At 38.8% G+C, this 72,089-nt stretch overlaps 1 protein-coding gene across 2 annotated transcripts; it reads right to left on the reverse strand.

Annotated features, from left to right (window-relative positions):
* Window positions 1-17,054: 17,054 nt before the first annotated feature.
* LOC104225754 (ethylene-responsive transcription factor RAP2-12-like) lies at window positions 17,055-19,636 on the reverse strand. Of its 2 annotated transcripts, XR_011406282.1 has the most exons (4): window positions 19,247-19,636; window positions 17,377-18,312; window positions 17,199-17,269; window positions 17,055-17,101 (listed from the first exon to the last, which is right to left on the reverse strand). XR_011406282.1 is itself a non-coding variant. In XM_009777618.2 (3 exons), exons 1-2 carry the CDS (start codon window positions 19,512-19,514, stop codon window positions 17,417-17,419), a joined length of 1,164 nt encoding a protein of 387 aa, XP_009775920.1. In that variant the 5' UTR covers window positions 19,515-19,636; the 3' UTR covers window positions 17,055-17,269; window positions 17,377-17,416. The 2 variants fall into 2 exon arrangements, 1 of the variants encoding a protein (XP_009775920.1); XM_009777618.2 differs by having other exon boundaries at window positions 17,055-17,269.
* Between the last annotated feature and the right edge of the window lie 52,453 nt (window positions 19,637-72,089).

The raw sequence follows: 72,089 nt of genomic DNA on the forward strand, positions 1-72,089 counted from the left end.
TTTATCTACAAGATATCTACAAAATAGATACATTGAATTTTAATATCCAAATTCTCATTTCAATTGTAGCATAATTGGCATTTTCGACATAATTGTAGAAGATTTGTAGAAGTTTTAGTCTTCCCAATCTACAATTCATCTACAATTTATCTACAATATATCTACAATTCTACAATTTAACTACAATTTATCTACAATTTCTGGAAATACGTCTTCTTCTTCTTCTTCTTCTTCTTCGAGTTTCAATCTAAAATTCAGTCAAAACCAAGTCTAATCTTCACCAAAACCCCTCAAAATTGAGATATAAACTCCTAAACATATTCCGAATTATTTACAACAACACCCAATCCAAACAAATAATGATTTTTGAAAACCCAAATTTGAATTCAAAGCTTTCAAGCTTTTTAATGGCTATCAATGGTGGAAAATATATGGAAGAACAGATGAAGATGAAGATGAAGAACAGAAATCTCCTTTCCGTTTGATTGCTAGAGCTTCAGTAGCTTGCGTTTTTTGAGAATTGTAGTTGAGTGAGAGAAGAGAGATCTCTTTCCGTTGAGGAAGGAGAGAATTACGCAGCAATTCGAATTTAATGTTGACAGAATCACACGCAGATCTGGTGCCTTCATTTTAGCGCATTTTTATGGCAAAATCTATCTATTTTTGGATTGGTATATAATTTGTAGTAAAGTGTGAACTACACGGGTAAATAACAAATTATGAACATTTTTGGTAATAAGATTTGATATATGGTATAGATAGGTAAAAATCCCTATTATTCCGCCACCTTTGCTAAGGCCTAAGAGGTTAGGCAATGGGCTGGGCCAGGAAGCCAGAGTGAGAAACAATTGAATTGGGCTTAGGTTGGGCCCTCGTGTTAGAGAAATCGGAAAAAAACATCGTATACCCACCTATAGAATCTCTTTTCTCTATATGCCTAAGTTTGGAATTTACATAGGAAATCCTTAATTAATTACTTCGTATATCCCAATTAGTGATATACAGAATTGTGACTGTCACACCTCCTTTTGCGCGCCCGCGAGGGTGAAGGAGTTTTTTCCAATTAAAGGACAATCAAAACGGGATTTGTTTATTTATTTCAGAGTCGCCACTTGGGAGTTTTAGGGTGTCCCAAGTCACCGGTTTAATCCCGAATCGAGGAAAAGAATGACTTTGTTTAACAGTCCGCGAACCAGAAATCCGGATAAGGAATTCTGTTAACCCGGGAGAAGGTGTTAGGCATTCCCGAGTTCCGTGGTTCTAGCACGGTCGCTCAACTGTCATATTTGGCTTGATTATCTGATTTAATACATGTTGAACCTATGTGCGAATTTTAACTTTTAACCGCTTTTATCATTACTATTATTTTTATCAAGAATTGCAACATCGTGGAAACACGTCTCGAACCACGTCACATCAATGCACCCGTGGTTGTTGGCACATTTCAACTCTGTTGAGATTTGGATTTGGGTCACATAAATGTGCACCCGAGTTTAAGAAGATAACATTATTAAATACGCGCCTAAAGCGACTAGCGTATCATTATTTTGGGTCGGGCCGTGAAATTTGCTAAACGGCCCGTCCCGGAATCTAAGTACTCGAAATAACTATCCGTTGAGGGCCCCGCACTTTGGGTATTCTTGTTTGTCGAGTCTCGTCTCATTCGTTATTTATTATTCTTATTATTGGGGGAATTTGCAACGTTGTGAAAACGCATCTCGAGCCACGTCACAATCAATGTACCCGTGATTAGAGACACATTTCGACTCCGTTGAGATTTGGATTTGGGTCACATAAATGCACACCCGTATTTAAGAAGGTAAGATTAATTAAGACGCGTCCTAAAGAAACTGCGTATTGTTGTTTTAGAAAAAGGCCGTGAAAAATTCACTAAACGGCCAAATCCAAAGTCTAGTCAATGGTTATGTATTTATTGAGGGCCCCAGCGATGTGTGATTTATTTGGCGAGGCTCGTCTCATTTTTATTTAAAAGGTCGTCCTATAGTGGCTATGTTTTCTATTGAGTTTGTCTCTAATAATGAAAGAAGAAGAACGGTCCAACTTTATTTACATGCTTACAAGTTAGTTATAGTCGGGTTCCGAATGTGATTTGCCCATATCCGAAACATGAACGCGTGTCTGGGCAGTCGTTTAGATATTATGGGCCCAGACCCAGCGCACACTGTATGGACTGGACCTGGGCCATTCCTTTTCCTATAAGGGCCTGTTAGTCCATTCGACTCAGGCCCAACATTTATAAGGCTGAAATGGAAACTGGTGTTATTTTATTCTAATGGTATTGTTGCAAGTTATAGCGAGGCAGCCCGTTAAATAGAGTGAGATTAACTAGCAATGGACAGTTTAACACTTAACATGCGTTAGAAGATATGCTAATCACAAACACAGCTAAAATTCCAGATATTGTTTCCTACATTCTCACTTCTTTTCTATCTACCAACATACATACATAAGGTGATACTAAGTAGCCATACGTGATGTCTAATTATACATGATGACTGCCTTTATTATCCTAATAGAAGATATGAACTATTATATATACAACTTTAATGTTCAATATACAGACTGAAACAGATTCGAAAAAAAAAACAACTTCAGCTCTTCATTTCTGTATTCATGTTTCAACTTTCAGCTTACATTGACAGTGTATCAGTGGTGTACCTGGTATTTGGGAAAGCAAAAGAAGAAGAGGATTGATCAGTGGAAGCAGTAGCATACACAGCAACAGCAGCAACAAGAAAACAACACTCAGCAGCAACAACCCAGTGACAGATTTTTTAACACCAAGACAAAGAACCCAGTTTGCAGCCCAACAGCACCCCAAAACAAATACAGGCAAAGCAGAGAAGGAAACAGATGTAGAAAAGCAGTAGCCTCTGATTGTTATCTTCAAAATACAGCACACTCTTAACTCTATATCACTCTGAAAACAGACTGTCCTCTAAAGGTTGAAAGACCAGCCTTGTTTTTGCTTTTCTTTTCTCTCTTAAAACTGTCCAGCCCCTTCTTAACTTTAAATCAGCCTATTTATAAGCCAGAAATGGCAAGCCCCCAGGCTGCCTTTCCCCTCTGCCCATACCCCTTTAAACTAATCAACAATGCCCATGCCTAAATGTCTTTTCTTGATGCCCACTATATTGTTCCCCATGTTTGTCCTATTTGTTTTAATCAAGAGTCATGGGAGGGGTTATAGTATTCAAATAAACCCATGCTCTTATGTTATGTACCCCACTGACAATTAAACTAAGTTTAACAAATGACCCCTAGGCAGTCCTCAGCTTTACAGCTTGTTAACATGCTACTAAACTCCCAAAATTACCCATTAACCCTTACATATTACTGTATTACCCTAACTCTTAACAGTCAGTATATAAGCCCCTCTGAATTTAGCTAATCACTGAACTGACTGTATCAACTTAAGCCTAACACTGATTTCAGGTTGATCTGTTAAACTTCTACAGTTATACCCAATTCTCAGCCTAAGTTCAACCAATGATTCAAATTCAATCAAACAAGGGTGCCAATCAAATGGTATGAGTTGGTCATATTGGGAGCCAATCCTGACCAACTCAAAACCAGAATGCAAACAAGTCAACAGTCAACAAGCTAAGGCCAAAGCAGTAATGAACAGGCTTCCATAGCAGACTATAAAGATCATGAGGTTACTGAACGAATGAGTAGTCTAGTTCAAAGATAAAACTGAACATATTCAACAGGTTCATTATAAGTTAGCATACAGATGTGGTGCTGGCAAACATACATGGAGGGTATTAATGAGCTACTGTCCCGTTTTCTTCTAATTTTCAAACAAATTAATTGACAACACTTATTTAAACGACTATACAAGCTATAATAGACAACAAACAATCAATAAAACACACAAAACAAACTAAACATTACCTCAGGATTCACAGACTTGACTGAAAAATCAAAACAAACTAAACTAAACATGAAAAACAGATAGAATTCATAGGGGAACAAAAGAAAGGGAAAATTTACCTCAGGGATTTGAAATCAATACTGACCCAGGCTCGAACTCGGGCTCGACCATTTTTGGGGTCGAATGGACTTTAATCGAAGTGTTCTCAACTGAGAACACCTCGGTTAAAGTCTATTAGACCCCGACCCTTTTGTTGATTTGGACAAACCCCTCATAGATTTGAGTTCTAGGGTTCTTGGGGCTCGAATTAGGGGTTCGAGCCTTTTTGGTTAGATTCGAACGAAACCAAGGTCATTCAGAGGGTGAGGAAGGTCAGGAAGATGAACGGTGTGAATTTGGGCTTGGTTGGGGTGAGTTAGGTTTTTGCTCGAATCTTCGATTGAAGATTCGAGAAGCTGTAGGGTGATTCGAGGTAAATGCTTAACGGATTTGGAACGAGGGTGGTTAGGTGCATCAGGGGTGTTATTTTGGTAGTCATCGGAGTCGTGGTTGCCTGGTTTACGGTAGGGGAATCCTAAGACGGCTAGGGTTTGTGAGGGGGGGGGGTTCTAGGGACGAGGATGAATAGTAGGCAAGAGGGGGTTTGGTTTGGGGCGTGGGGTGGGGTGATGGATTGGGTCTTATATACGGAGGGGGAATGGATCCTGGCCGTTGGATCAGGTGAGATTGATAGCCAGGATCTCTTCACATAAAGAGAACGGTGTCGTTTTGATTGAGTGGGGATTTGGTCGGTCTCAGACGGGAATGGGTCGGGTCACGAGGGAAGCCGGGGACCGTTGGATCAATATAGATGAACGGCTCAGATCCACTCGCCTAAAACGACATCATTTTGACTTAGCAGGGGCTGCACTGGACCGTCTGATTGAAATAAATCAACGGCTCAGATTGAGGCGCCGAAACGGCATCGTTTGATGCATCTGAGTGGTCAGGCAATTGGACTGGACCAATGCAATGGATTGGGTCTGATTTTCAATTGAATTTTTGGCCCAAATTCGGTATTTTCTTTCCTTATAATTAAACAAAAATTCTTAATCAAATAAAACCAAAATTAAATTACACAAATATTAATTACCACCTAACATCAATTATCATATGAATTAAAACATCTAATAAAATCACCATGAGAACAAATAGAATAAAAATGCATATTTTTGTGATTTTCGCTTTTAAAACCAAATTATGGTTAATTAATTCCTAAATGTACCATTTATTCCTAAATGCATGCAACATGTATTTTTTGTATTTTTAACTATAGCAAGACGAGCATTTACGGACAGAACAATTATCAAAATGTCACGCAAATTCTCAAAATTGTACTCGAAGGTAACTTGTTTTATTTCTTTTTCGATTTCTTTTGGAGTAGTTTCCGTGAAGCAAAAATCACGTGCTCACAGTGACTAAATTTCCTGCAACGACCCGGCCAGTCATCTCATGAGTTACCGCTCTGTGTTCCCCCATTTCTGTTTCTTTATGTTTCGTTATCCGTGTTTTATGTGATCGGGTTGATCAGTTTGAGTTCGGAGAGGATTTGGTAAGAAATGAGATACTTAGTCTCTTTTAAGAAGGTTTAAGTTGGAAAGTCAACCGGATGTTGACTTATGTGTTAGAGAGCTCGGATGTGAGTTCCGATGGTTCGGTTAGTTTCGGCAGGTGATTTATGGCTTAGAAGCGTGATCAGAATTGGTTTTGGAGGATCAAAGTAGAATTAGACTTGAATTGGCGAAGTTGATATTTTGGCAATTTCCGGTTGATAGGTGAGATTTTGATATAAGGGTCGGAATGGAATTCCGAGAGTTGCAGTAGCTTTGTTGTGTCATTTGGGACGTGTGTGCAAAATTTCAGGTCATTCGGATGTGGTTTGGTTGGATTTTTTATCGAAAGCATATTTTGGAAGATTTTAGAAACTTAAGCTTGAATCCGATGTGATTTGGTAGATTTGATGTTGTTTGAGGTGATTTGATGATTGGAACAAGTTTGAATAAGGTATTGGGTCATGTTTGTGCTTTTGGTCGAGGTCCTGGGGGCCTCGGGGTGATTTCGGATGGTTAACGGGAAGATTTGGTACTTGAGAGATTTCAGAAAATTGCTGCTTCTGGTGTTTTCGCACCTGTGGTTTGGGGACCACAGGTGCGGTGCCGCACGTGCGAGGGAGGAGGCCGCAAATGCGAAAGTTGGTTTGTCGAGCAGTTTTCGCAGAAACGGTCAAGGTGGTCGCATTTGCGAAGCCGCAGATAAGGTTCTTGCTATTAAGTGAGGGACCGCAGAAGCGGTTGTTTTGACCGCATATGCGGTATCGCAGAAGCGGGTTTTGGACCGCAGATGCGGAAAGGCCTGGGCAGAAGGTATATATTTCATCCTTCGCGATTTTTGAAGGGTTTAACCATTTTTGAACTCAGAATTGGAAGCCTTGGGCGATTTTGAAGAGAGAAATCAAAGACACTTCGTTGAGGTAAAGATTGTGGACTTAAAACACACTTCTATGGTAATATTTCATGGATTGGGACTGAAATTTAAGGAATTAAAGGACTAAAAATGGAGGTTTAGGACTTGAGTATAAGAGGACTTAAATTGAGGATTTGAGGGGTCATGTGAACTCTGATTCTTGTGTTTTTGATATGTATGAACTCGTGGGGAGACGAGGAACCTATTGATGTAAAAATTTCTGAGTTTCGAGAAGTGGGTCCGGGGCTCGGGTTTTGCTAATATCGGGATTTTTAGTATTTTTCGATTGTTTTCGCTCGGGCTTTGTTCCCTTAGCATATTGTGACGTATTCATTCTGATTTTGGATAGATTCGACGCGCGAGGATGCCGATTCGAGGGGCAATGGAGTCGCGAGCTAGAGATTTAGCCGGTTCGAGGTGAGTAATGATTGTAAATGATGCTCTGAGGGTTAGAAACCCCGGATTGCCCATCGTAGTGCTATTTTGAGGTGAGACACACACTTGATGACGAGCGTGGGTCCTGCACTATTGGGGATTGTGACTTGGTCCGTCCCGATTGATGATTTTACCGCGAATTTGATTGGAAACTATTTGTTATCATCATTATTTGGGCTGAATGCCATATTTGGGCCTAGTGCCAACTATTTGAACCCTTTGGGGATTTTTATTACTATTTCCTCACTTTTTTGACTTATTACTTGAACTTAGTCATGTTATTTTTCACTGCTTTACTACTCATCCATTTTTACTTAGTTTTGAGACTTAAATGATGTTTTAAATGGTGTTTTGGGCTGAGAAATATTGTTTTACTAATGCCCGAGGGGTTTGTGATGATTGTTCAGACTGAGTAAGGTTGAGGGCCTAGTTGTGAGGATACACTGATACTGATATGAGGCCGAGGACCTAAGATACACATATATACGCCACGAGGTGGCTCGATTGATATGAGGCTGAGGGCCCAGATTTGATGCCACGAGATGGCTTGTTATTGCGCTTGGGCCGTAAGGGGCCCCTCCCGGAGTCTGTACACCCCCATTGAGTGCGGGTACCCATTGCGATGTGAGATTGAGCTCGAGGGGATGGTATTGTTCTGAGACTGAGCCCGAGGTGCTAGTACTGTTTTGAGATATTGCCCGAGGGGCGGATTTGTGGATACTGAGCCCGAGGGGCGAACTACTATTTGTTCAATGTATCTTAATTATCTGTCAAATTACTTGTTTATTGGTTGAAAGAGGATTTTACTTGACTTTTACTGGCTTTACTGATTTTAAGTGATTTTGCTGCTTCATTATAGAATGTTTTGTGCCTTGTGTGATTTCTTACCTTCAGTTGTTATTTACATTTGTTACTCACTGAGTTGGAGTACTTACTTTACTCCCTACACCATGTGTGCAGATTCAAGCGTCGGTGGTTCCGCTCCTGAGTACTAATTCCTTTAGTTCCAGGCGGTATTCGGAAACTACGAGGTAGCTGTTGGCGTCCGTAGCCTCGTGCCTCTACTATCTTGTCATTTCTATTTCCTTCAAACATTTGTACTAGATATTGGACTTAACAGACTTGTATCATGGTCTATAGATGCTCGTGACTTGTGACACCCCAGTTAGGGCTGTGTCGAGTTGAATTTTCACATTGTTATCTATAGTTTCGCTATTCAGGGCTATTAAATCATGTTTAGACTATTTTTTTTTATGTTATTTAACATGTTTAAGTTGAGAATTTGGTTCAATTGGCTGTCCTTGTCTTCACGGGAGGTGCCATCATGACCGGGTTCGGGGTTAGGGTCGTGAAAAGTTGGTATCACAGCCTAGGTTACATAGGTCTCACGAGTCATGAGCAGGTTCAGTAGAGTCTCACGGATCGGTACAGAGACGTGTGTATTTATCCTAGAGAGGCTGCAGAACCTTTAGGAAAAACTTCATATTCTTGAAATTCTTGTTGTGCGAACATGTTGGTCTAAGTACTAAACTTCTGTTATTCTATTATCTCACAGATGGTGAGGACGCAAACTACCGGACGAGGTGGACGACCACCCGTGCCTCCAGCTGAGACTACCAGAGGCCGTGAACACGGTCGTGGTCGTGGCAGAGGCAGAGCAGCGAGGGCGGCACATGTTGATCCACTAGCTGCCCCAGCTCAGAATCAGGCTCCAGCTATGGATGCTCCAACAACACCAGCTCAGGCACCAGTTGTGCCCATCGTGATTCCGGGTCTTCAGGAGGCCTTGGCACAGATCTTATCAGTTTGCACTGGCCTGGCTCAGGCGGTTTCAGCCACTACAACCGCATCTACTTCACAGGCCGGGAGAAGTAATCAGACTTCTGCCGCCCGTACCCCTGAGTAGGTAGTGCAGGGACTTCAGATGCCGGGGGCGCATCCAGCCCAGCTGGTTGCAGATGCTCATGATTATGTGGTTCCTGTCATGCCAGAGGATAAGCAGCGGAGGTTGTAGAGATTTGGTAGATTGCAGCCTCCGACCTTCAGTAGCGTAGAGGGCGAGGATGCCCAGGGTTTTCTCGATAAGTGTCAGAAGATGCTTCGTACAGCTGGTATTCTGGAGACCAGCGGGGTCTCTTTTGCCACCTATCAGTTTTCAGGAGTTGTTTTTACTTGGTGGGAGGATATTGAGAGGCGTAGGCCTGTTGGTGCAGCACCCCTTTCCTGGCAGCAGTTCTCCGTTTTCTTCCTGGAGAAGTATATGCCTCAGTACCGCATAGAGGAGCTGCGTAGGCAGTTTGAGTGGTTGTGACAGGGGGATATGACTGTGTCACAATATGAGTTGATGTTTTCTGAGTTGTCTCGTCATGCCATCTGGATAGTTCCGACAGATAGAGAGAGGATTGGGAAATTTGTGGATGGCCTCACTTATCAGCTTCGTATTCTCATGACCAGGGAGAGGGTGATTGGTGCTACTTTCGAGGAGGTTTTGGATATTGCCCGTGAGATTGAGTCCGTTCGTCGTCAGGAGAGAGAGGAGAGGGAGGCCAAGAGGCCTCGAGGATCTGCTAGCTATAATGGTACTCCTTCGAGGGGTCAGTTTCAGCACGGCAGAGGCCGTTTATTCAGGTCTGCTCAGCCAGCTCGCCCAGGTTATCGTGGGGAATCTTCGGGTCATGGTTATCATGGATCTCAACAGGGCCAGTCATCACTCAACGCCCTTCCAGCTCAGAGTTTATCTCGTGCCACATCAGCTCAGGGTTCTTCTATGCCGAGCACATCTGCTAGTCATTCTAGTGCGAGGGGTTCCCTTCAATCCCATTCTCTAGCACTTGGGAGTTGTTATGAGTGTGGCGAGATGGTCCACATGTGGAGGCAGTGTCCTCGTCGGGCTGCTAGTTCGTCTCAGCAGAGGGTTCAGCCCTCGACTTCTGCTCCAATTACTTCATCACCCGCCCAACCAGCTAAGGGTGGAGGTCAGGCAGCCAGGCGTCGCCCTAGAGGGGGAGGTCGATCAGGCGGTGGCCAGGCTCGTTTCTATGTATCCAGGCAGGCCAGATGCTATTGCTTTAGATGATATGATTACAGGTATTGCTATCCAGGCAGGCCTCTGTATTATTTGATCTTGGTTCCATTTTTTCTTATGTGTCCTCGTATTTTGCTCATTATTTAGGTATGCACCGGGAGTTTCTTGCTTTACTTGTTCATGTATCTACCCCGGTGGGCGATACTGTTGATGTAGACCGTGTGTACCGATCATTTGTGGTGACTATTGGGGGTCTGAAGACCCGAGTGGATCTATTGCTATTGAGCATGGTGGATTTTGATGTCATTTTGGGCATGGACTGGTTATCTCCGTGTCGTGCTATTCTGGACTGTCATGCTAAGACAATCACTTTGGCTATGCCGGATGTGCCGCGGATCGAGTGGCGTGGTGTGACTGATTATGTTCCTAGTAGAGTGATCTCTTTCTTGAAGGCCCAACATATAGTTGGGAAGGGTTGCCTTTCATATCTAGCGGTTGTGAGGGATGTCGGAGCTGAGACTCCCAGTATTGATTCTGTTCCGGTTGTGAAGGATTTTCCCGATGTGTTTCCTGCAGACCTATCGGGCATGCCACCGAATAGGGATATTGATTTTGTTATTGACCTGGTGCCGGGCACTCAACCCATTTCTATTTCGTCGTATCGTATGGCACCAACGGAGTTGAAGGAATTGAAGGAACAACTTCAGGAACTCCTAGATAAGGGGTTCATTCGGCCTAGTGTGTCACCTTGGGGTGCACCGGTTCTGTTTGTGAAGAAGAAGGATGGCACAATGAGAATGTGCATTGATTATAGGCAATTGAACAAGGTAACAATTAAGAACAAGTATCCTTTGCCTCGTATTGATGATTTATTTGACCAGTTTCAGGAAGCGAGAGTGTTCTCCAAGATTGATCTACGTTCGGGCTATCACCAGTTGAATATCAGGGATTCAAATATTCGTAAGACAGCCTTCAGGACCAGATATGGTCATTATGAGTTTCTTGTGATGTCTTTTGGGCTAACCAATGCCCCAGCAGCGTTCATACATTTGATGAACAGCGTGTTCTGGCCTTATCTTGATTCATTTGTTATAGTCTTCATTGATGATATTTTAGTGTACTCGCGTAGTCAGGAGGAGCATGTGGAGCATTTGAGAGTTGTGTTGCAGAGATTGAGGGAGGAGAAGCTTTATGCAAAATTCTCCAAGTGTGAGTTTTGGCTTAGTTCAGTGGCTTTCTTGGGGAACGTGGTGTCCAACGAGGGTATTTAGGTTGATCCGAAGAAGATAGAGGTGGTTCAGAGTTGGCCTAGACCATCCTCAGCCACAGAGATTCGTAGTTTTCTTGGTTTGGCAGGCTATTATCGTAGGTTTGTTCAGGGATTCTCATCTATTGCATCGCCCTTGACCAAATTGACTTAGAAGAGTGTTTCATTCGTATGGTCAGACGAGTGTGAGGAGAGCTTTCAGAAGCTCAAGACAGCTTTGACCACAGCTCCAGTATTGGTTTTTCCATCAGCTTCAGGTTCATATACCGTGTATTGTGATGCTTTGAGAGTTGGGATTGGTTGTGTATTGATGCAGAAGGGTAGAGTTATTGCTTATGCTTCTCGTCAGTTGAAGTCCCATGAGAAGAACTACCCCGTTCATGATTTGGAGTTGGATGTCATAGTTCATGCATTGAAAATTTGGAGGCATTACTTGTATGGCGTATCTTGTGAGGTGTTCACCGATCATCGCAGTCTTCAGCATTTGTTCAAGCAAAAGGATCTTAATTTGAGGCAGCGGAGATGGTTGGAGTTGCTTAAGGATTATGATATCACTCTATTGTATCATCCGGGAAAGGCCAATGTGGTGGCCGATGCTTTGAGCTGAAAGGCAGTAAGTATGGGGAGTTTGACATATATTCAAGTTGGGGAAAGACCCCTTGCAGTTGATGTCCAGGCCTTGGCCAATCGGTTTGTGAGGTTAGATATTTCGGAGCCCAATCGGATTTTGGCTTGTGTGGTTTCTCGGTCTTCCTTATATGATCGCATCAGAGAGCGCCAGTATGATGATCCGCATTTGCTTGTCCTTAGGGACAGAGTTCAGCATGATGATGCCAGAGATGTGACCATTGGTGATGATGGGGTGTTGAGGATGCATGGCCAGATTTGTGTGCCCAATGTGGATGGACTTCGGGAGTTGATTCTAGAGGAGGCCCATAGCTCGCGGTATTCCACCCATCCGGGTGCCACGAAGATGTATCAGGATTTGAGGCAGAATTATTGGTGGAGAAGAATGAAGAAAGATATTGTGGGATTTGTAGCTCGGTGTCTCAATTTTCAGCAGGTTAAATATGAGCATCAGAGACCGGGTGGTTTGCTTCAGCAGATGGTCATTCCTGAGTGGAAGTGGGAGAGGACCACTATGGACTTTGTTGTTGGACTTCCACGGACTTTGAAGAAGTTCGATGCTATTTAGGTGATTGTAGATCGACTGACCAAGTCCACGCACTTTATTCCTGTGTGTACTACCTATTCTTCAGAGCGGTTGGCAGGGATTTATATCCGGGAGATTGTTCGTTTGCATGGTGTTCCGGTTTCCATCATTTCAGACAGAGGTACTCAGTTTACTTCGCAGTTTTGGAGAGCCGTGTAGAGAGAGTTGGGTACTCAGGTGGAGTTAAGCACAACTTTTCATCCACAGACGGACGGGCAGTCCGAGCATACTATTCAGATATTGGAGGACATGTTGCGTGCTTGTGTTATTGATTTCGGAGGGTCATGGGATGAGTTTCTACCACTTGCAGAGTTTGCTTATAACAACAGCTACCAGTCGAGTGTTCAGATGGCTCCATATGAGGCTTTGTATGGGAGGCAGTGTAGATCTCTAGTTGGTTGGTTCGAGCCGGGTGAGGCTAGGCTATTAAGGACTGATTTGGTACAGGATGCTTTGGAGAAGGTGAAGGTGATTCAGGAGAGGCTTCGTACGACGCAGTCGAGGCAAAAGAGTTATGCCGATAGGAAGGTTCGAGATGTGTCCTACATGGTTGGCGAGAAGGTTCTGTTGTTTCACCCATGAAGGGTGTTATGAGATTTGGGAAGAAACGAATATTGATTCCTCGGTTCATTGGGCCTTTTGAGGTGCTTCGGAGGATTGGGGAGGTGGCTTATGAGCTTGCTTTGCCACCCAGCTTGTCGAGTGTGCATCCGATATTTCATATTTCTATGCTCCGAAAGTATATTGGGGATCCGTCACATGTTTTGGACTTCATCACGGTTCAGTTGGATGATAATTTAACCTTTGATGTGGAGCCACTAGCTATTTTGGGTCGTCAGGTTCGAAAGTTGAGGTCAAAGGATATAGCTTCAGTGAAAGTGCAATAGAGAGGTCGGCTCGTGGACGAGGCTACCTGGGAGACCGAGCGGGAGATGCAGAGCAGATATCCTCACCTATTTGAGGCTTCAGGTATGTTTCTTGACTCGTTCGAGGACGAACGTTTGTTTAAGTTGGGGAGGATGTGACGACCCGGCCAGTCGTCTCATGAGTTACCGCTCCGTTTTCCCCATTTATGCTTCTTTATGCTTCGTTATCCGTGTTTTATGTGATCGGGTTGATCAATTTGAGTTCGGAGAGGATTTGGTAAAAAATGAGACACTTAGTCTCTTTTAACAAGGTTTAAATTAGAAAAGTCAACCGGATGTTGACTTATGTGTTAGAGAGATCGGATGTGAGTTACGATGGTTCGATTAGCTTCGGGAGGTGATTTATGGCTTAGGAGCATGATCGGAATTGGTTTTGGAGGTTCGGAGAAGAATTAGGCTTGAATTGGCGAAGTTGATATTTTGGCGATTTCCGGTTGATAGGTGAGATTTTGATATAAGGGTCGGAATGGAATTCCGAGAGTTGCAATAGCTTTGTTGTGTCATTTGGGATGTATGTGCAAAATTTCAGGTCATTCGGAAGTGGTTTGGTTGGGTTTTTGATCGAAAGCGTATTTCGGAAGATTTTAGAAACTTAGGCTTGAATCCGATGTGATTTGGTAGATTTGATGTTGTTTGAGGTGATTTGAGATTGGAACAAGTTTGAATAAGGTATAGGGTCATGTTTGTGCTTTTGGTCGAGGTCCCGGGGGCCTCGGGGTGATTTCGAATGGTTAACGGGAAGATTTGGGACTTGAGAGATTCCAGAAAATTGCTGCTTCTGGTGTTTTCGCACCTGCGGTTTAGGGACTGCAGGTGCGGTGCCGCACGTGCGAGGGAGGAGGCCAAATATGCGAAAGTTGGTTTGGCGAGCAGTTTCTGCAGAAGTGGTCAAGGTGGCCGCATCTGCGAAGCCGCAGATACGGAATTTCTATCGCAGATGTGGTTCGGGCTATTAAGTGAGGGACCACAAAAGCAGGTTTTGGACCGTAGATGCGTAAAGGCCTGGGCAGAAAGTATATATTTCATCCTTCGCGATTTTTAAAGGGTTTAACCATTTTTGAACTCGGAATTGGAAGCTTTAGGCGATTTTGAAGAGAGAAATCAAAGAGACTTCGTTGAGGTAAGGATTGTGGATCTAAAACACACTTCTATGGTAATATTTCATGGTTTGGGACTGAAATTTAAGGAATTAAAGGACTAAAAATGGAGGTTTAGGGCTTGAGTTTAAGAGGGCTTAAATTGAGGATTTGAGGGGTCATGTGAACTCTGATTCTTGTGTTTTTGATATGTATGAACTCGTGGGGAGACGAGGAACCTATTGATGTAAAAATTTCTGAGTTTCGAGAAGTGGGTCCGGGGCTTGGATTTTGCTAATTTCGGGATTTTTGGTATTTTTCGATTGTTTTCGCTTGGGCTTTGTTCTCTTAGCATATTGTGACGTATTCGTTCTGATTTTGGATAGATTAGACGCACGAGGATACTGATTTGAGGGGCAAAGGCGTCGCGAGCTAGAGATTTAGCCGGTTCGAGGTGAGTAATGATTGTAAATGATGCTCTGAGGGTTTGAAACCCCAGATTGCACATCGTAGTGCTATATTGAGGTGAGACACGCGTTTGATGATGAGCGTGGGGTCGTGTACTATTGGGGATTGTGACTTGGCCCATCCCGATTGATAATTTTACCGCGTATTTGAATGGAAAATATTTGTTATCATCATTATTTGGGCTGAATGCCATATTTGGGCCTAGTGCCAACTATTTGAATCCTTCGGGGATTTTTATTACGGTTTCCTCACTTTTTTGACTTATTGCTTGAACTTAGTCATGTTAATTTCCATTGTTTTATTACTCAGCCATTTTTACTCAATTTTGAGACTTAAATGATGTTTTAAATGGTGTTTTGGGCTGAGAAATATTGTTTTTCTAATGCCCGAGGGGCTTGTGATGATTTTTCGGACTAAGTAAGGCCGTGGGCCTAGTTGTGAGGATACACTGATACACTGATATGAGGCTGAGGGCCTGAGATACACATATATACGCCACAAGGTGGCTCGATTTATATGAGGTTGAAGGCCTAGATTTGATGCCACGAGATGGCTTGTTATTGCGCTTGGGCCGTAAGGGGCCCTCCCGGAGTCTGTACACCCCAAGGGGCTGGTATTGTTCTGAGATTAAGCCCGAGGGGCTGGTACTGTTCTGAGATATTGCCTGAAGGGCGGATTTGTGGATACTGAGCCCGAGGGGCGAACTTCTATTTGTTCACTTTATCTTAACTATCTGTCAAATTACCTGTTTACTAGTTGAAAGAGGATTTTACTTGACTTTTAATGGCTTTACTGATTTTAAGTGATTTTGCTGCTTCATTATAGAATGTTTTGTGCCTTGTGTGATTTCTTACATTCAGTTGTTATTTACATTTGTTACTCACTGAGTTGGAGTACTCACTTTACTCCCTGCACTATGTGTGCAGATTCAGGCGTCGCTGGTTCCGCTCCTGAGTACTGATTCCTCCAGTTCCAGGCGGTATTCGGAGACTACGAGGTAGTTGTTGGCGTCCGCAGCCTCGTGCCTCTACTATCTTGTCATTTTTATTTCCTTCAAACATTTGTACTAGTGACTTGTGACACCATGATTAGGGCTGTGTCAAGTTTAATTTTCGCATTATTATCTATATTTCCGCTATTCATGGCTATTAAATCATGTTTAGACTATTTTTTATGTTATTTCACATGTTTAAGTTGACAATTTGGTTCAATTGGTTGGCCTTGTCTTTACGGAAGACGCCATCACGACCCGATTCGGGGTTAGGTTCGTGACATTTCCTCTAGTCGTCCACCACTACAGTTAAATCTTAACGCTTCCTTCCTCTCCTACCCACCACTGCTTTCACCCCAACAACCTGTCACCTACCCACCACTAACTCTCCCCCACACCAGTCATGTCTTTACCTAACATACCTTGTTTTCATACCCTCTTGAGAGGATGGCCAACTAGCCTGTCTTTTCTTTCTCAAATGATTCACCCAAGCAGATTTGATTCGCAAATAAAATTATGTTGGAATTATGATACGGGATGATGATTTTTAAGATTAATAATTCTTAGATTATATACAGTATAAACATACCTTGGGTTTGTTGTAGTAAAAATGGAATATGCAATATAAAATCAAAAGGATGTGTTTGGTTTTAAGTTGGATAAACTTTGGTTTCCAAGTTTAAATTAAAATGACTTTCTTTGAGAAGCTAAAAAGGGTTTTGATTACTTGTTTAATTAAGTCACAAGTTTTTAATCCACCTTTAGACATAATTCGCCTTCTTGGCTTAGCAGCCAAATTAGATAGAGTTCAACATGTTTCCGAGTTTGTAATAAAAGCTAAAGAAGACTTTGATCAACTTGCCGACTCAAATGACTCCTTTTTTAATTAATCCTAACTTGCGTTCGTCCTCATCAAAATACAATTTTGTTCTACACAAAATGATATACAGTATAATATTTACACACTAGACACCATGCATTTCCTTGCTAAAAAACATAGTAGAATTTATTGAAGCAAAATCTCATATTTTAAACGAGTGGTAGCAAAACAATAAGGAATATCTCGAAAATTGAGTTCCACGACCTGACACCTCTACATAGAAAAACAAGACCAAACGAAAATGCCAACGCTGATTCACCAATGCACTCATTATTGTCACAAACAGGTCTGCCAATTTGCAGTAATATATTTATATTTAGTCGGCATATGCAAATGAGTGAATTGAAAGAATAGTTCCACGTGAAGAAGCAACTTGTAAACACCAAAAGTAGGTTATAGCAAGCATCGAGGTCTCATCAACTGTCATAATTCATACAGTCCAAATTAAACTTCAAATTAACATCTTTAATAGTTAATTAACCTAATTACTCTATGTACTGCTCTATTACCAAAATACCTATTGAGCGCACATCCATGGCTTAAGCATGCTTTATCTGTGGATCATCCTTCTTCCACCACCAGACAATCCTAAAAAGAACAAGGAAACAGAGATTAAACTATTTACCATTTCAAAAAGCTTCTGTACATAATAAAGAGCCTTTCTTTGAGGCAAAACAATAGCAAAGTTCACTCACATGAAGCCTTATTTACAAAAACTAGACAAGGCATGCTGACTTAAAAGACACCTCCCAATAAAGAAGGAACATCATCAAAGGACCATAAGTCCATAGCATTATCACCATCCTGAGTTGCACTTGAGTTGAGGAAAGTATCAACTGATGCATCCCAATTTCCCTCCAGATAGGGGATCTGAAGGAACTTCATCTGGGTTTCAAAAGCTGAAAGCTCTTCAGATAGCTTGTTTGCGGTATTTCCATCATCAGCTACTGGATTAATGGGGCTTGATTTCAGTTTTTTCATTGGACTGGTATCATCTTCAACAAGTTGAGATTCATTGCTTTCAATAACAGCTGACAGAACGGATGATATCTCTGGAGTCCTGGCACATGGCTCTCCCCAACCAAAATCAGAGCAGTCAAAAGAGTTACTTCCAACATCAGAGTTGAAGTAGATATCGGTACCAGCTGAAGGGGCAAATGAGCCAAATCCCGTATCTCCAGAAGCACTGCTCCCATCCTCACATCCAAACTGCTTCGTCATGGGTTTCTCTTCAAGAAATCCCAAAGAATCATAACAGCAATCCTCCATGTTGTTTATGATAGTCGAGTCGGGCTGAACCGAGTCCAGGATCTCCTTAGGAAGGACCTTTTGAGGATTCACCTTAACAGTACGTCTCGAGGCAGGCACTGGAGCTTCATCGGGAAAGTTTACCTTAGCTTTATTGCCTCTGATCCTCCTAGCCTCAACATCATAAGCTCTGGCAGCTTCTTCTGCAGTATTGAAAGTTCCCAGCCACACCCGAACCCCTTTTCTTGGGTCACGTATTTCAGCTGCCCACTTACCCCAAGGTCGCTGTCTGATCCCCCTATACTGATTCTTCCTCTTTCTCTTAGAGGATCTATCAGCATCCTTGTCTGAATCATCAGTTTTCACAGATTTGGAGCCTTCAACTAATAAAATGAATCAAGTATTTTAGTCATCCATTATGCCACTACAAGTTGCAATGACTAATTGATAAAATAGCATGATATATAGATAACCATAACGCACAAGATGCCTAATTACAAGAAAACATACAGAACACTTTCCCTGATATCAGTGGTGCTAGATTACTACAGCCAACAGCTTACACAAAAACACAACAATCAATTCTTCCCAAAATGTCTACGTATCATGATTAACAACCACAGAACTGAGAAAACCTAGATCTAAGCTTATTGCCTGATCAAGTCCTGTTCTTTTAGTTCTTTCTATAAGCATAATGAAGTAAATTCTCTGGAGGTACAGAGCTCATAATCCAGAGATCCTGCTCCCAAAAGTAACTATTTAGCAATCAAATTGGAGTTAAACAGGAGATTTTGACCCAAATAAACAACACACTGATAAAAAGATTGATTTTTATAACCACTTTTTGGTCTAAAAGTCTTCATAAAGTTTTCCAGCCAGATTCAATGTGATGATGTAGATGTTGATGAGTATTAAAGTTGATAAGACATAATAAACGTAAAAGTTAGAGAGAAAAAAACATGATTAACTTTCTGTTTGGTGCCAACGAGCCCTCAGATTAAAGGTTCTATCCAAAATATCCATCTTCATTTTTGCACTAACTCGGATTCATTGTTTTAGTTAATCAAGTAAAAAAAAAGCATCTTGGCTTCTACCTATTTTCACATGCCGCACATTTTCCCTATTGCCAAAAAGCTACCTCCTTTTGTCCACTTAAATTTCAAATCTAATAACAATAACTTCACTAGCAGACACAAAATCTCAATCCAGGCCAATAATAGCTACAGTAGTCGTTATCAATCAATTAAATGAACTATTCACTATTCCCTTCCCGCAGCAGATCACAAAAGAGGAAAACAAGGTTTTTTAAAAAAATACCATTAGAGTTTTTCGAAGCAGAGAAGGCAAATGGCTTGACATCGACTTGAACATCCTCGTCATCGGAGAAATCTTTAAAGTCCTGAAAATCAGCCTCGAAGTCATCGTCTAGGTCAACTACTTGGGATCTCAACGGCTTGGAGTGATAATTGTTAGGATTTTTTTGCTTATTACTCAGATCGGACCGGCCCCATAGCAACTCGGCGGTGAGCCGGCGAGAAGTTCGGGTCGGGGCAATGTAATCGGAGATTATAGCACCACCACACATGCTTTTTGTTTTCTCTCAGCAGAAAAGTTTTATGCAGAAATCAGTTTCGTTTTTGACGGAGTAAACTTCTTTCTTTTTTACGGAAAATGTATCTAGAAAGCTCTTGGCTGCGTCTCCAAGAAATGCCAGCTCTTATTTATAAAGGGATGAGGGCAAGGCGGAGAGCTGGACTTCGGATTTACCTTAATGCCCCTTGGAGAGGCAGTCCTTACCAAAACTACCCTTCACTCAGAGGGTTAATATTATCATTACAAATATTTTAAGTGCCTCTTATTTTTCCTTTTGAGGTGTGTGTAAAGATGGAAGATATTTTCATCAATTTTCTTGTGTTTGATTATCGTGTAATGATTTATTCTTAATTTTAATAATTTTGAACTGTGAGAAAGTATTTTCTTCAGAAAAACTATTTTTATCAAAAGGAGAGAAGTATTTCAGTATTTGACTACTTGTACATTGTCGTCTATCTTCAATAATTGAAAAATATTATTGAGAACTATCAACATACCTTGCTATATATATTGTAATAATTACGTACATAAAAAATTCTTCTTGTATTTAATACCAAAAAATTATTCAGAAACTAGTCTTTTACTGAAAAATACTATACGAAAAAACTAGCTACAAATAGTGTTATTCTTCGTATCAAGTGCTCGTAACTGATGATCATCCAACTATCTTTCAATTTCACTAAAGTCATTCAACTATTTTTTGTCACTTAAAAATAACTAAACTTTATTATTGTCAGTCAAAAGTTATCTTGGTTCAAACCCCTACCATAAATATGACATGTCATAAAATTTAATAAGAAAAATCCAAAATAAATATCACATAAGTTTAAATGGACCATACCCACTTTAGATCCATTTCTTCCTTAATGTGATTTGACCCATAATCCAAATAATTTCGATAAAAAAATATTAACTTTCATATTAGTTTAAAATAATTATCCTATACTACAAAATTCTTGTCTTTTCTGTTACATAATGACCATATATAATTATTCTATACTAAAAAAATTCTTCTCTTGTTTGTATGCCCCATCCGAGTCGTTTTATAACTCTACTTAAGTTAAAATACTATTGTATCCAACTAACATAATATTTTTATAATTTACTAGTGAAGTTAAAATAATATTGTATCCATCTCACATAACATATTAATATATCATAAGCATACAAGAATAATAAGGCTAAGCCAAGAACAAGAGAGCTACAACACTCAGATTGTTGAATGATTTAGGACCAGATGAGAAAATCATAATAGTCATCCAGCAAGAAAAGAAAAGACTACTTAGCGTAGTGGAATAGGAAAGAGAGCGTCAAGCACAACTTTCATGTCACCAGAAATTCTTTTTCGTTTATTGGGAGACTGAATGAAAAAGGCTTTGTCAAACAGGCAAGATTGTTACGACGATCGACAGTTGAGAAATACTATCTCTAGGGCCCTCACTTTAGGGCTATCTTTCATCGTTGATAAGAATCTATTTTCACAAACTACTATTCTATTAATTTTAAATGTTGCTTTTAAGCAGCATCAGCATACAAATAACCTACTTAATAAGCAATACATGTAATTAAAGTGCATAACAATAATTTTATATAGACATACAATTACAGATAACCTATTGCAGTTGTTTAGACAAAGAAAGATTGTATCTGTACGATCAAAAACCCCCAAAGTTAAAAAAAATTACAAGACCTAATTTTATTAGGGGTGTGCGGTTCCCCTCTATTGAAACCCATTTGGGTTATTAATTACATTAAGGGAGAAATGGATTTAGTGGGTATGACCCATTTAAGCTTATGTGGTAGTTATTTTTAAATTTTTCTCATTAAAATTTATGCCATGACATTTTTATGGTAGGGTTTGAGCCAAAATAACTTTTAAGTAACAATGATAAAGTTTAGTTATTTTTAAGTGACAAAAAATAGTTAAGTGACTTTAATGAAATTAAAAGATATTTGAATGATCATCGGTGAAATCGACCCTCATAGTGCACGTAACATTCTTCCGAATTAATAAGTGTTCACATATCTGAATCTTAATGTAATGAATTATACATTTCACAATACATTTCGAAGCCGGTAATTGTTATATTTACAATAAAAATTGTTAGTACTTTATACCACTAGACTTGCTCGCCCTTTTTTCATTCATTAACATTAGCAGCAAATCGAAGTAGGAGCATTAAACTTCAATAATGCTGTGAGATTTCAGATTCAAATTATATGAAAGTAAAAACATTAACTGATTTATTCTCATATGTCCATATTTTGGTGTACATAATTACTTAATACCTTTGCTAATAGAATATAATAAATATTCCATGTAATTGACTGAGGTACACACAATCGAACACCACAATTATAAGCAAAAAATACTAGAACATTAAAGTTGGTGGGATGATTTCCTAAGAGTAAAGTGTCATTACATAAGCAATAGAATGTTCTTGCAATTGAATAGCCCAATCGTTCAACAATTGGTACACGAAACATGAAAACAGCGATCATGTTCGCCACAAAACTTGATTAAGACTTTTCTACCGTGGTAGGTTAAAGCTAGAAGTTATTTCTTTAGCATACCAACTTGTGGTTGATACATAGAATATAACCAAATTTGACTGAACATTTACTTTTCTTTGAATTACCTAACCTTATTCAAAGCCTTTACCGTTTCTGAACATGGCTTTTGGACTTACAGCTAAATAATGTGTGAATTTTGAAAAGGATTGCTATATCAAGCATGGACGGCGGATTTCTCTCAAATTTGTGGCATTTATGCCATGAGTATTCGTGAAGGCAAGGCCAACAACAACCCCCTATTTCCTCATACCACACTCTCAATTTAACTTTTTTGAGTAATTGCGTGAAACATGTTGGATTAAGATGTTTGTTTTACTTGGGTAAGTTGGAATATTGTATTTGGTTATTTCCACTTGTTCGTAATTTTTTTTGTTTCCCATCCGGTTTCGGTGTCCGGTACCTGTTTGAGTAAAATGTGTCAAACCTTTTGACTAAACCAATTAATGATGAAAAGAAGAGTAAATCTTAGCCAAGCATAATCAACTTCACATCTAAAAGTATATAGAGAGATCAAGAATGAAAAGTAGGAACACTCTAGATTTACTGATACTACAATCTTATCTTTAATCCGAGGAAGAAAGAATCAGCTTACACCCTTCACCAAACGAGACTGTAGGAGAAAAAGTAGGGAGGAAAAGTCTCGCCCCCTTTTTCCCGAGAAAACCCTTCTATATATAGTTCTTGGAATTTTACTGTGTTCTTTGACCAACGTGCTTTCGCAGGATGACCTTTTTCGGTGTTATTCGAGTAACGTTTTTATTTGACATACACTGTCGATGATTTGATTGGGATTGGTCGTGGTGCTTTCCGCTATTTCGCCAACTGGGCGAGGTCCCAACTTGGTCGACCACTATGGTCAGATTTTGACCTATACAGTTAGTCCCTCCGTCCGTCGAGGTCATCCCTTGGTGGGCTCGGCGGGCGGACTCTGTAGATTCGAAGGCTAGGAGAAATCTGACTGTTCATACCTTGAACAAGGTGATTTAGATCGAGGCGATGTCGCAACGCCTTAACGATGTCTTTGGATCGTCGCGTCCGTTCGGAATCGAAATGTTGCGTTGATTTGGAACATCATCTGTAGTTACTACCATCATGACACACGTTTCCCGGGGATTGAACCATTTTATGCCCTATCAGTTTTGATTGGCGACTCTTGAGTTTGCCGCTTGGGGCATTTATACCCCTATAAATAGGGGAAACACCATTCTTATTGGCACACTTTTTTGATTTATCAAAAGAATTTTGCGAATTTTCATCTTCCCCTATACTTTAGATTTTCGATTCTCTTTTGTTGGTCAGAAATTGATATCTTCGTCTTCCATCTTACTTCCTTTGTTCATTCATTCTATTCAGTTGAGACAAATGGCTAGTACTTCTTCCCGTGCTGATAATCTTGCCGCAGTTCCGGCGTCGGAAAATGATATTCTTGCTCCTGGAGAAGTAGATACGGTAGAGGATGAGGGGGTTCCATCGGCGGCTGAAATATTGCCTCGTCCTGGGAAGCCGTGGACCGATTTCAACAGCCTTGCCGGAGAGGAACCAGAACCTGTTTCCTCTGTTATGGATAAAGTGGCGATTGCTAAGTTGAAGGCCAAGTGGGGGATTCTGCACCACGTTGAGATGCTACTGGCAGTAGGAGACGATATTATGCATTTCAAACGCCGAGGATATTGTGCGTTCTACGCATATCCTTTTATTGTCGGGTATACGCTTCCTCTCCCTTCCTTGGTGGTAGATTTCTACTGTTTCTACAAGGTGTGTCCGGCCCAACTTTCGTCGTGCTTATATAAACTGTTCCTCATGTTACTCAAGTTCGCGGACCTTACCGGTCAGGAGATCACTCTGAGACACATGATCAATATTTTTGCCCCTCAACTTATTCGAGGCACGATGATTCACATGCGCCATCGAGGGACGAAGAGCCTGGTGGTAAATATGGACAATAGAGATAATCGTCGTTTCTACGAAAACTATTTTTATGTGCGGACCGAGCACCTTGTAGCGGATTCTGTAGGGTTCCTCGAGACTACCCCTTGCGCCTGTTGACGATATCTGCGGTTGGGTAAGTGCTATTCATCCTCATACGGCGGGAGTTCGCGAATGTTCGTCTTTCTATGAGAAATATGGATGTAAGCCCCGTACTAGTAAGCAGTCTTGCCGGAGCTTCCATTTTCCGCTTTACAATTTGGCTTTATTGCTTATATGACTTTTATTGTTATTAGGGAGAGTGCGAAGGTAAAGGGCTCCTTCACTTGCATTTCGTTAGCCGACGTCTTCTGCTCGACCCATACTAAGGTCTGCTGTCCGAACTATGGCAAAGGCTGCTCAAGTTGAATCTACGGCTGTAGCCGTGTGCATAGATGTTGTTTCCCAATCTGGGGCTCCGACTCCTACTGTCCGCTCGACGGGAGAATCTTCCTATGCTGAGGACGAGGAAGGGCCATCAAAGAGACGACGAGTGGAGTCCGAAATAGTTCCTTCAACCGGGGTATGTTCAAAGGGCGGCATTCCCTTGACGGAGTCTGAAATGTGAGGTGATGCTAACCCGTCCGCAGTGGTAGAGCCGTTGATTGTAACCAACCTGACGGCGGAGGCTTCGGCGGCTACCATCGATCAACTGCCTGCTGCAATGGAGAGTCGGGATCCCGAGACCGCTATCGCCACTATGGGAGGGCCTCCGTCTTCCGGACTGAGTCGTGTTTCTTCCTCGGCCGCGGAAAGGGGGAAGGGTGCCGTGGTCGATGACTACGAACTTGAATAAGATCTTGATCCAGATGATGTCAGGATGTTTGAGAAAGGACTCACTCGTACGGTGGTACACGCGAGAGGCCCGACCTGTATTCTTGAAATCCCGTCGGAGATTAACCTTATGGGAGATACGGAGGACTTGGTACTGCAGTTTGACTTTTGTGCTTTGTCGCCGAGTGTGAGGCTCTTCGGGACGTCTGTGACGTCGATTTGATGCACGTAGTGGCTGCTATGGGCATGAGGGTAAGTTTTTCCTCTTTCTTTTTGTGTTCCTTTTATCTTTGGCGACCTCGGCCTTTACCAACTCTTTTCGTCATTCAGACGTACATGGTGGAGATTGAAAGTGCTCACCGGGCTGACACTCGGGCCAAAAATTTTCTGATGATTTTTGAGAAGTACCGGCGCTACCGCAACAAGTGCCCGTGAGATGCATGAATGGCTGAGGGCGAATGTCGGTAATCGATCTCTTGGTGAGGAACTGCAGAAGAGGGATCAGGAGCTGATGCAGTCTTCGCAGGAATAGCGAGCTCGAGGAGCTACTTCGTGTGAAGGACGAAGAGCTTGAATTGGGCAAAGGGGTCGCCACCGAGTGTGAGCATCTTCAGGAGAAGGTGCGGCCGTTGCAGTCCAAGTTGGATCATAACGCCATCAGAGTCGAGGCTTTGAGTGCAGAGTGGATGGGGAAATTAGCCGAGTTGGAGAGAAAGGTCTCTGAGTTAGAGAGTGCTGAAAGTGCCTGGGTGTTGGCTTCGGCTAGCGCGACGGCTTTAGAGGATGCTATCTGTGTCTTTCAATCCGAGCAGGAGTTTGAGAGGGCGATAACTAGGCTCAGGGAGGCTAGCCTTGAAGAGCGTATTGGTGATATTGATCGGGAAGCTTCAACTTTGGGAGATCGGGTCACTATTCTTGAGGCCTAAAAGGCACAATTGTTGGCCCAAGTTGAATCTGACTCTGCCGCTGTTCCTCGCCATTTGCACGAACTCCGGGTTCATGCCGAAACCTAGCAGGACATATACAAGAGTTTATGGGAAGCGGGCAATGTTTCTGAGGCCGCTTATGAAAGAGCTCGGGCGAAGGCTCGAGAGGCTCGTGTTAACTGTGGTTATGATCCCTCGACACCAGAGACCGGCGAGGATGTTGATGCTAAGGGGGATTTTCCTGGAAATGGCGATGAGGAGGACGGCGGTGATGGCACCGAGTAAAGAAAAAATTGTTATCTTTTCTTGTTTGTCATTGCTTGTGTTGCTGCTTTTTTTTGTACTGAACCGGCTTTAGCCGTGTATAATCTTGGGCCATTTGCACGACTGTTTAAATAAAGGAGTTTTTATCGTTGTACATCCTTTGTATCTCTCCCCTTTTTGCTTTACATATCTTTGGCGTAAGTTTTCGGATCTTCGTATGGAGGATTCCTGATTTTTTAGGGAAACCAGTTTTAATCGGGCTGAACAGGACTTCATCATGAGTCCGAATGGAGTCTCATCCGATTCGCCTATTTGGGGCGGAATCGACTGGTGACTTATTGCTTTAAGTAGATTCGTTTTTGACCCAAATGAGTTTATATAATTTCGTTGTTTTGGACGAAGTTAGTCTTGACTTGAGTCGTTCGCGTGGGATCAAACTATCATTAATTTGGGCGAAGTTGCTTCTCTTTTTTTATATACATCCGAGGGAGGTCGAACTTGGAGTTTTTAGCGAAATTAATTTTTTGATTAGAAGGAAAAAAGCACGAAGGCGGCCGATAACCGCAAAGGCATTATTGGGCTCGAATGAGTTCGAACTTTTCCTTTTGCGATGGCCCTTTGCCGTAGGGATATTGTTTTGAGCTAGCATCGATATACTATCCTGCTATAATTCAAACGAGATCGTTCTTCCCTTTTCATTCGGCGACAGTCTTTGGTCGTTAGGATGTTATTTAGAGTTTTCGTTGAAATATTGTTCGGTTACGATTCGAACGAGGTTGAACTCTTCTTTTTGGCGATGACCCTTAGCCGTCGGGGTGTTATTTCAAGCTGACGTCGAAATGTTAACCCGTTATGATTTGAACGTGGTAGAACTTTCCTTTTTTTTGGTGATGGCCCTTGGCCGTAGGGGTGTTATTTCGAGATGGTTAAAATGTTAACCCATTATAATTCAAACGAGGTCGAACTCTTCTTTTTTGGCGATGGCCCTTGGCTGTAGGGTTGTTATATCGAACTGGTCAAAATGTTAACCTGTTGTAATTCGAACGAGGTCGAACTCTTCTATTTTGGCGATGTCCCTTGGTCGTAGAGGCGTTATTTCGAGCTGTCGTCAAAATGCTAACCCGTTGTAATTCGAACGATATCGAACTCCTCTTTTTTGGCGATAACCCTTAGTTGTAGGGGTGTTATTTCGAGCTAGTCGAAATGTTAAGCTGTTGTAATTCGAACGAGGTTGAACTCTTCTATTTTAGCGATGGCCCTTGGCTGTAGGGGTATTATTTCGAGATAACGTCAAAATGTTAACCCGTTGTAATTCAAACGAGGTCAAACTCTTCTTTTTTGGCGATGGCCCTTGGCTCTAGGGGTATTATTTCGAGATAACGTCAAAATGTTAACCCGTTGTAATTCAAACGAGGTCAAACTCTTCTTTTTTGGCGATGGCCCTTGGCCGTAGGGGTGTTATTTGGAGTTGGTTGAAATGTTAACCCTTTGTAATTCGAACAAGGTCAAACTCTTCTATTTTGGCGATGGCCCTTGGACGTAGAGGTGTTATTTCGAGCTAAAGTTTAAATGTTAACCCGTTGTAATTCGAACAAGGTCGAACTCTTTTTTAGGCGATAACCCTTGGCCGTAGGGGTGTTATTTCGAGCTGATGTCGAAATGTTAACCCGCTATGAGTCCTAGTTTTTTTTAGAGTTTCGGGTGACCCTTGGAGGAGTCCCAGTTTTGCTCAACCTCTACGTTCCTTGGGTGAGTCCCAGTTCGATTGATTTTGTTTGCATCGGAGAGAGTGATGTCGGAGAGTATAAAACGTTGTTATTCTGCTCACGTTCGTTTCATGCATATATTGGAGTTTCCCTGTCTAGTCCTTTCGCCTTCCGATTTGGAGATGTCATTGGTAGGCGGGGCGATGAATTATACTTTGAACTCGGTTAAGTCCCCTTCGTCGACTCGGTCCAAACCTCCCCGGGAAAACCCCATTGGGACAACACCTGGGTGAGATAAAGAGAGTACGACTTAAGGGACATCATTTTCCAGAAGTTGAAGTGTCCGGTGGGCGATATTTCAGTTATTTTGTAGTAGTTTTCCATTGTCTAGTTGAGATGTTCCTTTGCTCGTTTGCCTGCGCAGCGCTTGTGTTCCTATTTAAACAAACAACAGAAGGTGAACCAAAATGATATTTTTCTTACCTCGATCCGATGAGTCGGTGAATGAGGGTAGATTTATAGCGTTGCTCGCTCTGCCTGGCATTTAAATGGTTGAGGGATGGTGGTTTCTAGATTCGGTGGCCGTATTCAGCTCTCTTTCGCCCTCTTTTTTGTGCTCTAGCTCTGCGTGGGTTGGGCTCGCCTTAGCTTGTTCATGGACCACCCAACGCGTGGGGGAGGATGTTAGAGTAGGGCAGGGTTGTTCGTTCTTTTATAGGATTGCGCAGCAGGTGTCGTCTCCTCTTGTGGGATTTGCGTGGATGTTGGTTGTTCTGCTTGTATGTAGCATCATGATCTAGATTAGCACATGAGGTTTACTTACCACTCTTTCTAGCGGGTGATTATGTTTTACCGGTTTTGGATCTAAAGGAAACTAAAGAATTTGGCTAAGAAATCCCCACAGACGGCGCCAAATTATTTGAGCAAAATATGTTAAACCTTTTGACTAAACCAATTAATGATGAGAAGAAGGGTAAATCTTAGCCTAGCATAATCAGCTTCAAATCTAAAAGTATATAGAGAGATCAAGAATGAAAAGTAGGAACACTCTAGATTTATTGATATTACAATCTTATCTCTGATCCGAGAAAGAAAGAATCAGTTTACACCCTTCACCAGACGAGACTGTAGGAGAAAAAGTAGGGAGGAAAAGTCCCGTCCCCTTTTTCCCGAGAATTCCCTTCTATATATAGTTCTTGGAGTTTTACTGTGTTCTTTGACCAATGTGCTTTCCCAGGATTGCCTTTTTCGGCGTTATTCGAGTAACGATTTTATTTGACATACATTGTCGATGATTTGATTGGGAGGGTCGTGGTGTTTTCTGCTCTTTCGCCACTTGGGCGAGGTCCCAGCTTGGTCGACCACTATAGTCAGATTTTGACCTATACAGTACCTGCATTGGGGCCATATTAAATTCGGATTCACACTCAAAAGTCTCATATTGGGGCGTAAAACGCTCCCTAACAAAAGCGATTCCATATCCAGGACGCAAACCCAAGATCTCTAGTTAAGAATGAAGACGTAATTATTAGTAATGCTAACTTGCTATGAAGAAGCACGTGTGGCAATGTATTAATATGTGACGCTTATAATACCTGTATGTACGTGCAATGTACGATAGAAGGACGCAGCTTTTGTGGAAGAAGTAAAAGTGAAGATGGAAAGTAATACTAGTCGGAAGAACGTGTAAAAGCAGCCAAGGGCCTTGGGTAGAAAATGGGCATAGATCACATCTAGCTTGCCGCCGAAACGATTTATATTTGGTAGACGGAAAAGTACAAAAAATTTATTTATATATATTTGCCTTTTATTTTGAGACCGACTATAAAATATTATTTTTCCTAGAAATTATTGATGGTATAGGAAAAATATTCAGTGTCAAAGCTCAATAAAAAGGGGTGGTGGGTGGGGGGGGGGGGATGCACCCAGCATCTTCTGTAAACGCGGAAAAGAAATCTTATGAATTAACAAATACAAAAAAATCAACTACTCACTAATATTTTGTAAAATTTAATCCTAAGTTATAAGTATATGGTGTGAAGGAGAGCATTGACGTAATTGGTAAATTTGCTGCTTTGTGACCGAAAGATCATAGATTCGAGACATGAAAATAGCCGTTTGCAGAAATACAAGGTAAGACTGCGTATAATATATTCTTGTGGTCCGGCCCTTCTCGAACCCCGCTCATAGCGAGAGCTTAGTATACCGATTTTTTTTTTTTTAAGTATATGTTGCAAATGCAGCGTAAGGCCGAGGTTTAGATCCCAAAAAAATAAGGTTAAGGAGCTTGCATACTTTCAAGGGTTCATACCCCTATGCCAATTACTTTCTTACCGAAGCATTTAGCCCCACTACTTCCCAATTTTTTATCATATTCAGTCTTTTGGTTCATCCCACTTGTTTGGGTAGGGGTGGAGCTAAAGGTTCAAAATACAGTAAAATTCAATAGCTTTTATATTTAAATTAAAAAATTATTAAATATACACATTTAAAATTAAATTTAATTATTAACATTGAAAATCGTCTTTCTAAAGTCTAAAATGTATAAGTGCATTTAGGTTTAAGGAACTGATTCCTGTTTAGCCCAGGATATGTAGGAAACCTTTGAAGCAAAGGTTCGGTCAAATCTTTTTCAAAAAATGCTTCACACGGAGTACTCGGATGGGCAAAAATCGCTCGCTTTATCTTTGCACGAAAACCCTTCGTGTATCCGGGCAAAGAGGGGCAGCTGTAAGCACGTGATTTTTGCCCTATATGAGAATTACTCCCAAAAATCCAAAAATAAAATGATTTTTCTTTGGTGTGCAATTTTGTGATATTTTGTGATATTTTGAATAATTATTTGTATTTGTTTGTGCGTGTTTATTTGATAAATTAATAAAAAATACAAAAATATGTCGCATTTTGCATGTAGGATTTAATTCTATAGTTGTTAGTAATTAAATTTGTTTTACAAAAATTAAAAAATTACAAAAATAAGCATCGTTTGCATTTTTAGCATTTAATGTCCAAATATACAATTTTATGCTTAATTAATACTTAATTGTGCGTTAATTGTTATTGGGAGTTAATTTGCGCTTTTATAACTTAATTTAGTTCTTAATAATAGTTTAAGTATTTTTATAATTTAGTTTTAGATAAATAAAAGAAGAAAAAAGAGCGAAAATATAAAGAAAGTCGGAATTGGGCCTTTTCTTCAATTTCAAGCCACAGGCCCAAATAATGGCCCAATCTTCCCTACGACCCAGTCCATTTCGAACTGGGTCAACCCGGTCCATAACCCAACACCCTATAATCTTGCATTTTAAAAAAAAAAAAAAAACAAAGAAAAACAAAAATAAAAATAATATTTAGAAAACCCTAAGAAATGCCTAACTCACCCCCCCCCCCTTTTCTATCTTTCTTCTTCTTCTTCTTCCTTAAGCAAAGCTCCATCAATGGCTACTTCACCATCTCCACTACAACCACCCCTTCACCACATAACCATGGTTGCCTTCAAGCTTCACCATTGTCGTTTTTGTTTTTGCGCCATGGCTGCCCGCGTTTGCTTTCATCTTCTTCGTCGAGCTCAAGCTTGAGCTCGACATCCATGGACGACCACTGTTTCTCTAGCAGCCATGGCTGCGTTCCTCGTCATCGAACCCCAGCCAGCGCGACCATAGTCACGAGCTCCGACCACAGTCGCGAACACCAACGGCGAACAAACAACCTGCCTGCGCCACGCCGCTACTATCGCGGCTTCTTCTTCAACTCCTTTTGCTCGCCGCAGCTGCTTCCTCCTCGCGTCCGAGCTGCTGCTGCGTCCATTTCAAATCTCCGATGTCCAGCAGTAGCGGATGCTACTGCTTCAGTCCATATCGAGCTCGCAAACCTCGATGGCTATGGCTTCTTCATCATCAGTTGCTTCCGTTTCGTCTGCATCATTCAGTCCAGTCGAGTTCGCATACATGAAGTAGTTTTGGTCGATGTCGTCGATCACTGTCCGAGTTCGTCGTTGGTGGGTCGTTGTTCGTCGTTTCATTTCCGGTTAGTGGTTTTTTTTGGATCTCATTTATCGTCCATATTTTTTGTTTGGTATTTTTCGGATCCAAAATCGATAAATGATTCAATTCTTGTTTTGTTTGTTCATCATTGAAATAATTTTTTTTAGTTTGTTTATATGTTTGGTTGGTTTAATTTTCAGAGTCAAATGAAAATTTAATTAATTGATTTTTAGTTTATTTCATGTTAATTTAATTTTTGCAAAAAAAGGAATTGTTAGTTTAGGTTTAATATTGTTAGATTTAGTTTAAATCGCTTGAATCCGTTGTTTGTTTAATATAGATTTCATTCATGATCATGTATCTTTGTTATATTTTTTTTGTTGGATTTAATTAAGAAAGATTAATTGATTATTTGAAGATTAGTGATTTGAATATGTTTATTTGTTTTGTTTAAGTTCAATTCGAAATTTGAATAAAGTTTGTTATTGTGGTTGAATCTTTTCATTCATGTTCATATTATGTTTGTTTGATTTTGAATCCGAAATGTGTATAGTTTGATTTCTTGTTTACCATTTGTGATTATTTCTTGAATTAGTCTCATAATCTTGTTTAAAAGAATTGTTTGTTATAATATTGTTAGAGTTGATTTTAAGTTCAATATTATTGAATTTAAGAATCTAAATATACTTGTTTGATTGTTGTTGTTGTTTAAATCCGAAAAATAGGTTTGTTGTTGCCAAAAATATTGTTCAATCAAATTTTGGTTGTTCTTGGTTGTTCAATTTGTGTTCATGTGATTTGTTGTTGAAATGTTGTTAAAATCATGTTCATGTGATATTGTTGTTATGATGTTCATCCATGTTCATATTGTTGTTTGAACATTGTTAGAAATTGATCATATTGTCTATATTTTGGTTAAGTTTGATTAATTGATGTGTTATAGCTGATGGGTAGTTTGGTAAATTTGTAATACGTTCAGGGGTAGTTTGGTAATTTCAGTAAGGTCGGAAGGGGTAGTTTAGGAATTGTACATTTTGTAATTGTTTATTTGAAGCATGGGGGACAAAATGAAATGGGGTGGTTTGTGATATTATTATTTAATATAAAGGGGGGACAAGATTTAATTTAAAGGGGAATCTTGCATTATTTTAAAAGAAGCATGGGGGACAAAATGAAATGGGGTGGTGTGATATGTTTATTTAATGTAATGGGGATGAGTGGGAAGATAATGGGTTTGGTAGAGAAAGGGATTGATTTTAATTGATTAAAGGGTGGGGATTATATATAGAGGTCTGAAAAATGATAGAAGGAGAAGAAATACAGACAGAAAAAAAAAGAGATTGAAAAAAAGCTGAACATTTATTCCGAAAAAAAAATTGAAACTCTCAAGAAAAGAAAAACATACAAAGAAAAAAAATTAAAAATTAGAAGAGAAAGTAGTACACACCTGATAAATATTCTGGTATACAGGTGTAGAAATTAAGGGTTGAAGATTAACTAGCCTTTCAAAAATCTGAAAATTTCCCTTGGTTTCTGTCCGTTATTTTCGGCATTCCTGGATTTTATTTTGAATTTTTCAAAGCTGTCACTGGGATTTTCGTTGACTGGTTATTGCTGGTTATTGTTGCTGTTGCTGTGTTACGTATTACGTTGCTGACTTTCTTCTTCTTATATTGACAATATCAGGTACACAACTGTAATTTTGGCATTTTGTAAGCTGAAATGAAGAATGGAGTGTTAAATTTTTAATTTAGTTTAATTTAATTTTTTGTATTGTATTTAGGTTATTCATGTATTATTATTCCGTAAATCACTGTCATCGGCATAACTAGGCATATTATAGCGACATATTAAATAACGTCTTTACCAGATTATTAGGAAATATATTTAAACCTGATTATTAATTAAAATTGTTTAAATAAAAAAATAGAAGAAATAACGTAAAAATGGCGTTATTGAATCAGTTTGGCAAAAATTAACTAAGTTCCTTATTCATAAGGTTTTTCGTCAACGATAAGTTAATCCGAATCATGTAGTCAATTTCAGTTATAACATGAATTAGTTTGCAAACAAGTATTAGGACATGATGAATTAAAACAAAGTTAGTTAATGTTAAATTGTTTAAATTTTTAGAAATATGATTTAGTACTCAAGTTTTTGTTTTTATTTCTTTCAATTTTCAGTATTTGTAAATAATTAGTTTCAATAAGCTTAAGTCTTACTAATAATTTGAATTTTAATCCAACTATGGGATAATTAGTTTTTTTTTATTTTTTTACTTTTCGATAATTCCATGTTGTATTTATGATTATAATTTTATTACTTTCTGTTAATATTTGTTTTTCTCTTCTATTTAATATGTCATTTTCAAGAATGTAGATATTGATTTTATATTTATAAAAAACTTAGTAATAATAAAAAGGTTGTCATTAAAGGATATTCTTAAAGGATTTCGCTAAAAATAAATAGATAGTCTTACTAACAATTTGAATTTTAATCCAACTATGGGATAATTAGTTTTTTTTTTTTTTTTACTTTTCGATAATTCCATGTTGTATCTATGATTATAATTTTATTACTTTCTGCTAATATTTGTTTTTCTCTTCTATTTAATATGTCATTTTCAAGAATGTAGATATTGATTTTATATTTATAAAAAATTTAGTAATAATAAAAAGGTAGTCATTAAAGGATATTATTAAAGGATTTCGCTAAAAATAAATAGATGTAAATAATACAAATGTATAGGATTCTCCAATCTCATTTATTTATTTAATTATTTTAAAAAAAAATTACTTAGAATTTGGGATGGATTGTTTAGTGAATTTCACTTCCTTCCCAAAAGATAATGACGCGTTAGACTCTTTAGGCGCGATTTAATTAATTTTACCTTCTTAAACTCGGATGCGCATTTCATGCGACCCAAATCTAAATCCTAAAACATCAAATAAAATATGTTTCGTATTGTGGGTGCATTTCATGTGACACAATCCAAAGATATGTTTTAAGCGATGTTCACATTCCTAAAAAATAATAATTATAATAATAAAGCGGTAAAAGATAAAATTTGCACATGGTTCATAATTGTATTAAAAATCAGATAAATAAGCCGAATATAACAGTTGAGCGACCGTGCTAGAACCACGGAACTCGGGAATGCCTAACACCTTCTCCCGGGTTAACAGAATTCCTTATCCGGATTTCTGGTACGCAGACTGTAATATAGAGTCATTCTTTTCCTCGATTCGGGATTAAAATTGGTGACTTGGGACACCCTAAATCTCCCAAGTGGCGACTCTGAAATAATTAAACCAATCCCGTTTCGACTGTCCTTTAATTGGAAAAAACTCCCTACGCACCTCGCGGTGCCGGAAAAAGGAGGTGTGACAGCTCTGGCGACTCTGCTGGGGACTTAACCCAGAACCAGTGGTTCAGGGTTAGAAATTCGAGCTCATATAAATTGTTATATTTGGTTTTATCTGATTTTTACATGTTTGAGCCTAATGTGCTAAATGCTGCTTTTACCGCTTTGATATTACATGAACTGTGTATAAACTGTGCCGAAACCCATCTCCTCTCTGAGTCTTCTAAATCATGAAGAAGGGTGTACTTCGTACGACTTCTTTTCTGTATAGTGTAAAATCCCAATTTAGAACGAGGTTCGGACAAGTTGCTAAGCCGGTGAAGCTTCTGTATTCCCGGTACGCTACCCCCCCTCGGCTCGAGCTGTCCGCTCGGGTAAGCCAGGTCTAGAACAAACACCCAGGTTCTGAACCTAGTATAACAAAACCACATGTCGGATCCCTAGTAGGAACGTTTGTTTGCATCACGTGCATCTGACTTTGGAGGCTCAACACAGGGGTTGGGTCTGTCTAGGACAGGTGCACCAAAAATGAAAATGACCATCCTGATGCATCTTATTTGTTTTATGTGCATTTATTTGCTCGGTCTTGCATGTTGACCGGCTTCTGAGTCTCGGGAGTGTAAAAAATAAAATAAAATAAAAATAGCAAGTGAAAAGTTATTTGATTAATTTAGAAAAATCAGTGTCCAAGTACTGTCGAAGTGCTGCCGAATTTTTTTTAAAAAAAACATATATATTTTTACTTTTAGAATTGTTGGTTTGCCTAGAAAGCAGAAAGTGTGTAGGAATAAGTCTTTTATTTTAATTTGCTTTATTTAAAAAAAATGAAAAAGGAATTTTTTTTTTTTTTTTTGATATAAAAGAAAAAGGAAAAATTTGTTTGTTTACAAAAAAAATTAGTTAGTTTATAGCCTGAACTACGCGGGTATGATTCTCACCGGATGTGAGATCAGAGGCAAACCTCTTTGGTTTCGGCTCACCATATTCAAAAAAAAATCCAAAAATATTTAACATTACTCACTTCTTTAGAAAGTTTTTCTTTTAGACCTCAATTTTTTTTAAAAAAAAAAAATATATTTCCTTTTAATCTCAAAATCCCAATTATTTGTTTAAAAGATATTCAAAATAAAATTCAAAAATATTTTTTCTGTAGTATTTCTTTCATAAATTCAGAATATTGGTTCAAAAATATTTCCTTTCTCCTTAAAAGTTTTTTTTCAAGAAAAAAAAATTATTAAAATCCAAAAAATATTTCTTTAGAATATAGATAGTTTTTAAGTCAAATAAAAGTTTTTCCTTCTTTAATCACTATAATAAATGTGCAGGATGAGCACAAGTCAAAATGAACCATTCTCAGTGTGTAGCGAGGTCCCTTCGCAACTCCACATGTGGTGGAATGATATGGGAAAGGATAGTATAAAGATAGTGGAAAGAGTTTTGGGAGGTTTTGTCGATCTGTTGAATATCAAGCCAAGGACAGATATCATCGAGGCTCTAATACCGTTCTGGGACCCAACACGCAACGTGTTTCGTTTTGCTGACTTTGAACTTTCACCTACACTAGAGGAAGTCGCCGGATATGCGGGGTTGAATGGGAAACTAAGAGGGCAGTATTTACTTTCACCAAGACCAGTATCTCCGCACGCGTTCTTGGATTTGCTAAGCATTAGTCGGAAGGTACAGAATGATGATTTGTCGAAGGGATGTTGTACTCTCCAATTCTTGTATCAACGGTACGGAATTCCTCAGGGTTTGGAAGAACCAAACCTCGGATTAATTCACACTGGGAACAGAATCAAGTGGGAAGCAAGACGTACTTTGGCATTTATCACAGCATTTCTGGGAGTTGTGGTCTGTCCCCGCAAAGATAAAAAAATAGAGATAGGCCTTGTAGGGATGGCCGATGTTGCAATCAAAAGAACCGACAGTACTGTGGTTCCTTTGATTTTGTCTGAAATCTACCGAGCTTTAACTATATGCCGAGAAGGAGGCAAGTTCTTTCAGGGATGCAATCTGTTACTCCAGCTGTGGATGCAAGAACACCTCCATCACCGAGTGGGATACATGAACCACGGGTTGACTGAGAAAAACTGCATTAGCGGCTTTGAGAAACGAATGACAGGCGTCATATTTCCCGAAGGCGTCGAAGCATGGCTTGCACAATTGAGGTCAACAACAGCCGACCAAGTTGAATGGGCATTTGGGTGGTTGAATGATACTGAGGTAATATACATGGCGGCCGAGGAATGTCATGTTCTTTTGATGGGACTTCGTAGCATCCAACCATATGCTCCTCATCGGGTACTGCGCCAACTAGGAAGATTTCAGGTAATTCCCACTGATGAGGATCTAAGCAAGCACGCCATTGAGTTGAGTCCAGGAGTCGTGTTCCCCGAAGGAAAAATTAGAAAGTTGTGGCACGAATGTAGATTCCTTGAACCCAAGACTATGGTTCGAGAGCTGGCTAAGGGTGAGGTAGACCCAAAATACGATGTTTGGTTCGGGAAAAGGTTCCAGATTCGTCAGAGGCCTGCCAAAAGAGCTCACGTCCAACAATTTACGGATGATTCGCAGGAACAGTGGGGCTGGTTAGTGAGAGAGGAAGGCTACCGGGTTGAAATCGGGAAGCTGAAGCGACAAATTGAAAGGCTTATGTTTGAAAACAACGTTCAAGTAGCCTCAGAGCAGGGTGAGAAGAACAAATTAGCCAAAGAAAACCAGGCACTGAAAGCCCGAATTCGCCAAGTCAGTAAGAGTGATAGCGACCGACAGAAACGTCGCTCTGATGAAAGGTTGATAGCGGAATTGAGAAATCAAGTCAGCCAAAGCCGAGAAGACTTGGAGAGATCCCAGGCTTGTATAACAAGAATGCGGGTCAGGTGGGCTACAGTTACAACATCACGGAGAGAGCACCTATGGCAAGTAAAAAGGGACTACGAAATGAGTGTTGCGACATTGAGAGAGATAAACTCCATTCTCAATAATCGGGTCCTCAAACAAGCCCAGGATGCTAGAACATATAGAGAACACTACCATGAGTCGATAGCCCGGATGGAAGAACAAATGGAGAGGTTCCAAGAGCAGCTCATTGACAATACTCGAATATTGGGACTAAAGAATCAACGGATAGAACAGCTGTGCATAGAGAGGGATAGAATCAGGGGTAGGATCAATGATATAGGGCGCTATATCACCACAAAGTGCCTAACATGTGAAGAGATGCCTCGTGATGTCCTATTTGCCTCAATCATGGGTTATGTCCATCAGATCATGGAGGAACTAAAAAGCTTGCAAAGAAGCCTGGCCCCCAAGCCCGCGGAAAGGCCGAATGATGCCTCGCGGGCACCAAAATTCAAAGCTTTAATGTATCCCTAGTTCAATCTTGCACTTGTTTGTTTTTCGAGTCTGTTGTCTACCCATATGTTTTTTTTTCCTTTTCTTCAAACATTCTCAATATATATATAAAGTCTGTATTTTTGTTTTTTTTGTGATGGCTTGTAATAGCATTATTTTGAGTAATAAAAAAAATATTTGGTCTTATGGCACGAACTACGCTTGGTCTGATTCGTGCGGGGTCACGATACGTAGGCAATCTATAGGATTCGACCGTAAAAAGAATATATATTTGTCAGAGCAAAAAAGAATAAAAAAAGAATATATATTTGTCAGAGCAAAAAATAAGCCGGGATGATGCATGCGGTCAGAGCAAAAGCATGTTAGAAATGATTAACTGCCTAGGAGCATTGCATCCCCCTAACGTGCAATTACAATATCTGTTAAGACTCTAACACTGACAAGTTTGTTGTTTTTCCAATCAATATCAGTTAGTTGTTAGAGCGTACTGGCACCGTACCATTATCAGACAAGATCAAAAGGTCCTATACCAGAAAGCATGACTGGGTCAGACAACAGCGTTGAGTCAGAAAAAACGGCCAATCAGATGCTGAAGGAAGCCCTGGAGAAAATGGAAAAAATGAGGCTAGAAATGAATGAAATGCAGATAGCCTTAGCTAGAGCCCAGAAGGGGCAAGAACTACCCGTTACTCCTACCCTCCAACCAACACACACGCCGGAATACCCCTCTCCCGGTCCTTCAACAAGTTTCCCAAGCCATCACTATTATCAGGGAAGAGAGGCTTATGATTCCCAAGCTCCACCACCCACTCAAAACCCTCCTCCACCAAATGTTCCCGTCTTTGTGGCACCTCCCCCAGCCCCATTGCACAGATCATCTAGTGAGCCACTGTTTCAGGCTCACGATACACAATACTACCCCCCTGAACTCACATTCAAAGCACCCGAGCCACATACCTATAATCCCCACTTTGAGGTCCCGGCGGAGATTGAAAAGCCGGCTAAGAGCCCAGAGCAGGACGAGGTGATGCGGAAATTTAAAAGCCTGGAGCAATCCTTCAGGAACATACACGGGTTAGGTAACCAAGTCAGCGTGGCTTACAAGGATCTATGCCCTTTCCCTGACGTTCAATTACCAGCAGGGTTCAAAATGCCCAAGTTCGATTTATACGAAGGGCATGGTGATCCTATGGCACATCTACGAGGTTTTTGTAGCAAAATGAGGGGAGCAGGGGGCAAAGATGAGCTATTAATAGCTTACTTTGGCCAGAGTTTGAGCGGGTCGGCGTTAGAGTGGTATACAAGACAAGATCCGAGCAGGTGGTACACCTGGGATGACTTGGCACAGGCTTTCGCAGGACATTTCCAATACAACCTTGAGATAGTCCCAGACCGTCTCACATTGCTAAAGCTCGAGAAGAAACCCGGAGAGAGCTTCCGGGAATTTGGGTTCCGATGGAGAGAACAGGCAGCCAGAGTTGATCCCCCAATGAGAGAAGGAGAAATGGTGGATTACTTCTTACAAACTCTCGAGCCAACTTACTTTGGTCACTTGGTGACGTCAGTTGGCAAATCATTTAATGAAGTTGTGAAAATGGGAGGTATGATAGAAGAGGGACTTAAGTCCAATAAGATCCTGAGTTATTCGGCAATTAAGGCAACAACTCAGGCCATTCAGAGCGGCACGGGAGGTGCGCTAGGGAAGAAAAGGAGAGAGGAGGTCACGACATTAGAGGCCGACAATTGGTCCAGATCTAGAGGTCCTTCCCCTCATTACCAACCCAGACCCCATCGTCTAAACTACCCACACATTCCAAATTACCCTCCACAACCCTACTACCAACCACAAGAACAACATTTCACCGTCCATCAAGCCCAGACATACACCCAACCTCCGGTTCGCCCACAATGGCGCGCGCCGGTTCCCCACAATACATACCCACCTCCACATAACACATACCCACCACCACAAAACACCTATCCACCACCAAGAGCCTACAGGAACCCTCCAGGGATGGGTTTCAGGGGAAATCCGGCCGCCAGAAATGAAAGATTGCAGAGGCAAAGAACTTTTACTGAGTTGGGGGAAACTTATATTGCCTTGTTCCACAAATTGAGGCAGTTGGGTTTATTAAATCCTGTTGAGCCTAGATTACCAAATCCCTTACCCCAAAATATGGATCACTCGGTAAGATGTGAATATTGTTCGGGAGCTCCCGGACATGATACCGAGAAATGTTGGAGGCTGAAACATGCAATACAAGATCTTATTGATACCAACAAGATCGAGGTACAGGCACCGGAGGCACCCAACATTAACCAGAACCCATTGCCAAAGCACCCTGAAGCCCACATGATCGAACTTGTGCACGAAGGAGGGGAGCCGAAGAAACCCTCACAGACAGTGATGATGATCCGTGCCACTCCGAAAGAAAAATCGATCGATGAGGAAGCAGGGGTACAGTTGAAGGGGGAAGATGTCAAGCCAGTGGTGATATTGGGGAAGAATCCATCTGCCGCTACAAGGAAACCAGAACCAGCCAAGTTGGTAATAACGGGAGCATCATCTGCACCCGTGGTTGTTGTGAAGGGGGTCTGCAGGGAACCGGTCATCATAAAACCAGTAGTCCAAACACCAGTGATTGATAGCAAGGCTGTGCCTTGGAAGTATGAGAAGGCAGTGGTGATGTACAAGGGACAACAAGTGGAGGAGAATAGTTGTGAGGCGCAGGGACTGACTCGATCAGGACGGTGTTTTGCTCCGGCGGAGTTGAGAAGACCCAATCCAGCTGCAATAAAGAAACCTGTGTCAGAAGAAGAAGCTGAGGATTTCTTAAAGAAGATGAAAGTGCAGGATTACTCCGTGGTCGAACAGTTGAAGAAAACACCGGCCCAGATCTCACTGCTATCATTATTAATCCATTCGGATGAACATCGTCGGGCCCTGATGAAGATACTGAATGAAGCTCATGTGCCCAATGAAATTTCTGTAAATCACCTGGAAACGATTGCCAACAAAATTTTCGAGGTGAACAGGGTAACATTTTCAGATGATGATCTGCCAGTGGAGGGCACGGAGCATAATAAAGCTCTCTACCTAACTGTCAAATGTGAAGATTCGGCAGTTACTCGGGCATTAGTGGATAACGGCTCAAGTGCCAATATTTGTCCATTATCCACCCTGAACCAATTGAAGATCGACCACGGAAGAATCCAAAAGAATAGCATTTGCGTCCGAGGATTTGACGGAAATGGAACAGCCACCATGGGGGATATTGTACTTGAGTTGACCATCGGTCCAGTCCAGTTTACCATGGAATTCCAGGTATTAGATGCTACGGTATCTTATAACTTTCTGTTGGGACGTCCGTGGATCCATGCAGCCAAAGCAGTGCCATCCACCTTGCATCAGATGGTCAAGTTCGAGTGGGATAGACAAGAGGTCGTGTTGCACGGCGAGGACACTGCGTGCACCGTAGGAGGCGCCATTGTACCCTTCATAGAGACCAATGATGACAAAGGTCCCTGGGTCTACCAGATTTTTGATGCAGTGTCGGCAAACAAGATCCCCGAGGGTGAAATCATTCAGCATCCTAGGATAGCTTCCGCAACGGTTATGATGGTTTCAGAAATGCTGGGTAATGGGTTTATGCCAGGAAAAGGCTTGGGAGCTGAACTTCAGGGAATTGTTCAACCTGTTTCCTTGCCCAAGAATTTGGAGACCTTTGGGTTGGGGTTCAAACCGACTGCGGCAGATGTAAAACGAGCTCGGAAAATGAAGAAGAAAGTTTGGTTTCTTCCCAAACCTGTGCCACGTCTCTCAAGATCTTTTGTTAGAGCAAGCGCCAAGGGGTCACCAGTCCCGAAAGTTCTCGGGCGATTGATTGGGATTGACGGGGATCTGAATCAGAGTTTCGAAAGATTGTTCACTAATGTCAATATGGTAGAAGTCGGAGAGGGTTCCAGCGGAACAGACATACAGTTTATGGGGCCTGAGGCCAAAACCAACAATTGGACGGTTACTCCTCTTCCTACTCGGGGAGAGTCCTGGTAGTAGGCTTTGATTTTTGCTTTTTTATTTTTCGGATTATTCAGGGTGTAATCCAAATCTCATTTTATCTTGTAAAAGTGTGAACCCTGTTATCCCGCATTTTAATAAAATTCTTTTCTTGTCTCATTTTAATTTTGTTTTATTCTTTTCTCTTTCTGAACAGTTCTCTTTTTACCGGTTCTAATGACATGGCATGCACGACGGATCTTCGACCTAGTCTAATAAATCAATCTGACTCTGATTTAATGATACAAGAGATCGATTATGAGTCTGAATATGATGAGGATAAAGCCTTCGAAGAAATAAACCGAGAACTATGCCAATTTGAAGAGAAACCCAAGCCTAATCTGAATGACACCGAGGCTGTAAATCTAGGGGATGCGGATAATGTCCGAGAAACCAAAATCAGCATCCACATTGAGCCTGGCATCAGGGAAGAATTAATCAAAGCACTCATTGAGTTTAAAGATATTTTTGCATGGTCATATGACGACATGCCGGGTTTAAGCACCAAGCTAGTGGTTCACAAATTGCCCATTGACCCGGCCTGTCTTCCTGTCAAGCAGAAACTGAGGAAGTTCAAGACAGATATGAGTGTGAAGATTAAAGAAGAAGTAACCAAGCAGCTGCAAGCAAAGGTTATTCGGGTCTCTCGATATCCTGATTGGTTGGCTAATGTAGTGCCAGTACCAAAGAAAGATGGGAAGATCAGGGTATGCGTCGACTACCGTAATCTGAACAGGGCAAGCCCAAAGGATAACTTTCCATTGCCCAATATCCATATCTTGATCGACAATTGCGCCGGGCGAGAAATCGGCTCCTTTGTGGATTGCTACGCTGGGTATCATCAGATTTTGATGGATGAAGAAGATGCAGAGAAAACAGCTTTCATTACGCCATGGGGGACTTATTGTTATCGGGTAATGCCATTCGGTTTGAAGAACGCTGGGGCAACGTACATGAGAGCAATGACTACTGTGTTCCATGATATGATACACAAAGAGATCGAAGTGTACGTAGATGATGTGATCATCAAATCCAAGCGTCAGGAAGACCACGTAGCAGACCTTAGGAAGTTTTTCCAAAGACTTCGAAGGTACGACATTAAGCTCAACCCAGCCAAATGTGCATTTGGTGTTCCATCTGGAAAGCTGTTAGGATTTATCGTCAGTCGGCGAGGCATTGAGTTGGATCCGTCAAAGATCAAATCCATCCAGGAATTGCCGCCACCGAGGAACAAAACAGAAGTAATGAGTCTGTTGGGAAGGTTGAACTATATCAGCAGATTCATCGCTCAGCTCACAACAACTTGTGAACCCATCTTTCGATTGCTGAGGAAAGATGCCGCGATAGAATGGACGGCAGAATGTCAGGAGGCATTTGACCAGATCAAAGGTTATTTATCCAATCCACCTGTATTGGTTCCACCTGAGTCGGGGAGACCATTAATCCTTTATCTAACGGTCCTGGATCATTCGTTTGGTTGCGTGTTGGGTCAACACGACATCACAGGAAGAAAAGAGCAAGCCATCTATTATCTCAGCAAGAAGTTTACAGTCTATGAGAATAAGTACACCCAACTTGAGAAGACATGTTGTGCTCTAACTTGGGTAGCACAGAAGTTTAAGCATTATCTATCGTCACATACTACATACCTTATTTCACGTCTGGATCCATTAAAGTATATTTTCCAGAAGCCTATGCCCACAGGAAGATTGGCAAAATGGCAGATATTACTCACAGAGTTCGACATTGTCTATGTGACGAGGACGGCCATGAAAGCTCAAGCATTGGCCGATCACTTGGCTGAGAATCCTATTGATGAAGAATACGAGCCTTTGAGGACGTATTTTCCTGATGAAGAAGTGATACATATAGAGGAGTTAGAACTGAATGAGAAACCAGGGTGGAAGCTTTTCTTTGACGGGGCTGCTAATGCAAAAGGAGTTGGAGTAGGAGCAGTACTTATTTCAGAAACAGGACATCACTATCCTGTTACAGCTCAGCTACGTTTCTATTGTACCAACAACATGGCTGAATATGAGGCATGTATTTTGGGCCTACGATTGGCTGCAGACATGGATGTTCAGGACGTCTTGGTCTTGGGAGACTCAGACCTCCTAGTACATCAGATCCAGGGTGAATGGGAAACACGGGATTTGAAGCTTATACCATATCGACAATGTTTGCACGATCTGAGCAAGCGATTTCGATCAGTGGAGTTCAGACACATCCCGAGAGTTCACAATGAGGTTGCCGATGCTTTGGCCACTTTAGCATCGATGTTGCACCATCCAGACAAAATCCATGTTGACCCATTGTATATTCAGGTTCGTAATCAGCATGCCTACTGCAACATAATAGAAGAAGAAATGGATGGCGAGCCATGGTTTTATGATATCAAGGAATACCTCAGGATGGGGATATACCCGGAGCAGGCAACCGGAGATCAAAAGAGAGCCATTCGACGACTGGCAAATGGATTTTTCCTCAGTGGAGGAATGTTGTACAAAAGAACCCCAGATCTGGGATTGCTGAGATGTATTGATGCAGGTCAAGCCACGATAGTGATGACAGAGGTACATGCTGGAGTCTGTGGGCCCCATATGAGCGGATATGTGTTGGCAAAGAAGATTCTGCGAGCGGGATATTATTGGCTCACTATGGAGCATGATTGTATCAGTTTCGTACGAAAATGCCATCAGTGTCAGATACACGGAGATCTGATTCATTCTCCACCAATGGAATTGCACACAATGTCCGCACCATGGCCATTTGTAGCATGGGGCATGGATGTCATTGGGCCTATCGAGCCGGCAGCTTCGAACGGTCACAGGTTCATTCTGGTAGCCATCGATTATTTCACTAAGTGGGTTGAAGCCAAAACTTTTAAGTCTGTAACCAAGAAGGCAGTGGTGGATTTCGTCCATTCCCATATCATTTGTAGATTTGGGATCCCAAACATAATAATCACGGACAATGGTGCTAATCTTAACAGCAACTTGATGAGAGAAGTATGTGAACAGTTTAAGATTACACACCGTAATTCCACCCCGTATCGGCCCAAGGCGAATGGAGCAGTTGAGGCAGCCAACAAAAATATAAAGAAGATATTGAGGAAAATGATTGAAGGATCCAGACAATGGCATGAAAAGCTACCATTTGCGTTGTTAGGATACCGCACTACTGTTCGTACTTCAATAGGTGCGACTCCTTATTTGTTGGTATACGGAACCGAAGCAGTAATACCAGCGGAAGTTGAAATTCCTTATCGCTGAGGCCGGGATTGACGATGATGAATGGGTCAAAACCCGACTAGAGCAGCTGAGTTTAATGGATGAAAAAAGATTGGCAGCAGTATGTCATGGCCAGTTGTATCAAAAGAGAATGGCAAGAGCATACAATAAGAAGGTGCGCCCCAGAAAATTTGAAGTAGGGCAACAAGTATTGAAACGGATCCTCCCACATCAGATTGAGGCAAAAGGCAAGTTCGCCCCGAATTGGCAAGGGCCGTATATTGTGACCAGAGTATTATCCAATGGCGCTTTACGTCTGACGGATGTTGAAGGAAGATGCGTCGACATGGCTATCAAATTCTGATGCAGTCAAAAGATATTATGTGTAATTTCTTTTGTTGTTTATTTGTTTGTTTGTACTTAGTGCTTATCGGATAATGAAATGACGGAGGCAATTCTTTCTTCTATCCAAACACTTTTAACCTTTGTTTTACCCCTTTGAGCCATACTTATCTTTTTATACCCCTCTCTTGGAATCATTAATGAAAAAATGTATGAAAAAAAAAAATTTGAAGGTCGCAAGAAAACAAAGGAGTCAGTGAACTACGTTCGACCTGATTCCTCAAAGAGGATACGTAGGCGCCTCACGGCTCGGTCATAAGGTAATAAAAAAAATCAAAAGAAAAATCCCCAAGTAAGAAAACTGGGGCAGAAATTATGTTTCTAAATTTTGAAAAAAAAAAAAGAGTTTGATTCCAAGAGTTGTAATACTTTACCCATCAAAGTTATTTTGAATTTTATATCCTTTTCTTCTAAAACCTATATTGATATCCAAAAAGACCTCCCGATCAGTATCCGAGAGGTGTTAAGATAGGCAAATGAAAACCAAGAATAAAACGTCGGTCCCTGACTGAATGAGGATCATGAATTGAAAGAATTTATAGCCAAAAGAATTCCCGGCAGAGATAAATCTTATCGGCAACACTCCAATCCCAAGCTGAGAAAATAAGATGAGAGAGTCTTATCGGCGAAAACCTTCACAGGCGCCATAAGGCGACGTAAGCTGAGAAATACAAAATGAGAGAGTCTTATCGGTGAAAACCTTCACAGGCACCATAAGGCGACGGGAGTTGTGAGAAATGAGAGAGCCTTGTTAGTGAAAACCCCGCGAAGGGCACTATAAGGCGACAAGATAGATTGACGGAAAAGATCCGTATTTTGCGAAGAATTGGGCACCTATTTATCCCCAGCAAGTGAAGACATCAGAAAGTTTGATCGACACAAATAGACTGGGTTGATTAATCCGGAATGCACAACATGATCATTGGAATCGGTTGTATCACCCAGATAAGTTCATTTTTTTTGTTCAGAAAGATTTTCTCATTTTTCTATCTTTTCATTTCGTTGTTTAAAAGAATTTTTCTAGAAATTTATGTTTTAAGGAAGGTCTTTCAGAGCTTACTACCAGTTGCCAAAATGGTACAACATAAAAAGTGAAAAGGGCAGGCAAGAGACAAGGCAATAAGGCAAAAGACGTTGGTTGCTAGGCCGAATAATACTGTCCTAAAATGGCAAGGAAAGTACGGGGAAGAGCCGGAGAAAAAAAAAACATGTTGAGGAAATTGTAAGCCAAGTTCCAAGACGATCCCCAGAGTACTCCGACCGAATATCGACCAAGCTACGAGGTGGTCGGACAACACAGAAGGGGAAGGGAAGAAAGGAAAATTCATCTTCGGCAAAATAACCTCCAGAAATTTTTGAGATACAAAATGGTGAAGGGATAAATGGAAAAACCATCCCCAGCAGAATGTTATCCCCAGCAAATAACATCATCCCCAACAAGTTTTGAGAACGCCGAACAAGAATAAGGGAAAGGGAACAATCATCCCCATCAGGAGTGACATGACCATTCGCCATATAAAAAAAAAAAAAAAAAAACTAACTAAATTTTCTTTGATTTGAACAGGAAAATAAAGTGTTGATGATGGCCTAAAGATACGCCATAAGAAAGATCGCCAGAATTGGGGCATAAAATTTTCTGCCACAAGTGGAAATTTTCTCGGAGAATCGAGGAAACAAATTCAAATTATTCTTTACCAATTAGGCGCCCACCAGTATAATGCGGGAATACATTTCTGTCTTTTCATTTCATGTTCTAGGTCGCCCACCAGTAAAATGCGGGAATACATTTAAGTTCTAGGTCGCCCACCAGTAAAATGCGGGAATACATTTAAGTTCTAGGTCGCCCACCAGTAAAATACGGGAATACTATTTAAGTTCTAGGTCGCCCACCAGTATAATGCGGGAATACATTTAAGTTCTAGGTCGCCCACCAGTATAATGCGGGAATACATTTCAGTTCTAGGTCGCCCACTAGTATAATGAGGGAATACATTTTGTCTGTTCATTCCATATTCTAGGTCGCCCACCAGTATAATGCGGGCATACATTTCAGTTTTCCATTTCTAGGTCACCCACCAGTATAATGCGGGTATACATTTATGTTTTCATTTCATGTTCTAGGTCGCCCACCAGTAAAATGCGGGAATACATTTAAGTTCTAGGTCGCCCACCAGTAAAATGCGGGAATACATTTAAGTTCTAGGTCACCCACCAGTAAAATGCGGGAATACATTTAAGTTCTAGGTCGCCCACCAGTAAAATGCGGGAATACATTTAAGTTCTAGGTCGCCCACCAGTAAAATGCGGGAATACATTTAAGTTCTAGGTCGCCCACCAGTATAATGCGGGAATACTTTTAAGTTCTAGGTCGCCCACCAGTATAATGCGGGAATACTTTTAAGTTCTAGGTCGCCCACCAGTAAAATGCGGGAATACATTTAAGTTCTAGGTCGCCCACCAGTAAAATGCGGGAATACATTTAAGTTCTAGGTCGCCCACCAGTATAATGCGGGAATACTTTATGTTCTAGGTCGCCCACCAGTAAAATGCGGGAATACTTTTAAGTTCTAGGTCGCCCACCAGTATAATGCGGGAATACATTTCAGTTCTAGGTCGCCCACCAGTATAATGCGGGAATACATTTCAGTTCTAGGTCGCCCACTAGTATAATGAGGGAATACATTTTGTCTGTTCATTCCATATTCTAGGTCGCCCACCAGTATAATGCGGGCATACATTTCAGTTTTCCATTTCCAGGTCGCCCACCAGTATAATGCGGGCATACATTTCATTTTTCCATTTCCAAGCACCCACCTGTATAACGAGAGGAATACTTTTCAGTCTTATACTGCAGATTTTGAAGTCAGTAACCCCACCGGAAGGCAAAGGTTACAACAAGAATCCCCAGCAGGAAACAATAAAATCCCAACACCAGAAGGCAGAAGGTGGCAACAAGAAGTCCCAGCGCAAATTCAAGCGCATGAGTCAAAAGAAAGAAAAGACGCGTCTTGATGAATCTGATGAAGATAATCGTGTCCCCCGAGGAACCGCCAAAAAGCTTAATGAAGAAAGCCATGTCCCCAGCGGACCGAACAAAATGACGAAAACTGGTATTAAAAAAAAAAAAAGCCAAGGGCCAGAAGTCTTGGTAAAAAGGCACCAGAGGAAACACAAACCAACAAAAAGCAAGGCAACCGGAGCAAGGGGGAAAAAAGATAAGATTCTGTAATTTCTAGCTTAGTCTAGCTTCTTATTTTTTAAGCATGGTGTAATAAGGAGGTCAGCAAACAGTAAAAGTAGCATGCAACAGCAATAACATTGCAGTCCCATGGTAGTCCCAGCTACCAAGACTTCCCGAACTACATTGATCTGATTCCTGTTTAGCCCAGGATATGTAGGAAACCTTTGAAGCAAAGGTTCGGTCAAATCTTTTTCAAAAAATGCTTCACACGGAGTACTCGGATGGGCAAAAATCGCTCGCTTTATCTTTGCACGAAAACCCTTCGTGTATCCGGGCAAAGAGGGGCAGCTGTAAGCACGTGATTTTTGCCCTATATGAGAATTACTCCCAAAAATCCAAAAATAAAATGATTTTTCTTTGGTGTGCAATTTTGTGATATTTTGTGATATTTTGAATAATTATTTGTATTTGTTTGTGCGTGTTTATTTGATAAATTAATAAAAAATACAAAAATATGTCGCATTTTGCATGTAGGATTTAATTCTATAGTTGTTAGTAATTAAATTTGTTTTACAAAAATTAAAAAATTACAAAAATAAGCATCGTTTGCATTTTTAGCATTTAATGTCCAAATATACAATTTTATGCTTAATTAATACTTAATTGTGCGTTAATTGTTATTGGGAGTTAATTTGCGCTTTTATAACTTAATTTAGTTCTTAATAATAGTTTAAGTATTTTTATAATTTAGTTTTAGATAAATAAAAGAAGAAAAAAGAGCGAAAATATAAAGAAAGTCGGAATTGGGCCTTTTCTTCAATTTCAAGCCACAGGCCCAAATAATGGCCCAATCTTCCCTACGACCCAGTCCATTTCAAACTGGGTCAACCCGGTCCATAACCCAACACCCTATAATCTTGCATTTTAAAAAAAAAAAACAAAGAAAAACAAAAATAAAAATAAAATTTAGAAAACCCTAAGAAATGCCTAACTCACCCGCCCCCCCCCCCCCCTTTTCTATCTTTCTTCTTCTTCTTCCTTAAGCAAAGCTCCATCAATGGCTACTTCACCATCTCCACTACAACCACCCCTTCACCACATAACCATGGTTGCCTTCAAGCTTCACCATTGTCGTTTTTGTTTTTGCGCCATGGCTGCCCGCGTTTGCTTTCATCTTCTTCGTCGAGCTCAAGCTTGAGCTCGACATCCATGGACGACCACTGTTTCTCTAGCAGCCATGGCTGCGTTCCTCGTCATCGAACCCCAGCCAGCGCGACCATAGTCACGAGCTCCGACCACAGTCGCGAACACCAACGGCGAACAAACAACCTGCCTGCGCCACGCCGCTACTATCGCGGCTTCTTCTTCAACTCCTTTTGCTCGCCGCAGCTGCTTCCTCCTCGCGTCCGAGCTGCTGCTGCGTCCATTTCAAATCTCCGATGTCCAGCAGTAGCGGATGCTACTGCTTCAGTCCATATCGAGCTCGCAAACCTCGATGGCTATGGCTTCTTCATCATCAGTTGCTTCCGTTTCGTCTTCATCATTCAGTCCAGTCGAGTTCGCATACATGAAGTAGTTTTGGTCGATGTCGTCGATCACTGTCCGAGTTCGTCGTTGGTGGGTCGTTGTTCGTCGTTTCATTTCCGGTTAGTGGTTTTTTTTGGATCTCATTTATCGTCCATATTTTTTGTTTGGTATTTTTCGGATCCAAAATCGATAAATGATTCAATTCTTGTTTTGTTTGTTCATCATTGAAATAATTTTTTTTAGTTTGTTTATATGTTTGGTTGGTTTAATTTTCAGAGTCAAATGAAAATTTAATTAATTAATTTTTAGTTTATTTCATGTTAATTTAATTTTTGCAAAAAAAGGAATTGTTAGTTTAGGTTTAATATTGTTAGATTTAGTTTAAATCGCTTGAATCCGTTGTTTGTTTAATATAGATTTCATTCATGATCATGTATCTTTGTTATATTTTTTTTGTTGGATTTAATTAAGAAAGATTAATTGATTATTTGAAGATTAGTGATTTGAATATGTTTATTTGTTTTGTTTAAGTTCAATTCGAAATTTGAATAAAGTTTGTTATTGTGGTTGAATCTTTTCATTCATGTTCATATTATGTTTGTTTGATTTTGAATCCGAAATGTGTATAGTTTGATTTCTTGTTTACCATTTGTGATTATTTCTTGAATTAGTCTCATAATCTTGTTTAAAAGAATTGTTTGTTATAATATTGTTAGAGTTGATTTTAAGTTCAATATTATTGAATTTAAGAATCTAAATATACTTGTTTGATTGTTGTTGTTGTTTAAATCCGAAAAATAGGTTTGTTGTTGCCAAAAATATTGTTCAATCAAATTTTGGTTGTTCTTGGTTGTTCAATTTGTGTTCATGTGATTTGTTGTTGAAATGTTGTTAAAATCATGTTCATGTGATATTGTTGTTATGATGTTCATCCATGTTCATATTGTTGTTTGAACATTGTTAGAAATTGATCATATTGTCTATATTTTGGTTAAGTTTGATTAATTGATGTGTTATAGCTGATGGGTAGTTTGGTAAATTTGTAATACGTTCAGGGGTAGTTTGGTAATTTCAGTAAGGTCGGAAGGGGTAGTTTAGGAATTGTACATTTTGTAATTGTTTATTTGAAGCATGGGGGACAAAATGAAATGGGGTGGTTTGTGATATTATTATTTAATATAAAGGGGGGACAAGATTTAATTTAAAGGGGAATCTTGCATTATTTTAAAAGAAGCATGGGGGACAAAATGAAATGGGGTGGTGTGATATGTTTATTTAATGTAATGGGGATGAGTGGGAAGATAATGGGTTTGGTAGAGAAAGAGATTGATTTTAATTGATTAAAGGGTGGGGATTATATATAGAGGTCTGAAAAATGATAGAAGGAGAAGAAATACAAACAGAAAAAAAAAGAGATTGAAAAAAAAAGCTGAACATTTATTCCGAAAAAAAAATTGAAACTCTCAAGAAAAGAAAAACATACAAAGAAAAAAAATTGAAAATTAGAAGAGAAAGTAGTACACACCTGATAAATATTCTGGTATACAGGTGTAGAAATTAAGGGTTGAAGATTAACTAGCCTTTCAAAAATCTGAAAATTTTCCTTGGTTTCTGTCCGTTATTTTCGGCATTCCTGGATTTTATTTTGAATTTTTCAAAGCTGTCACTGGGATTTTCGTTGACTGGTTATTGCTGGTTATTGTTGCTGTTGCTGTGTTACGTATTACGTTGCTGACTTTCTTCTTCTTATATTGACAATATCAGGTACACAACTGTAATTTTGGCATTTTGTAAGCTGAAATGAAGAATGGAGTGTTAAATTTTTAATTTAGTTTAATTTAATTTTTTGTATTGTATTTAGGTTATTCATGTATTATTATTCCGTAAATCACTGTCATCGGCATAACTAGGCATATTATAGCGACATATTAAATAACGTCTTTACCAGATTATTAGGAAATATATTTAAACCTGATTATTAATTAAAATTGTTTAAATAAAAAAATAGAAGAAATAACGTAAAAATGGCGTTATTGAATCAGTTTGGCAAAAATTAACTAAGTTCCTTATTCATAAGGTTTTTCGTCAACGATAAGTTAATCCGAATCATGTAGTCAATTTCAGTTATAACATGAATTAGTTTGCAAACAAGTATTAGGACATGATGAATTAAAACAAAGTTAGTTAATGTTAAATTGTTTAAATTTTTAGAAATATGATTTAGTACTCAAGTTTTTATTTTTATTTCTTTCAATTTTCAGTATTTGTAAATAATTAGTTTCAATAAGCTTAAGTCTTACTAATAATTTGAATTTTAATCCAACTATGGGATAATTAGTTTTTTTTTATTTTTTTTACTTTTCGATAATTCCATGTTGTATTTATGATTATAATTTTATTACTTTCTGTTAATATTTGTTTTTCTCTTCTATTTAATATGTCATTTTCAAGAATGTAGATATTGATTTTATATTTATAAAAAACTTAGTAATAATAAAAAGGTTGTCATTAAAGGATATTCTTAAAGGATTTCGCTAAAAATAAATAGATAGTCTTACTAACAATTTGAATTTTAATCCAACTATGGGATAATTAGTTTTTTTTTATTTTTATTTTTTACTTTTCGATAATTCCATGTTGTATCTATGATTATAATTTTATTACTTTCTGCTAATATTTGTTTTTCTCTTCTATTTAATATGTCATTTTCAAGAATGTAGATATTGATTTTATATTTATAAAAAATTTAGTAATAATAAAAAGGTAGTCATTAAAGGATATTATTAAAGGATTTCGCTAAAAATAAATAGATGTAAATAATACAAATGTATAGGATTCTCCAATCTCATTTATTTATTTAATTATTTTAAAAAAAAATTACTTAGAATTTGGGATGGATTGTTTAGTGAATTTCACTTCCTTCCCAAAAGATAATGACGCGTTAGACTCTTTAGGCGCGATTTAATTAATTTTACCTTCTTAAACTCGGATGCGCATTTCATGCGACCCAAATCTAAATCCTAAAACATCAAATAAAATATGTTTCGTATTGTGGGTGCATTTCATGTGACACAATCCAAAGATATGTTTTAAGCGATGTTCACATTCCTAAAAAATAATAATTATAATAATAAAGCGGTAAAAGATAAAATTTGCACATGGTTCATAATTGTATTAAAAATCAGATAAATAAGCCGAATATAACAGTTGAGCGACCGTGCTAGAACCACGGAACTCGGGAATGCCTAACACCTTCTCCCGGGTTAACAGAATTCCTTATCCGGATTTCTGGTACGCAGACTGTAATATAGAGTCATTCTTTTCCTCGATTCGGGATTAAAATTGGTGACTTGGGACACCCTAAATCTCCCAAGTGGCGACTCTGAAATAATTAAACCAATCCCGTTTCGACTGTCCTTTAATTGGAAAAAACTCCCTACGCACCTCGCGGTGCCGGAAAAAGGAGGTGTGACACTACCATATTCCTTTTGATTTATCACATCATTGTCACTTTGTACAGAAAATAAGTGAACACTTGAATCAAAAGGGGTTACAACATGCTTGCAATCAATAAAATTATATTTTTTCAAATTTTTTTCAACATAATGTTTCTAGTCAAGGAAAATTCCATCACATGTTCTAGTAATTTTCATTCCAAGAATGAAATTTGCCTCACCCAAATCTTTCACGTCAAAATGGCTACTAAGCATGCTTTTAGTTTCTCCAATAACATACATGTTAGAGCCAAATCATCAACATAGAGGCAAACAATTACATGTGAATTATTCCAAGACTTATGATAGATGCACTTATCACACTCATTTGATTTAAAATCATTTTCAATCATGCAAGAATCAAACTTTTCATGCAATTGCTTAGGTGCATGTTTCAAGCCATATAGGGATTTAGTAAGTTTACACACTTTACTTTCTTGGCCTGCTTCTATAAATCCCTTATGTTGATCCATATAAATTTCTTCATTTAGGTCCTCATTTAAAAAAAGCAATTTTTACATCCATTTGATGAATATGCAAATCAAAAATTACGGCAACAACAATTAAAAGTCTAATGGATGTAATTCTAGTTACTGGAGAAAAAGTATCAAAAAATTCTTGGCCTTCTAGTTGCTTAAAACCTTTAGCAACTAACCTAACTTTATACTTATCAACAGATCCATCCGGTTTTAATTTTTTTCTTAGGACATTCGCATCCAATTATTTTACAACCTGGTGATAAATCAACCAACTTCCAAGTTTTATTAGAAATTAATGACTCCATTTCATCATTTACAGTCTCTTTCCAAAAAATAGCATCAAATGATAATAAAGCTTCTTGTAAAGTAAGAGGGTCATTTTTAATATTGTGAGCACCTAATTTTTGACAATATTTAATTTTTTTGTCACTTCTTCTATGTAAATATTTTAGGGGATTTTAACATACAAATTTTTAGCTTTGTTATACTTTTTATTATAGGTTAAAAATACAAAATTTTAGAAGGTGAATTATTATTATTAATATTATTTTATTTTTATTCTTATTTTTAAATAATAATAAAAAATCCGAAAAATAATTTTTTTTTAAAATTTTCGGGAGAGATTTAAAAAAATAAGAAAAAGGGAAGTATGGAATTAAAAAAAAGTAAAAGTAGGTGAAATTCTCTTTTAAAAAAGTAAAAGAAAGTGAAAAATTAAAAAAATAAAAGTAAAGTTTTGTGGAAATTTTTAAAAATAAAAAGTAAAAGAAAGTTGGAATTAAAAAATAATATAAAGGTAACTGAAAATTTAAAAAAATTAAAATTAAAATAAAGTAGAATTTTTTAAAGAAAAGTAAAAGAAAGTGGATTGTTTTTTTTAAGAAAAGTAAAATAAGTGGAATTCTCTTTTAAAAAAGTAAAAAAAAGTGGGATTTTAGATAAGATAAAAGTAATTAAAGTTGGAATTTAAAAAATAAAAGTAAAGAAAGGTGGTAATTCTTTTTATAAAAAAAGAAAAGCAAAATTTAAGTGAGATTTCTTTTAAATAAAAAAATAAAAAAATTAAAAAAAAATCTGAATTTTTTTGAAAATTCTCCTATAAATAGAAGAGAAATATTTGAAGAAAAGAAGAGAAGAGAAGAGGAAAGAATATTGAGAGAAAATAAATTTTCTTCTTCTATGCTAAAGAGAATTTCTACTAGTTTTATTCTTTCTACCTATTTCTTTCAACAACAAAAAAATATATAGTCATTCATTACCTTGTTTAAAAAACAATACTTCAAAAACATGAGCTAAATTACACCAAAAATCAAATCCAAAAGCTTCAAACTCAATTTAAAAGATAGCCTAAAATACTAGCCCGAAGAGGTCGAAGCCGAGTTCGGTTCGAAAGGTTTTCGCTCGTTGCCTCTGATTGTGGTTCATTTGCACATTAAATTTGATGGTTGTTTGCTCCATATGTATTGAATAAGATCTTCATCTATAAAAGGTTCATTCTTTTCTTAACCAATGTTTTCATTATTTTTCTTTCACCGTATTTCCTTTTGATTTGTTTATTATATTTTGGTTATCTACCAACTTGAAAGATATGAACAAAAAAAATGAAGGAAGAATATCAAGAAATAGAATTCGTGAAAGACATAATGAATTTCTTCAATGAGATTGTAGTTCATAGGGAAAGAAAGGAAAATGTATTCAAAATGGAGAGAGAATGATGTAATAGCTTGGATCCAAATTAAAGGATGTTAAGTCAATAGCAAATTTGATACCGACATGGGTGATTAGGTCCATAATAACTCAAATCATATATTTCTTCAATAATAATTCCATATTCATAAATCATGACCTTGCAATAATCTCAAAGTAGTTTTAGGAAGAAACATAATCATGAATATTTGTAGTTTGCTTTAAATTGAATACAATCCTTTTAGAATAATCGAGGCGCGCCATGCCAAATAAAATCTCAAAACTCATGGCCCTCATTTAATTAATTTTAATCCTTAGAAATCGAGGCGTGCCATTTAGTTGAATTTTCCATGGCCCTCGCAAACTTGAAAGTGCGTAGTTGCTTTAGGCGCGCTATTTTTTTAAAAAAAATATTAATTTCCTAAACTCGGATGTGCATTTTATGTGACCCAAATCCAAATCTCAACAACGTTTGATAAAATGTGTCGTGGACCGCGGGTACATTTCATGTGACGTGGTTCAATACGTGTTTTATATGACGTTGAATTTTTCCAAAAAAAAATTAATTAAAAGCGGCTAATAAGTTAAAAATATACCATAGGTTGAAACATGTTTTAAAAATCAGATAATAGGCCAATTGTAATAGTTTAAGCGACCGTGCTAGAACCACGGAATCCGGGAATGCCTAACACCTTCTCCCGGGTTAACAGAATTCCCTACTCAGAATTTCTGGTTCGCAGACTTCAAAAGGAAAGTCGAAATTTCCTCGATTTGGGATTTAAAATAAATCGGTGACTTGGGACACCAAATAAACTATCCCAAGTGGCGACTCTGAATTGAATAATTAATCCCATTTCGAATAATGTCACTTAAATTGGAAAAACTCCCTTATATACCTTCGGGTGTGTAAAAAGGAGGTGTGACAAATATAAAAAACATAAAAATCAGGACCAAAATCTTTTTTTATTCTAGCTCTTTTACTCCTTCTTAACTCAAAAGCATCATTTTTTTATTTTGCAAAATAGAAGTAGAAGAACTAGGCATAGATAAAAAATTATCTTTATCTCTTTGACCCCCACTATTTTAGACTCAAATGAAAATTTATTTTCACAGAAAATAGCATCACCTGATTATATAATTATATTCTCTTCAAGATTTAAAAATCTATAGGCTGTACTATTAGAAGCATAACCAAGAAAAGCACAAGCAGTAACTTTTTTACCTAATTCATAATTTTAGGATCCGTTAGCCTAACATAGGCTAAACAACCCCAAGCTCTCAAATAACCCAAATTTGACTTGTGATTTTTCCACAACTCAAATGATGTCAATTTTATTTTCTTATGAGGCGCCATATTCAACACATAACATGCAGTCAAAATAGCTTCACCCCACAAATTTAAAACTGCATTTGACTCAATAAGCATGGCATTAGTTAACTCTACCAAAGTTCTATTTTTCTTTTAGCCACACCGTTTGATGCAGGAGAATAAGGTGGAGTAGTTTCATGAATTATTCCCAATGATCTAACAAAAGAATTAAATTCATTAGACTCATATTCACGACCTCTATCACTTCTAATTCTTTTTATTTGTCTACCGAATTGATTTTCAACCTCATGGAGATAATTTTTAAAATTTTCAAACGCATCACTTTTGTTTTTCATCAAGTAAACATATGTGTAATTAGAGAAATCATCAATAAAAATGATAAAATATCTATTTCTTCCACGAGTTAAAATTCTATCAAGTTCACAAATATCAGTATGAACTAATTCCAACAATTCAGTTTTTCTTTCAACTTGAAAATGAGGCCTTTTAGTTATTTTAGCTTTACTACAAGCCTCACATTTTTCAAAATTCTTTTTAATTATTAGGATTAATCCTAAACTACTCATGTTTCCCACATAACGATTATTAATATGACACAAACGAGCATGCCAAAAATTAGTAGAAAAAAGCATATAAACAGAACTAGAAGAAGTTTTATTCATCTTAACATTCAACTTGAAAATCCCATCACATGCATACCCCTTATCCATAAAAATACCATTTTTCACTATTATATATTGATCACTCTCAATAATTTGTTTGAAGCCTGCCTTGTTAAGAAGAAAACTAGACATCAATTTTTTTCTCATTGAAGGAGTATAAAGTACGTCTTTCAATGTTAATACTCTTCCTGAAGTAAACTTCAACTCGACCTCTCCCTTTCCAAGTACCTGGGTTGTGTGAGAATCACCAAGCATGATGATTTTGGGCTTCTCAAATGGATCATATACTTTAAACCAATCTCTATCATAGCAAACATGACGGTTTGCTACAGAAACAACCCACCATCCATCAACATTTTCTACCATGTTAATGTCTGTTATCACCACCACAAGTGGCTCTTCGGTAACGTTTGCTTGTGGTGTAGGAACACGTTTTCAAAATTTGCAAAATCGAGCAATATGCCCACTCTTGCCACTGGCAAAGCATGGTTCGCAATTTGAACTTGTTGATTCTGTGCTTGGTTGTTTGCACCATTATTCTTTTTGGGAGGTCTACCATAATTTTTCTTAAAAGTCTTCTTCTTCGGTTTCAAAGAAGTATTTTTGTGAGTTTCAGGAGTAATATTATTTGAATTAATTAAATTTACCTTTGTAGTGACGGGTTGTAGAGTGCTCTCTTCCGATTGCATAAGTGCGAATCTTGGCCTCTTGCCTCTTCTTCCATGCGAATCCGCATTATCAACTTCTCAAGTGAAGTTTCCTTTTGTTTGTGACACATAGTTTTTTGAAATTCCTTCCATGAAGGTCGAAGTTTATCTATTATGCCACAAACAATAAGATTGTCTCTAATTTTAATATCCTCGGACCTGAGCTCTCCAATGATCATTATGAAGTCTTGTGCTTGGTCTACTACAGATTTATTGTCCACTATTTGAAAACGAAAAAATCTACTAGCAGCATATTTTTTCGCACCTGTCTCCTCGGTATCATACTTACTCTGCAATGCTTTCCAAATTTTCTTTGTAGTAGAGTAAGTTCTATCATAATAATCATAAAAATTATCAAATGGACAATTAAGAAGATAATACCGACATTTGTGTGAATCATCGTTATATTTTTCAATTTTTTCTTGAAAGGCAATTAGTTCATCATCATTCATGGAGGAGTTGTCTACTTTGCTTGGATTCTTCTCAGTTAAAACATAAGAAACGTTGAGAAGACTCAAATTAAAAAATATTTTACCTTTCCATCTCTTGAAATGAGTACCATTGAAATGGAATGGCTTGTTGAGATCTCCCACCTTGATATCCGCGGATTTTTCAACTGTAGCCATTTGAATCTCCTTAAAATTATTGGTGAAAATACAATTACAGTTGAAAAATAAAATGAAGAAAATAAAATATCTTAAGGTTGAGGCGCGGATATCTCGCTCTATTTAAGAAGATTCAAGCCCACTGCAGCAAAGTCTTCACTGATCCAGCAGTAATCTTCTTGACTTGTCTCCCCCAGGATACAACAGCCCGATCACGTCGTATGACTCGAACAAACTCTGGACAAGTTGTTGAGTCCAAAACTCCACCAAAATGAACACTTTCCCTCAACAAAAGTAAAAACTCTCTTCTTCTTTTTTCACAACTTTAACCTCAATTTATTGAAATACTCTCAATTATTTTGCACATACCACAATATGGAAGAAAGACTCCTATTTATAAGTGTAAAAATTCTTCCTTTAATTAAATTGGAAGAAAGTGGGATAGTAAGTTATAAAATCATGTAGAACATGGGAGAAGGGTTACAAAAGAGTTATGGCCATTTTCTACATCATGGAGTAGTGGAAGCTATGGGAGTTATGGCCACTTTCTACATTATAGAGTAGTGGGAATTATGGGAGTTATGACATAATTTATTGTAATATTAAAATGGTAAAATACTAACAGTGCACACACATATATTTAAGTAATTTTGAAAATATAATTTTATTATATATAATTTAGCGAGAGAAATATTGCTTCATGTGAACACACATCCTCGAGCTGAATACGCCTCTACTAGTACGTGCAATGTTGGAACAAATTACAGAAATTCTGTATACCTATCAAAAGGTGTGTTAATGAACGTATATGATACAAAGACGTACGTACTGTCTGTTGCTAAATTTATTCTGTTTTGCATAATCAAGACAAATTAAGATTATTGAGAACTTCATGCAACAGAGTCTAAATCTCAAACTTCCAATATGAAGTTAGAAAAGTTGCTTGAGAAAAGAAGAAAAAAACAGAGATATTGAAACTCTAGCAATCCAGCACACGAGACAAGAGTGTCATATTATGTGTGGCAGAAGAAGAGGCAGTAGATGGGTCTAAAAAAAATAAGAAAGGGAAGATAATTGAACGAATTACGAGAATATATTAAACAATATAAAAAGGTCAAATATCATACGGAATACTTCGCAATAAAAAAGTCTAATTATGGGACCAACTCTTTGTGAATTGTTCAATGCATCTAGGCCTAATGTTGCAAGACATGATTGTTTCTTATAGTTATTAAAAAAACATATGGTTGTCTCAGTTCACCAATTCTTGAAATTATACGCGTAAGATAAGAGAGTTCTTTTTTTTTTTTCTTTCGTCAAGTTTGTTATATCTGTCATCATATATTCTTTTGATCGCGTCTGAGGTACGGTCTCAACAGTCGTGATAAATATTCATGTCACCACCAACAAACAAGTTGTACAGAGCAAGTGATATCATCCAAATAATATAACTTATATAATCTAATGATCAATGAAATAGGAGAAAATGTCGAAGATGTTCTGGGACAAAATATTAATTGAGATAAAAAGACGTTAGATGGTTTCTTTCTTATTATATAAGCTTTATGAACAAAGTTATGTTGGTTTCCGATATCTCTTACTTGCTGTATTTGTAAATAATAATTCTGGAGAAAAGAACGCTAGCATATAAACATAAATATAAATGAAACAGTAATTAATTTGAGCCTACTGAATTCACAGTGTTTCCTTAAGTAATTTAATCCCCTCCTAGTACCCAAGGTTATGGATTATTTCCTCCCATGATAGAACGAATTACACACTGGTGTAGCGGTACTTCAAACCCCAGTGTTTCAGCGAACACAAAGTTCGGCAGCAAATCACACTTATAGTTGCTTTGTTTGTAGGTTAAAACAATGCACAACAAAAGAGGAGAACTCAGAAGTCGAATGAAAATTCTGAGAGGAAGGAATGCAATTTATAGCCGATGTTGAGTTCTTACTGAAGAGGATATCAACGATAGCCAAGCTCTCGAATTCATTTCTGCATGTGCCTTCTCCTAACAACTCTTATTCCGTTTTTCAGTTTTGTGTTTGTGTTCTGTGTCTTTGCTCTAATAGCTACTGCACATATTTATAGTGCAGTCAGCTATTAAGAGAATGACCAGCCGCCACTCATGGTGGAACAATCACTAGACTGTTATAGAGAAAGCACTTGACATGGTGGAAGGAGCACTTGCTCATGGAGCACTAGGTTGCCAATGGACAATGGAGCATGCACTTGGCCGAACTGGTGGGATACTTGGATTCTATCCATGGATTGGAAAACATCCGTTACAAACACGGATAATATTACGTTAATATTCACTATTAACAAATAAATTTGGTCAAAAAAATTAATCAATCAATCGAACATTTGACCAAATCCAAATCCAAATTCGAAGCCAAATCCGAAGCCGAAGCCGTAGCTGAAGCCGAGCGAGCGACGACGACGACGGCGCAAGGCTTGCCTTCTTCTTAACTCTTTAAGAGCTACAGAGCAATTGTATATATACCCACCAAAATCCTTTTCCCCTTCCAATATGGGACAATGTTTCAAGAGAGGGAAACTTAAAATTTTACTCAAAAATTTCATTTTCCCTCCATTTCCCATTCACCCTCTTTTTAAGACTTTTGCATCTTAAAATTCTCAACAATCCCCCACATGAATGGGGAATGGCTATATCGCGGAAGTATGCATGAAAACTTTTGTGATTTGCAAGCAAAGATTAATTGCATCTGGATAAGTAGGTTTCCCTTTGAACTTTCCGTAGTGAACTTATGTCGGATATACTCGGTCAATCGGAAGATTTGATATCTTTGAACCGTCGAACTTTAGTGTATACCTAGACAACCATAAGTCACACAATCAACCCTTAACCGTCTTTGGTTTTCATTGTTGTGTTCGTTTCAGCCATGAACACCGCCTGGTTTCATAAGTGCGTAGAGAATTGGCCTTGCAAAATTCTCCTTGAAGCGGCTAACACTTCACACTTACATAGGTGATTTCTCATCGTGTCATCCCGTAGATACATTATTTGATATACCCCGTATCAAATTTAGAAATCATTAAAAAGCCTTAATGCTTTATCCTTGGTACTGAACATTGTCACACCTCCTTTTTCACCTGCGCCCGCAGGGGCGCAGAGGGAGTTTTTCCAATTAAAGGACAATCGAAATAGGATTTATTATTTAATTCAGAGTCGCCACTTGGGAGATTTATGGTGTCCCAAGTCACCGGTTGAATCCCGAATCGAGGAAAAGATTGACTCTGTATTGCAGTCCGCGAACCAGAAATCTGGATAAGGAATTCTGTTAACCCGGGAGAAGGTGTTAGGCATTCTCGAGTTCCGTGGTTCTAGCACGGTCGCTCAACTGTCATATTCGGCTTATTTATCTGATTTTTTTTATATATATGTTGAACCTATGTGCAAATTTTAACTTTTACCGCTTTTATTATTATTATTATTATTATTATTTTTAACGAGAATTGCAACGTTGTGAAAATACATCTCGAACCACGTCACATCAATGCACCCGTGGTTATCGATATATTTCGACTCCGTTGAGATTTGGATTTGGGTCACATAAATGTGCACCCGAGTTTAAGAAAGTAAATTATTAAAAGCGCGTCTAAAACAATCTAGCGTTTTATTAACTTTGAGGGAAGCCACGAAATTCGCTAAAGGGTGCGTCCCGAGGTCTAACATTTTTAAAGAAGTAGTTAAAGAGGGCCACACAATTTGTGATTTTATTTGGCGCGGCATGCCTCGTTTATTTTAAGGACATCCTAAAGCAAGCTATTATTTTCTTTTGAATTTGTCTCTGAAGTCTAACTAATTAACTAGCATATATGAAAGGCCCAAGATCCTGATGAATCAGTTTCAAACAAATTAAGCCCAATAACTTAGCAAGTGAAGGCAGAACATTTTCAGCAAATTGTTCATAACAGCCCAGATTTCATTTATAAAGGGCTGGACAGTTTGGGCTTATGACGAGCCCAAAAATACGACGCTGGTTTTAATTTCGAGGCCTGCCAATGCCTTAGACCCCAGACATCTCCTTAATTCAAATCGAGCAATGATTCTCAGCCAATAGATCAGTCAGACCATTCAATTCATTTAAAATGTTTTTACATGGATAGTTGCTTAAGTAACCTTAATGACTAGTTAATTCCACCTAAAACTCCTCAAACAAGTTTAACCGCGGCTGGAAGTGAGACAGTTTTTCAGCAGGCAAAGACTGTCTATTACTTGTGAGTTCAAAGTAGATCAATGTGTGTTAATACCCCTAGTAAGACTAAACGAACATCACTAACCCAAAAACGTGTTCTGATCATTAAGGTCCTAAGAGATCAAATCTATGTCATCAATAGTGCACATATACGGTCGTACGAACCCAACAGTCCAAGTTAAATTCAATCCTACTATGAAACCAACAAATCTGAATTGATTCATACTAATGCTGGCATTTCTTAGCTGCTCACAGCTGTTTGAATATTGAATTGCTAACTACAAGTTAAGATCTAAAGTCAACTTTTATATTTATGTTGTTGCTAATATCGACAGTTAAACTAATCATCCCATGCAATCTTGCTAAGCTACTGAATATTAACGTTCCAATATAAATTAATAGTCCAAACAGTCCAGTCTTACTTCATTACAACGAATCATACAGAAATAAAAATCAAAAGTAGTCAATTCTGTAATCAAACATGCTTCATTTTCGTTCCACTTCTCAACTTTCAATGTACATTATGATGAACGCGAAAGTGTACCTGGGCTTGCAGTGAAACAAAGGAGAAGAAAGAGGTCAGTAATTTCACAGCAGTAGCAACAGGAATCAGCAATAATTTTCAACGGGTATCAGCAACCAGAGCTCAAATAGCAACAACAAACCAGTCTCAACCCAGAAATGAACTCAGCACACTCAAATTTAAACCCGGAATGAATTGTAGAACAACAACAACAGTAGATACCCAAACAGACCCGACTGTACCACACTACGCTCGAAACTAAACCAGAAAACTTTCTAAAACTTTGACAACACTAAACCTGACTGCCTTTCAAAGGAACTCTCTATTTTCAGATTCTTTTCTAAAACAAATCCCCCTTGTTATCTCAGGTCTGCCCTCTTTTATACCCTAAGATAAACCCCTTTTCCAGCCTGTTTTCACACTAGGCAGAATTAAGAAATGTGTGTCTCCCATCATATTCCCTGATAGCCACTACTAAGTGTCTAATTTCATTGTTTAGTTTTAAAGGTGTATGTGCAATGCTATATTTTAATCAAGTCTTTTTAAGCCTTCCCACACCATTATGTTTTGTTCCCCATTAGCACTAAACAAATGCATTAGTTTAATATTAATTAAGTGCTTTACTGACAGCCCACTTAGCAAGACCATTTGTCAAACTTTTAAACTCCCAAAATACCCCTGAAGACCCTGTGACTGCAGCTATAACCAATTCTCCTAAGTTCTGAATGCAACCTTATAACTCAATACTATCTAATTAACATTATCATACCAACACTGAATTCAAACCAATGTCAGATTCATTTCAGACCCTAAACAGTAGGATTCAATTCATCAAACTCAACAACAGCTTAAGCTTGAACCTGGTTGAATCAAATAGCAACAAAATAAAGGCCTAGGATTTTAATGATTCAGAACACCCTTACAGGGAATGACACAGTAGGTTCAGGTGACAACCAAAACAAAGTTCATGTATTTTCAAAGCATTTCAACTGACCAAGCAATTCAAAACAATGTGACGACCGACTAAGCGATTCAAACATTGTGATGAACTAATCCTTAATTTTAGCAAATAGGCAAACTTAATTTATCGATTGCAAAATCGGAAATGTTCTAACAAATCGAAAAACTTCCTAGCTTTAATAATTGACTAAAACTAACGAGTCAACACCAATTTCCAAACCAAAGCAAATTGACGTGACAGGAAATTAATCCGAAAAGACACATAAAAAATGAGATGAAACAGAGAACAGAGAAGACCAAAAATGAGGAAAATGAAAGCTAAATAACAAACTCCAAATGGAAATGGGAAATACCTAAGATGAACGGCCAGCTCGGCTTGAACCAAATCCGGCATCTTTTGATTTTGGCCGGAATAGGTCTTAATCACGAGTTCTCAAACGAGAACACACGAAGAAAACCTATTTCGGCCTCGAATCTTCAATACAGGCTCTTGATCTGAGAACTCAACGTTCGTTCATTCGAATTGAGATTCGACAAACTACGGTTTGATTCGAGGGTAACTAGGGGTGGTTTAGGGACGTGGGAAGTCAGGTGGACGTTGGGTGTTAGCCTAGAATCGATTGGATTAGTTAGGGTTTTTTGGTTGATCTTTGATTGAAGATTCGAAGGCCCTGATCAGGATTCGAGGGGAATGGTTAGAGGGGTTAAGTTTAAGGGGTCGTGGGGAAGCTAGGGTGTGAATTTGGGGGTGAACGGAGCACTGTCCGCTGGGTTTCAGGCGATGGAGTATGGTGGCGGCTATTAGGGTTTTTGGTCGTTTGGTCTCTCTAAAAGAGACGACTGAACAGGGGGGTGTTTGGAAATGAGAGGGGGTAATGGGTCTGGAGTATTTTGGTATATTAGATTGAGGGGATTAATGTGATCCGTTGGATTAGTGAAGATCGACGGTCCAGATTAGGTTAGAGGGTCAAACGGGATCGTTTTGGTTAAGTACTGAGGCGGGTTTGGTTCGGGATAAATGGGTCGGGTTCGGTTCTTGGATACGGGTATTGATCTGTGACCGTTGGATGTGGCTTGGTTGAATGGCTGAGATTTTTGCCATTGAAACGACGTAGTTTGGTCCCTATACTACGTCGTTTGACCATCCTGTGAGAGGAGCTGCCTGGACCGGGTTTGGGACTTGCCATTGGGCCAGGGATTTGAGCCCAATCCGATTTTCCTTCCTAGTTTTTGATCTTTTCATTCATTTTGCTTTCTAAATTATTTTCTAAAATTATAAACCAAGTTAGCTTATTAAAAATACTAATTATATTCTAATAACATTTATCACATATAATTAAATGCCAATTAACAATAAAATCACACAATTCAACATTAAATGCTAAAAAATGCAAAGTACAGTATTTTTTATGATTTTCATTTTCGTAAAACAAATCAGTGGTTAATTAATCCTAAATTGTAAATGCAAATGCAACACATATATTTTTGTATTTTTCATTAGTAAAAATAGAATAAACATGCACAGACAAATACAAATAAATCACAAGCGATATACCCTGTATCAAATTTAGAAATCATTAAAAAGCCTTAATGCTTTATCCTTGGTACTGAACATTGTCTCATCACGAGAATGGACTAAAACAAATTTTGTTGACAATGTTGAACCGTCATTAATGACTTTGTTTGATCTCCTTGAACCTAGATCTTGGGATCTCCAGTCTTCTAGGTAGAGTTACCGCCACAATGACTTGTTCTCGGCCATAGTCCCATTCCCCTCGATGATTTCTCAACTACCTCTCTAGTTAGGCCTTTTGTAAGTGGATCCGACACATTATCACTTGACCTTACATAGTCAATCGTGATAATTCCTCTAGAGAGTAGTTGCCTAACGGTTTTATGTCTTCGTCGTATATGACGAGATTTACCGTTATACATAACGCTCCCAGCCCTTCCAATTGCCTCTTGACTATCACAATGTATGCATATTGGTGCCAACGGTTTGGGCCAAAATGGAATTTCTTCCAAGAAATTCCGGAGTCATTCAGCTTCTTCACCGGCTTTATCTAAGGTTATGAACTCAGCCTCCATTGTATAGCGGGCAATAAAGTTTGTTTGGACGACTTCCAAGATATTGCTCCTCCACCAATAGTGAATACATATCCATTTGTGGACTTCGAATCAGTTGAACCGGTGATCCAATTTGCATCACAATATCCTTCAATTATTGCAGGATATTTATTGTAGTGCAAATCAATGTTTTGGGTATGTTCTAAATATCCCAAAACTCGTTTCATTGCCATCCAATGAGATTGACCTGGATTGCTCGTGTATCGACTCAGTTTGCTTATAGCACAAGCTATATCTGGTCGTTTACAATTCATGATGTACATTAGGCATCCCAACACACGAGCATAATCCAATTGTGATATGTTTTGGCCTTTGTTCTTTGCTAATGCAAGATTCACGTCAATTGGAGTCTTTGCAACTTTGAACCCTAAGTGCTTGAATTTTTCAAGTACTGTCTTAATATAATGAGATTGTGACAATGCCCGACCTTGAGGAGTCTTTTGGATCTTAATCCCCAGAATTAAATCTGCAACTCCCAAGTCCTTCATAACAAACTTGCTAGTTAGCATACGCTTAGTCGCATTTATGTTGGCAATGTCATTACTCATTATCAGCATATCATCCACATATAGGCAAACAATGACTATGTGATTTGGAACATTTTTAATGTACACACATTCATTTATCTTAAAACCATTTGACAATATTGTTTGGTCAAATTTCACATGCCATTGTTTGGGTGCTTGTTTTAGTCCGTAGAGGGACTTAACAAGTCTACATATCTTCTTTTCTTTACCTGGAACCACAAACCTTTCAGGTTGTTCCATGTAGATTTCTTCCTTCAAATCTCCATTTAAGAAGGATGTCTTTACGTCCATTTGATGAATTTCAAGACCATAAACTACAGCTAAAGCTACTAGTATTCGTATGGACGTAATTCTCGTCACTGGAGAATATGTATCAAAGTAGTCAAGACCTTCTCGTTGTCTATACCCTTTGACAACAAGTCTTGCCTTAAATTTATCAATAGTGCCATTATTTTTCATTTTTCTTTTAAAAATCCATTTACAACCCAAAGGTTTATTTCCAGGAGGAAGATCAACCAATTCTCATGTATGGTTGTTCAATATGGATTCTATTTCACTATTGACTACCTCTTTCCAGAACAATGATTCCGAAGAAGACATAGTTTCTTTAAATGTTCGAGGCTCATTTTCCAATAAGAAAGTCATAAAATCTGGTCCAAACGAAGTAGACGTTCTTTGACGTTTACTACGTCTTGGATCATCCTGATTAAATATACTTTCTTTTGTTTCTTCCCGGGGTTGTTTAGATCCTTCACCAATCGACTCACATTCCTTTTTATATGGATATATATTTTCAAAGAACTCAGCATTATCTGATTCTATAACCGTATTATTATGAATGTCGGGATTTTCTGATTTATGAACCAGAAATCGATATGCTTTACTATTAGTTGCATATCCTATGAAAACACAATCAACTGTTTTCGGTCCTATTTTTACCCTTTTGGGTTTAGGAACTTGCACCTTTGCCAAACACCCCCACACTTTAAAATAATTCAAGTTGGGCTTCCTTCTTTTCCATTTTTCATATGGAATGGATTGTGTTTTACTATGGGGTACTCGATTTAGTATTCGGCTGGCCGTAAGAATGGCTTCCCCCCACAAGTTCTGTGGCAAACCAGAACTTATCAACAATGCGTTCATCATCTCCTTTAATGAACGATTCTTTCTTTCCGCAATCCCATTGGATTGGGGAGTGTAAGGGGCTGTTGTTTGATGAATAATTCCATATTCTAAACATATTTGTTCAAAAGGAGATTCATATTCACCACCCCTATCACTTCTTATCATTTTGATTTTCTTGTTAAGTTGCGTTTCAACTTCATTTTTGTATTGCTTGAATGCGTCTATTGCTTCATCTTTACTATTAAGTAAGTAAACATAGCAATATCGAGTACTATCGTCAATAAAAGTTATGAAATACTTCTTTCCACCGCGAGATGGTATTGACTTCATGTCACAAATATCTGTGTGAATTAAGTCTAAAGGATTTGAATTCCTTTCAACCGACTTATAAGGATGTTTAACATACTTAGATTCCACACATATTTGACATTTTGATTTTTCGCATTCAAACTTAGGCAATACTTCCAAGTTAATCATTTTCCGCAAGGTTTTATAATTGACATGACCCAAACGTACATGCCATAAATCATTTGACTCAAGTAAGTAAGAAGAAGCTGAAGTTTTATTATTAGTTTCGACAACTATTACATTCAACTTGAAAAGGCTCTCAGTAAGGTAGCCTTTTCCTACAAATATTTCATTCTTACTTATAACCACCTTGTCAGATACAAAAATGCACTTGAAATCGTGTTTTACAAGAAGTCCAGTAGAGACTAAGTTCTTCCTAATTTTGGGAACATGAAGGACGTTGTTCAAAGTCATGACCTTGCCAGAAGTCATCTTGAGAAATATCTTCTCATATCCTTCAATTTTTGCTGTAGCATTATTTCCCATAGAAAGCGTCTCTTCGGGTCCAGCAGAAGCATAGGTAGAAAATGCTTCCCTCACAGCACAAACATGGCGAGTGGCTCGAGAATCAATCCACCACTCCTTAGGATTTCCTACCATATTGCATTCAGAAAGCATAACACACAAGTCATCAATATCTTTGTGCTTTTCAACCATGTTTGCTTGACCCTTCTTCTTGTCTTTCTTTGGAGCACGACACTCTACAGATCTGTGTCCAGCTTTTCCACAATTGTAGCAATTTCCACTAAACCGCTTCTTGCTTGGGTTATTTCTTGGCCCAGAAGCCTGCGCTTCCTCTTTCTCTTAATTTGAGAAGTAGCCTCAACAATATTTGCTCCCATTATTGTTGAGTTTCCACGGCCTTTCTTTTCAGCTGCTTTGTTGTCCTCTTCGATTCTCAACCGAACAATGAGTTATTCAAGAGACATCTCCTTTCGTTTGTGTTTCAGGTAGTTCTTGAAATTCTTCCACAAAGGAGGTTGCTTCTCAATAATTGCTGCAACTTGGAATGCTTCATTGATGACAAGACCTTCAATGAAAATTCCGTTAGTAAAAATACTAAAAATTTTACTTTCAATATCAGTATTCATTTTATATATACATTCAGCAAGTAGATCATGAATAATCACTTGCAATTTCTGGACTTAGGTAATAACAGACTTGCTATCTACCATTTTGTAGTCTAAAAATTTTGCAGCAACGAATTTCTTCACCCAGGCATCTTCGAATTTGTATTTCTTTTTTAGCGCAGTCCACAGTTCTTTTGACGTCTCCACATTACTGTAGACGTTATACAGATTATCCTCCATTCCGCTAAGAATATAATTCTTGCACAAAAAATCAGAATGCTTCCACGCCTCAATCACGAGAAAGCGTTCATTCTCTAGAGTTTCATCAGGCAGATCAGGAACATATTCCTTGATGAACTTCTGTAGACATAACGTAGTCAAGTAGAAGAACATCCTCTGCTGCCAGCGCTTGAAATCAATCCCGAAATATTTTCCGAGTTTTTCTGCCGGTGCCAACACCGGTGTTCGGCTTGTTGATGCGTTGACAGTCATCATCGGAACAACTCGGTTTCCGTTGTCATTTGCTATTTTTTCTGTAAAAGAATGACACAAACAAACGTTTAATAAACATTTAAACTTGGAGAAAAAAAATCACATAAATTTTAATCTCCAACAAACAGCCACGAAGGCTTTAATCTCCAACACGGTAGTAGACAAAACCACAAAGGTTTTAGTCTCCAGAGCAGTAAGTACAACACAAATACAGAAATAAATATTATTAAATCCCTTAAGCTTGTTAGTTTCTGGTACCTTCTTACTTGTTGTATTTATAAATAATAATTCTGGAGAAAAGAACATTAGCGTATAAACGTAAATATAAATGAAACAGTAATTAATTCGAGCCCACTGAATTCAAAGTATTTCCTTAAGGAATTTAATCCCCTCCTAGTACCCAAGGTTTTGGATTATTTCCTCCCAGGATAGAACGAATTACACACGGGTGTAGTGGTACTTCAAACCCCAGTGTTTCAGCGAACACAAAGTTCGGCAGCAAATCACACTTACGGTTGCTTTGTTTGTAGTTTGAAACAATGCACAACAAAGGAGGAGAACCCAGAAGTCGAATGGAAATTCTGAGAGGAAGGAATGCAATTTATAGCCGATGTTGAGTTCTTACTGAAGAGGATATCAACGATAGCCAAGCTCTCGAATTCGTTTCTTCCTGTGCCTTCTCCTAACAACTCTTATTCCGTTTTTCAGTTTTGTGTTTGTGTTCTGTGTCTTTATAGTGCAGTCAGCTATTAAGAGAATGACCAGCCACCACTTATGGTGGAGCAATCACTAGGCTGTTATGGAGGAAGCACTTGACATGATGGGAGGAGCACTAGGCTGCCAATGGACAATGGAGCATGCACTTGGCCGAACTGGTGGGATACTTGGATTCTATC

Source organism: Nicotiana sylvestris, chromosome 3 (genome assembly GCF_000393655.2).
Source record: "Nicotiana sylvestris chromosome 3, ASM39365v2, whole genome shotgun sequence".
Classification (NCBI taxonomy): Eukaryota; Viridiplantae; Streptophyta; class Magnoliopsida; order Solanales; family Solanaceae; genus Nicotiana; species Nicotiana sylvestris.

Bases quoted from the DNA above. Each gene is read 5' to 3' on its own strand.
- LOC104225754 (XM_009777618.2), bottom strand. From the start codon at position 19,514: ATGTGTGGTGGTGCTATAATCTCCGATTACATTGCCCCGACCCGAACT. The intron at 18,313-19,246 runs GTATTTTTTTAA...TCATTTTATTAG, and splicing joins TGCTTCGAAAAACTCTAATG to TTGAAGGCTCCAAATCTGTG.